Source organism: Henckelia pumila, chromosome 3 (genome assembly GCF_033568475.1).
Source record: "Henckelia pumila isolate YLH828 chromosome 3, ASM3356847v2, whole genome shotgun sequence".
Lineage (NCBI taxonomy): Eukaryota > Viridiplantae > Streptophyta > Magnoliopsida > Lamiales > Gesneriaceae > Henckelia > Henckelia pumila.
In genome coordinates this window covers 148,271,472-148,335,090 of record NC_133122.1, presented here as the reverse complement: position 1 = coordinate 148,335,090, position 63,619 = coordinate 148,271,472, and the positions used below count along the sequence as shown (strand labels likewise).

At 35.7% G+C, this 63,619-nt stretch overlaps 4 protein-coding genes, 1 non-coding gene and 1 pseudogene across 7 annotated transcripts; 4 read left to right on the top strand and 2 right to left on the bottom strand.

Annotated features, from left to right (window-relative positions):
• Positions 1–3,882: 3,882 nt before the first annotated feature.
• LOC140887697 (adenylosuccinate synthetase 2, chloroplastic) lies at positions 3,883–7,412 on the top strand. The gene is made up of 4 exons (XM_073295127.1): positions 3,883–4,341; positions 5,180–5,872; positions 6,303–6,614; positions 7,028–7,412. The coding sequence occupies exons 1-4, from the start codon at positions 4,006–4,008 to the stop codon at positions 7,196–7,198; spliced, it is 1,512 nt and encodes a 503-aa protein (XP_073151228.1). The 5' UTR covers positions 3,883–4,005; the 3' UTR covers positions 7,199–7,412.
• Positions 7,413–11,872: 4,460 nt separating this feature from the next.
• On the top strand, positions 11,873–12,376 carry LOC140889709 (uncharacterized mitochondrial protein AtMg00310-like). The gene has a single exon (XM_073297432.1). The coding sequence runs from the start codon at positions 11,873–11,875 to the stop codon at positions 12,374–12,376; it is 504 nt and encodes a 167-aa protein (XP_073153533.1).
• A 1,630-nt stretch (positions 12,377–14,006) lies between these two features.
• LOC140887393 (uncharacterized) lies at positions 14,007–20,970 on the top strand. 3 transcript variants are annotated; one of them, XM_073294620.1, is made up of 15 exons: positions 14,007–14,136; positions 14,356–14,460; positions 14,562–14,630; positions 14,995–15,084; positions 15,210–15,293; positions 15,992–16,156; positions 16,751–16,938; positions 17,253–17,325; positions 17,796–17,849; positions 18,593–18,850; positions 19,457–19,663; positions 19,796–19,899; positions 20,081–20,225; positions 20,288–20,422; positions 20,521–20,970. In XM_073294620.1, exons 1-15 carry the CDS (start codon positions 14,035–14,037, stop codon positions 20,695–20,697), a joined length of 1,956 nt encoding a protein of 651 aa, XP_073150721.1. In that variant the 5' UTR covers positions 14,007–14,034; the 3' UTR covers positions 20,698–20,970. The 3 variants fall into 3 exon arrangements, with proteins under 3 accessions (XP_073150721.1, XP_073150723.1, XP_073150722.1); XM_073294622.1 differs by having other exon boundaries at positions 14,119–14,136; positions 14,566–14,630; positions 15,064–15,084; positions 17,250–17,325; XM_073294621.1 differs by having other exon boundaries at positions 14,120–14,136; positions 14,566–14,630; positions 17,250–17,325.
• A 73-nt stretch (positions 20,971–21,043) lies between these two features.
• On the bottom strand, positions 21,044–22,770 carry LOC140887395 (dehydration-responsive element-binding protein 2F). The gene has a single exon (XM_073294623.1). It carries the CDS (start codon positions 22,241–22,243, stop codon positions 21,410–21,412), a length of 834 nt encoding a protein of 277 aa, XP_073150724.1. The 5' UTR covers positions 22,244–22,770; the 3' UTR covers positions 21,044–21,409.
• A 19,925-nt stretch (positions 22,771–42,695) lies between these two features.
• Positions 42,696–45,945, bottom strand: LOC140889708 (adenylosuccinate synthetase, chloroplastic-like; annotated as a pseudogene).
• Positions 45,946–63,235: 17,290 nt separating this feature from the next.
• LOC140893927 (U6 spliceosomal RNA) lies at positions 63,236–63,338 on the top strand. The gene has a single exon (XR_012153485.1). It is a non-coding gene; the product is annotated as a U6 spliceosomal RNA (small nuclear RNA).
• The last annotated feature ends 281 nt before the right edge of the window (positions 63,339–63,619 follow it).

The window sequence follows — 63,619 nt, the reverse complement described above, 5'->3', positions numbered from 1 at the left end:
TCTCCAAGGGGGTTTCATAGCCGAGTTCCTTCGAAACTTCGAGTGTTCGTCGTCCCGTCGTCCCGGAAACGTTCTACGTACGTTGCTCAATCGATTTCTTCGGTGCAAGGCATGATTCTTTCCCTACTTTCGTGTCATATCAGTGGTTAATAGTGTGCGTGTGTATGCATGAGAATTACTCAAGAAAATTTCAGAAAAAAATCGTTTAGTTTTGATTGGGATGCACCTTGTTCATGTTATTCTTCCATGTTCACGTTTTCTTGCTTCATGTCTTGTATGGCTGCTGGTCAGAGGTTGAAGGGGGTTCCTTAGGGTCCTTAGGTTGGTGTGGTTCGGCTGGTTTGGGCTGGAAGGGGGCTGAGGCACGTTGGTTCGATGATGGTCCAAGGGGGTGCAGTTTAGGGTTCGATGGAAGAGGCCTTCGGGTTGGAGGTAGGGACTGTGGCTCGGGCTGAGCCACGGTAGGTTAGCACCGCCCAGACGTGGGCTACGTCTGGGCGGCAGTGCTCCGGCCAGGGGTGGCTGGAGCTGGCCGGCAGCAGGCCATGAAGGCCTGCTGCTCACGGCCGAAGGAAGGTCGGGTAGGGCAGTTCGGGTTTAGGGTTTCAGGGCTGGTCCGGGTCGGGTCTTGGGTTCGGGTCGGGTCTGGAAGTTAGTGGGTTAAGTTAGTTGGGCTCGGGTATTTTTATTTTTAAGTTTTTAGTTTAATTAATGGTTTAATGAGCCTAATTAAATCTCAAAATTTAATTGGGCTCCATTTAATTATTTTTGGGTTGAATTTAATTATTTGGGCTTAAATAATTTTAATTAAGTGAGCCCACTAATTTTTATGGGCTTTAGGGCCCATGAAAGTTATTGGGCCAGTCTTTGAGCTTTTGGGCCCATTGGGCCAGTTTAAGTTGTTATTGGGCCTAGAATGTTTTAATGGGCTTTAATTAATTTAATTGGGCTTAGAATAATTTTATTGGGCTTAAGTGTGTTAATGGGCCAGTCTCTGTGTTAATGGGCCATATTTAAGTAAATGGGCTTGAGAGTTTAGGGCCAGCAGTCCAGTACAATCCATGAGAAATTTGCATGTGTCCTGATTATATATTTAATTATTTTTATGCATTGAAGTTATTTTTAATATTTATATGTTAGTAAGAAATTAAATTAAATATATATGAAGGACACACATTTTTTTTAATTAAGTACATGCATTCATGAAATAATTTTATGCATAATTAAATGTTTAAGGTTGAACAATAATAAAATATTTTATGTTGAAAGTTGAAGTAGTGTAACAATTTAAGAGGGATTCGTCCCCATATGTGAACTATTGAAGGGCAGTTTACTGCCAATTTAAGAGGTGATTCGTCACCGCCACGTACGTTGGTTTCCACGCTGATCAGTATTTAATGTATGATTTAAGGTTACACTACGGATACAACCATGCGATGTTAGAAATTTAACTGCTCAACCATGTTTATGTATTATGTTATTTAAGTTAATTTAAGTTATGTTTATGCCATGATATTTTTAAGCATGCTCATTCATGTATATGTTATGTATTAGTATCAAAGTGATTTAAATTATTTTAAACCCTTGTTATGTTAGCATGTTGGGCCTCTAGGCTCACTACACTGGTATGGTGCAGGTGAGTTCGTAGAGGAGGATGTAGCTCCTACCGGCGGCGAGGACATATGAGCGGACATGCAGTGACCCCGTGACCGTGATAGATGTCTGAGTCACATTGCATGTTTTAATTATGTCAGCATGTTACACTTTTTAATTATATTTTCAGTGGTTGTGGTTTTGAATATTTTATTTGAATATTTTCAGTGCATGCAAATTTTACATCATTTTTCTTATGCAGTATTTTTAATTAAATATTTGACTCAAATATTTATTTTATTTAAAGAATGCAAATTTTATTTAAGTTATTTATTTATTTATTTTAAATCTTTTTATTCTGTGCATGTATGTATGGGCATATATGTGCATATTATTTTTAGTAAGTATATATAAAAAAAAAAAAAAAAAAATTCCGCATATTTATTTATTTATTATAGAGTTAGGGTCGTTTCAGATTAGTTGTGCACAAATCAACGATAACGATAAAAGACAAATAAATCAAATCATGTAGATTTTTTTTTAAATAACAGTGTCTGTGCATAGGATCTCAATTACCATTAGGTATAGAACCTATAAGTATAATTTTTTAAAAAAATTGTTAAATAAGTTCAGTTTTTTTACTTTTTAAAAGTGATTTTATTAAAAAAAATATTGTTTTGACGTTCGATAAATGCTGAAAAGTTATTTTATTAAAATTTGTAAGCTGAAGTAAAAAGGCCACATATTTTAACTTTTATTAAAAAAATATTTTTAAATGCTTTTTTAAAACATCTTTTTAACCAAACACTTCATTTTTTAAGAAAAAAACACTTTGTTTTAAAGAAGGTATTTTTTTTAGTTGACTTTTGTAACCTGACCTATCTATCTCTCAAATCCAGATTTTCTGTTCACACGTTTACAACATAAATTATTTAAAATTAGATCAATTACGTTTACCTCCATCGAGGTTTATCACAATTAACAAAAAATTCAGATAAATCTAGAAATAACGAGCAACCTCCAAACATTATTACTCATCTTACTATTACCCCTTCCATTAAAAAATTTAATCCAAACACTTTTCAACTTTTTCTTTAAAAAATTTCAAAAAAAATCAAAATTTTGTTAAAGAAAAGTTGAGAAGTGCTTTTTAGAAGTTCTCTCAAACACTACCATAGTTAGAGGTGTCAACATGAGTTAGCGGGACGGACCGACACACAATTTGCTGCAATCCTCATTAGGCGGGACAAGGCGGGTCGGCCTATCTTTTAGGCGGGTTGAAAAAACACCAACCCAACTTACCTATTTTAGGTGACGGGACGGGTTAATCCGACGGGTTAACGTGTAATGTGACGGGTCGAAGTGGGCTGACCCACAACCCTCAAACCACCATTAGGCTGGACGCCAATTGGTGGGTAGGGATATAACGGTGTCAATCAACCCAAATAGGGGTGTCAAAACTCAACCCAACCCGTCAATCCACACGAGTCGACCGAAAAAATATCAGGTTAGGGTTTGGGGTTTTGGGTTTGGGTCGAATCGGGTTGACCCGAAATCTAACCCGAAAAAATTAATCGGGTTCGGGTTGACCCGAAATGACCCGAAACTTTTAATTATTATAATTTTTTATATAAAATTAAGATAGATTTACTACATTTTTATACGTTGTATATTTGAAAAAAAAAAATTTATTGTATATTGATATAATAAATTTTCATCATTTAATGTTTATTTTGCACAATTTTTATTTTTTTGTAATAATTATACTTTAAATTTTCTACAACTAAAATTTCAAATTTAAATTATATATAAGCTTAGATTTTGTTATTATGTGATTAAATTAAATATTAATATTATTATTGTGTGTTTTGAATTTTTATTTGATTATTTTTTAAAAAAATTAAAAAAAATAAAATCGGGTTGGTTCTGGTTAATCGGGTTAGCCGGGTTCGGGTTCGGGTTGGACATTTTTGGTTTGGTTCGGGTTCGGGTCGGGGTCGGGTTGGCGAATTTTTTAGAATTATTTTTGTCAACCCGACGCGAACTTACTCGACCTTTCCGAATTGACACCCCTAAACCCAACGAAACTAACCTATTTTGACGTCTCTGCTTATAATGACATATTTATAAGGACACTTATTTTTTTTTTTTTGAAGATAATCAATAGTAGTTATAAATACTTAACAAATAAATTTCATAAAAATTTGTAAATCGAAAAAAACAGAAGCATAAACATGATTTTATTTATTTATTTATGGTACAGATTAAAAAAAAAATTCCCAACAAAATTAAACTTCTCAGGACTCACTCAACGCCTCAACCCTAGGTTATAATTTCCGACTCCACTCCTACTAGTCTTGACCGGCGGAATCATACAACTATACCGCCGCGTCTGTTACGGCTGCCGACGCCATGAACCTCTCCTCACCCATCATGCTGGACTCCACCTCCTTTTCCATCTCCTCCACCCCATCCGTCCCTAGCTCGGTGAAATTCTGCGGCCACCTCCCTCCCCTTTCACTTCCAGTTAAGCAGCACAAATCGATTGGTTCTTCGATTGTCTGCTCCTCCGGGAATAACGCCTCTGCTGTAATTGAACAAGGCACCAGCGAGTCAGACTCTGGGCTGAGTCGGATTGGATCACTGAGTCAGGTCTCCGGCGTTCTCGGCTGTCAATGGGGAGACGAAGGGAAAGGGAAGCTCGTTGATATCTTGGCTAAGCACTTCGATATTGTTGCTCGTTGTCAGGTACACACATTATTGACGTAGACTTGTGGATGAAAGCAAAAATATTGTTGTTTTACAGATTTGCTCTTCTTTATAAAATGTATTTAAATTGCAATACAAATTGTAAATAATGATGTAAAATGGACTATTATGCAGCTAGTTTATGCAATTCAACCACGTTTTCTGTAGAAACACCGGAAATTACGGAATTGTAGTTCCAGAGAAATCTTAGTTTTTGTTAAGTCTTTCTCGATCAGCTGTTGAATATGCTCAGGAAGTTTGAATGAATGCGTAGGATTTTTGTTTATGCTCGATCAAATGGTCTTTCTTGGGGACTGGAATTTATCTTTTTGGGAAAATTAAGCATAAAAGATTTCTGATCTCCCTTCCTGTCTCTGCCTCAGAGAGTATTGTTGGCAACAGTGTTCCCCTCTGGAAACATTTAGCTCCTAATTTTTGAATTTGTTTCAATGGTTGTTGGGAAGAATATATTGATACAGGCTATACAGCCAAGGTGTTTCCCTTGAATCACTTGATAGCTAACTCAAAATCCGGAGACATGCTTTTTTGATCCTCTCTTTGAGTGCTTTCTCTTGAGTAAAGAGATGGATGGCATGACTATCAACTTGATGTGTCAATTATTTTGTATGTTGCCCTTATATTGCTTTCCCCCCTACACAATTTTTCTGGATTGACAAAAATTTTTATGCACAGGGGAAATGAGAGAACCTGTAGTTAGTTTAGCGGGACTTTGATTCTATTTTGCTAAAATAAATCGCATGCAAATTGTACACTTAGTAGGTCTCTTTTCATTGTTGTGGTTGTTTGTTCGTCAACTTTGATAACCATTCAATGTCAGGGTGGAGCTAATGCTGGACACACTATTTACAATTCAGAAGGCAAGAAATTTGCACTTCACCTTGTCCCCTCTGGTATCCTCAATGAGGGAACTATTTGTGTGATTGGTAATGGAGTAGTAGTGCATCTGCCTGGATTATTCAAAGAAATAGATGGTCTTGAATCTAATGGAGTCTCTTGCAAAGGAAGGATCCTGGTATCCGATCGGGCTCACTTGTTATTTGATTTTCATCAAGTGGTAGATGGGCTTAGAGAAGCTGAGCTTGCTAAATCGTTTATTGGTACTACAAGGAGAGGAATTGGACCTTGCTATTCAAGCAAGGCTAATCGGATTGGTATAAGAGTTAGGGACTTGAGGCACATGGACACTTTTCCTCAGAAACTCGACCTTTTACTATCTGATGCTGCATCGAGATTCCGAGGATTTAACTATGGCCCTGACATGCTCAGGGAAGAATTGGAACAGTACAAGAAGTATGCGGAGAGGTTGGAGCCCTTTGTCACAGATACCGTGCATTTCATGAATGATGCTATATTGCAGAAACAAAAGATTTTGGTTGAAGGTGGTCAGGCAACCATGTTGGATATTGACTTTGGGACTTACCCTTTTGTCACTTCCTCTAGTCCTTCTGCCGGTGGAATCTGCACTGGTCTTGGTATTGCCCCGAGAGTTGTTGGTGATCTTGTAGGGGTGGTAAGTGGGCTTTTTTCAATGTTGCTCATATGACATTTCTTACTACTGTTCATTTGAAACAATTGATATTTTTGTTTCGAAGCAACAATTGTCCCTACTGTCTTGTGTAGTTGTTCATGTGGATATCATTGAAATGTAGCTCGCGAGCTACTGTCTCGTGTGTTTGATATAAATGTGGTACATTAACTGTTCTATGATTGAAATGCATTTCACCATTACCACTATTTATAGTTTTGATCGGTTCTCCTGACACATACTCAGTCCTATTCGTATTTCCTTGAAATTTAAGGATAACTTGTAGGAATATCTAGTAGTTTCAAGAGGTGTAGCCAAAAATTGAGTTTCAGTTGTCAAACACACGTTCATAGTATCGAAACACGTTAAATTCTATTTGCTCATCTTACATTTATATTTCTCAACTGTTGTGCAGGTCAAAGCATACACTACACGAGTTGGTTCAGGTCCTTTTCCAACAGAAATATTGGGTAAAGGTGGTGATCTGCTTAGGTTCGCTGGACAGGAGTTTGGCACAACAACTGGCCGACCTCGTCGTTGTGGCTGGCTTGACATAGTTGCGCTGAAATACTGTTGTCAGATAAATGGATTCTCTTCTTTGAACCTCACCAAGCTTGATGTATTGTCAGATCTATCAGAGATTCAGTTGGGTATTAGGTACAAGCAGAGAGATGGCACTGAAGTTCAATCATTTCCTTCTGACCTCCGGACTTTGGAGCAAATACAGGTACATTTTAATTTATTTTTTTACCCCATATTTGAACCTCCACATTTTATCCCGTTTGGGCTTTAGTGTGTATCATTTTAAATTTAAATTAGTTATCCTATCATAAATATCTATCTCCGTGTATCATGTCGGACTATACATTTTCTAGCCCATTTTGTGTTTCTTTCGTTTTATTTATTATTTGGACTCGGCCATGTTCCCTCATTCCCTATATCTCCCATCTTCATTTCCCTAGAACGAAATTTTGGAAGCTAATTTAGTGGATGTGTCGTCATTCCAGTAGCAACATGAATGCAATACCACCTGTAGAATACGAGAAACTAAATCTTCAAGGATTTCTCTTCCACGAAAGTTACTCATCTCCACCCCTCTTTTGATATACCAATCATTCACATTTCTATAACTTTGATTAGGTTGAATATGAAGTCTTACCTGGGTGGCAATGTGATATCTCTTCTGTCAGAGAGTACTCCAAACTTCCGGAGACTGCTCGTAAGTATGTCGAACGGATAGAAGAACTTATTGGTGTTCCCATCCATTACATTGGTGTTGGACCAGGACGCGACGCCCTTATATACAAATGAGAATCCGGTATGGCAGCTTGTTGAAATCTTGGTGAAAGTCAATCTTCTTTTCATCAAGACTGAACATGAACATTTATCAGGATGAAGGTATTTTTGCCCTTCCCCACCCTGCCCTGCCCTGCCCTGTGGGCGAATGGCTTTTTTTTTTTTATTTATTCTGTCGGTTGTTGGAAAAGTTATCTTAATTTGGTGACATGGAATGCAATTTGTGTAATGATTTTTGCATTTATAGTCTCTTCGTTTTGCTGCGTTCAAAGATTAAAAACATGTTTAATGATGACGAGTATGTTTAGGGGTGGGATCGGGTCGGGACCCGTCCCGTAACTCCCTTATCCGATTTTCGTCTCGATTAGAATTGAGATATTTTTTTCTACCGATCCTGCACCCGAAAAGTGTCGGGGCCCGAATGTTCGGGATCCCGTCGTGTCGAGAAAGGATAATCCCGAACAATATTTTTTTAAAAAAAATTTCTATGAAAAATATGTTTTTTTAAAAAAATGTTATGAAGAAACTCAAATAAATTAAAATTTTTTGGTATATAATCATTAAAAACTAAAAGATCTATTTACATTATAAATAAATTAAAATAACTACTTGATTAATACACTAAAAACATATAATTATTCATAATAATAAAAAAACCAAAATAAAAATTTATAACTCAATGTTAATATTAAAAAAAATAAATATAAAAAAATAATTATATGGTAGATAATTATAAAACAAAAATTATTAAAAAAATTTATTTTTTTAATTAAAAATATTACTAATATATTCGGGTCGGGTCGAAAATCTCGTCGGGTAGAGTTGCTTATTCCGATCCCGAAATTGATCGGGTCGAAAAAAGTTCGGAACGAGAAAATTCGAGACAGAAACGGGTTGAGAATCGAGAAGGGTGGGAAAATTTCTGAATTTTGCCAGCCCTTAAGTATGTTTGTTTCATCATTATATTTTTTTTTTATTTATTAGTGTAACAATCACATGAAACGCATAAAATTTCTATCATTTGGAAATAAAAATTATTTTCATGAATTATAAACTTGCTTCAACATTATGATAATGTGATAGTGTTTAGGATAATGAATTATTGGGAACAATGTGAAAATTTTTTTAGCAGATTAATTTATTTTGTACTTAGAAAAATAGCGAAGGGTAAATTTGGAAATGTATTAAAATTACTAAATGTAGGTCTCTACAGGTTTGCGTATTATAATTAGGGGTGTTCATTTAATCCGAATCGAACCGAATCGAAATTCACCCAAAATCCGAAACCGAAAACCTAACCGAAGTTCACGTTCGGTTAAAAACCGAATTTTTTTTTCGGTTTTTCGATTCGGATTTCGGTTTAACCGAACTTTCATTTTTTTAATTTTTATTTATTTTGTTTTTAATTTTTATTAATAAAAATTATTTTTAAAATATAAAAAGAACAAAAAAATCGGTTTTCGATTTGGTTCTGTTGACCGAGAAAAAAAAACCCGAACCGAAAATCCAAAAATCGAAAACCGAACTAAATTTACAGTTCGGTTTTCGGTTCAAACCGAATTTTCGATTTTGGATCGGTTCGAACGGTTAACTAAACCTTGAACATCCCTAATTATAATATAGTAAGCACCGTTTGGTTTGAGTGATAGGATAAGTAATCCATAGATAAGTAATATAATGTAAATTAAAAATAAATAAGAAAAAATAGTTAATACATAATTTGATTTGATGGATAGATTATAATTTATTTGATTTAATTGATGTAAAATTATTAATTAATAAATAGATGAATAATATGACGAAAATAAGGCGAAATTGATTGGGATAAATTATACATAGATTAATAATACATCAAACCAAACAATGTCTTATCTTAGCTATCCAACACGGTCAATAAACACTGGAAGATGAGAGAAAAATGATCTTAAACATATGTCATGAAAGCAACTAAAATAGCAATATATTAGATGATCGGAAATTATTGAGTATGAATAAGAGTAGGTAATTATTTTTTAAAAGGAAAAAAAAAAGAAAAGAAATCAACCATCAAGCAATTGAATCTGATGATGGAAGAATATTTCATAAATTTTAAAATCTATTAACGTGAGGTGGAATGGAATTAACTGAAAGTCATGTGAAAAAAAATGTTTATGTATATACATTTTCTCTAATTTTTTAATTTATGTGTAAGAGCCATTTTGGAAGTTCACTTTTATATATATATATATATATATATATATATATATATCAAAAGTAGTTACTATAATACAATAATATTCTTTTATTAAATAATGTATATAATAATAATATACTATATATATATAAATAATCTGTCTAATAGATACAAAAACGAGGCCAATATTTTTTTTTGGGTCAAAATTACTTTTATATGGTGTTGATATTATATTTTTTTTGTTTTTTCTCTGTTTTTTTAATTTCAATATTTCAAATTCCTATTTAGTCTTTTGATAATTTTTAAAATTATGATATGATCTTGACATAAATATAATCAACCTTTTACAATTATATATTATCCCTATTTGAATATAAATCAAATTATTAAACAAATAACATTATTTATAAGGGGTTTATGACGTGTCACGTAACATTATTAAACAAATAACATTATTTGAATACAATAATATTCTTTTATTAAATAATGTATATAATAATAATATACTATATATATATAAATAATCCGTAGTCATAAACCTGTATAAGGGGTTTATGACGTGTCACGTAACTGTCACATCAAAAGTTAAAAATCTCAGGTTTTTTTTAAAATCTCTCTCCGTTATTATAAACCTCTACAACTATTTTTTATGGGTCCCACTATCATCTAAATATCTTCAACAATCTTTTTTATTCCAAATTTCATTATTTATTTAAAATTTAATTTGTATATATTATTAATTCATATTCTCAATTAAACATTTATGATATACTAAAATACTATATAAAAATTAGTATGTACTAATTAGTTTAGATTATGTGAAATTTATTTTAATTAAAATTAAATTACATGGACTAAGAAAATAACATTACATAAAATGGGAAAATGAAAACAAAATACACAAACCAGAAAAATAAAAGTACAAATACAAATTCAAATACAAATACAAACACAAACACAAACGAAAGTACAACTACAAATTCATATAAACTACATACCCCATTTTTTTTAATCATTTCACAAGCATGAAGATGCACGCGAAGTTGTTTCTCTGTCATATCTATGGTATCTTTCATGAGGATATCATACTCATATTGAAATATTTCAGATTTCTTGTTTTCATTAGCAGCATTAAAACCTTCCAATGTCTCCAATTTTTTTGTTAGCGAACGCTGTAAATTTTTCCATCACATTAGCCATGCTTTCTATGATCACCTCTTCCAACATTGTAAATTTAGCTTTACCCTTCCTCATAGCTGCCTTTTGGTCAATTGGACGAGTGCGAACTTCATATTCATCTACATCAACACTCGTGTCAGGATTAGAAGATGATGTGAATGCTCCCGATTAAGATGTCCTCGTCTTTTTCCTGAAGTGATGGTCTTCAGATTGTGGAGCGTATTTCTCACATTTTCTGAGAATTCTCCAAACTTGTTCGTACTTGAAAGACTTGTTCTTTTTATTACTCATCCACTCTTCGTGTGCTTTGATTAATATATCATCATCACTCCAACCGCTTGCACGATTGTTATGCCACTTATTATAAATTCCACCAAACTCACTCACCAGTCTTTGAAAGTTAAAAAAAATGTGATTTTACCTGCTTCAATTGTCTCTCTACGGTTCCAACAGGACGATGTTCGTTGTACTCCTCTGTAATATGTTTCCAGAAAGCTTCCTCTTTTTGTGCATTGCTAGTAATTGGATCGGTGCTTACAGAAATCCATGACCTCGCGAGCACCTTGTCTTTTTCTAGTGACCAAGCAGTCTTCTTCTTCTTTCGATCATTTTCTTTATAGCCCGTCTCTGTATTCCTATCCAGGGCAATGTTATCGAGCCCAAATTGAGACGAATGTGGAGGAAATTTAGACTCCGGTACATAAGTTGGTGTTGCAGCCTCTAAACTAGACCTTCTTGATTCTTCTGAAGGGAATGTGGGTGATGTTGGATTTTGAAATCCAGAACAAGGAGAAGTCCCCATATAAAGTGTGTTGCTCATAATCGAAAAATACTCATGAGGATGCATAAAATGTGGAGCTCGAGGGACATTACTCGGATTAATTGGAAAATTTGGAGGAATCTGAAAATTATGAGGATGTTGTGGTACGTATGGAATTGGTTGAGAAATTTTGAGAGTTGTGAGTAGCACGAACATTAAAATTTTAAGAAGATGAATTCTCTCCAGTATTTGAAGAGATCAAGTAGTTCATGAAAGCTCTAAATTGATTTTCATACATGTTGGATAGTTTACAAAAATAGGAAGAACCTATTTTAGCAAGAATGTGACAGAAACTGATAGGTGCACATTAGCCAATGTCATTGGAGTCTATGAGCCACTGGATACTGGAAGATACTTAGGCCTACCATCATTGATAGGAAGAAGAAAACAAGCCATCTTCACCTACCTCAAGGATAGGATGTGGAAGAAGATTCGAGCTTGGAGAGGAAAACCATTATCTTAGGCAGGGAGATCGGTGCTTATCAAATCAGCAGCACAAGCAATTCCTTCTTACTGTATGAGCAATTTTCTAGTCCCAATTTCGTTAGCTGATGAATTACAAAGAATGTTGAATTCATTTTGGTGGGGATTGAAGAGGGAAGAAGGGAGGGGTATGAACTGGATGAAGTGGAATAAGATGTGTACTGCGAAGGATGATGAGGGCCTAGGATTCAGAGAATTTTTGAATTTCAATTTAGCAATGCTTGAGAAACAAGGTTGGAGATTAATCTCTGACCCTGATGCTTTTGTGTCTAAAGTTTTCAAAGCCAAATACTATTCGAAAGAAGATTTCTTAAATGCCAAACTTAGACATAATCCAAGTTTTGTTTGGAGAAGCATCTGGAGTTCATGGGTGTTGCTAGAAAAAGGAATTCGATGGAAAATTGGAGATGGAAAACATATTAGAGTCTGGGAAGAGTCGTGGCTAAGAGACTCAAAAAATAAGAAACTGGAATCATCGCCTATTGTAGAACTATCAAACATAAGAGTGAATGAGCTTATGGTGCCAGGCCAAAAGTAATGGGATATTTAATTAGTGCAAGAACTTTTCAATGAAAGAGATGTAGCACAAATTATGAGCATACCTTTGGGAGTTTCCAATAAAGAAGATAGAATCATATGGCATCATTCGGACTGTGGATGTTACACAATCAAAACAGGTTATTATCTGGCATGCTCTCTGGAGATGACTGAAGAAGTACAAGCCAAAAGAAACGGAATTTGTCTTGGGAGCTTAAAATTTCACCGAAGGTAAAAAAATTTATTTGGAGACTCGCGAGAAATTGCATACCAGTTAAGGAACAACTGCAAAAAAGGATACCAGTCCCTTTGGTATGTGATATATGTAATGAAGGAATAGAAAATAGATGACATATCTTTATATCTTGCCCATTTGCACAAAATGTTGGAGACATGCAAAGTTACAAGATAAAATGGAAGCTGGTGCAAATACAACATAATCATTCGTGCAAATCTTATTCCAACTATTGGCAGACCTAAAAGGCTATGAAAGAGCAAAATTTTGCATGATGTTGTGGAGTATTTGGAGACAAAGAAATGATAAATTGTGGAATAATAGCAGCATCAATGCAAGACAGACATATCAAATGTCACTGGAGTATTTTGTGATTGGGTAGGGGCCAAACAACTGAAACATGAGATCAACAATAATCCAAATCCGGAGACCACATGCAAATTATGACATAAACCAGATAAAACTTTCCTTAAGTGCAACGTGCGGCTTTCTTCAAGGAGGAACAAAAGATTGGGATCAGATGCCTAGTGAGAGATGAGGAAGGAAATGTACTCATATGCAGAACTAGTGTTACGCATGGAGTGGTAGATGTGAAAGAAGGAGAAGCAATGGGACTGCTTTGAAGCAATATTATGGGTTCAAAGCTTGGGATGGAAGAAAATGTGCTTTGAATTAGATGCCAAGGGAGAAGTGGATGCAGTACAATCATCGCATTATGGCGTTTCTAAATTTAGTTCGATAGTTCAACAATGCAGGGATATTATCAATAGTGAGCGGCATTTCTCTATTGTTTTTACCAGGAGACAAGCGAGCAAGTGTGCTCATGCGTTAGCAAAAACATCTCGTTTATACGCTAGTCTCATGATTTGGAGCGAGCCTCCCTCTTTTATTTCCTATTATTTGAATTACCTTTCTAAATGACCTTAATCGTTGTTATTAATGTTAGTTGTCGTTTGTTCAAAAAAAAAAAAACAAGACCCGTTATAATTAAATAATAAACAAATACAAGAGTCGTTACCAAATTTAATTAAAAAAAAACAATAAAAAAATTAAACAATACATCAGTAGACAGCGGGTCCGAGACCCGTTGTCTACTGCTGCTGACACGCATGTTATACACACGCGCGTCTCAATGGTGCACTCCCCCATCTGCAACTCCAAATAAATTAAAAAAAAAATGTAAAACCGATCCCAAGAATTTGGGACAGGTTTTTTAAAAAAATTAAAAACTCCAGCCCTGCAATGGGGTGTGGTTTTTAGTGGGAGATTCTCTTATGTGGAATGAAATCGTACCTCCTTCAAACACGAGAAAGGTTCGCAGGAAACGCGCTTTCAAGTCTGGACATATAAATACTGCTGCTTGTCTTGTTTTCACATCCCCAAAAAACTCAGAGAATTACGTAGAAAGAGTGAAGTGTGAAGCAATGGAGGACAGAAGAAAGAACTCGAGAAACAAATCTCCGGCCGGCAAAATTACGCTTGAACAGTTCGTATCTACCATGGCGCCTCTCATCGACATGGAAAAAGTACGCGTTCTAATTCTAGTTCTAATTTCTGTGTATTTGTTTGCTTGTTTGCATAATCTGATTACGTGTTTCCAGTGCCTCTTCATATGCATTTTGATCGAATAACTAGGATTTTAATATTTTATTTAGATCTTTTTCATCATTTCGAATGGTTTGGTTTGTATTGTCTTTTTCATTTGCAAGCTTCAGCCTTTTTATGGGTATGTTTGATTGTCTTAGGAAGCTGAGATATCTGTTTCAATGAACTCGGGGGCAATGAGGAGTTTGGACATTGCTCAAAAGAGAGGGTCCACTCTTCTGAATTTGAAGTGTGTAGATGTTCAGGTTACTATCTTAAAATTATATTTTATGCTTGTTTGCTGTGATATTAGTTGTATTTTGGATGAAATGCCCTTTGGCTGCTTTTAAGTGCTGCATTTGTGTAGACAGGGTTAATGGGAAAATCACTTCTGGAGTTTCACTCTAATAAGGGAGATGTTCTACCTCCTCACAAGGTATTAAGTAGATATAATGCAGTTACCTACAAAGCATGGTACTCTTTGGAGCATGCACCTATGCTCAGTAAAAAATGAAAAAAAAGCACTTATCATTCTGTACTTTGTTGATTACCTTTTATTGCTTCGGTTTGAGGTTCCCTGGTGCTTTGAACTAGTTCTGATGTGCCTTATGACATGATTGTTATTGTAGGCAAATTTGCAATATATTAGTTTTTTAAGTAGTATAATGGTTTCTTATCTTTTCCTTTTTACCTCTTTTGTTTTCTACAAATATTGCAAGTTTTCCATGTATGAATTATGGACATTTTCTCCAATGTGGCTGTTCTATTTTCTTTCCCCAACAATTCTTAATGCTCCCCAGTTTGGAAATCATGATGTTGTGGTTTTGAAACCAAACAAGGCTGATTTGGGCTCCCCTCCACTTGGGCAGGGTGTTGTTTACCGAATAAAGGTACTTCTGTTTTCTCCAAAGCAAGGCATTTTGCTTCAAAATTTTGGAAATTAAACATCACTCTACACATCTTGCGTATTTGTTTTCAAGTGTAAAATAATAAATTACATTTTCATATGGAGCAGGATTCATCTATCACAGTTGCTTTTGATGACATCCCGGAAGAGGGTTTAAATATTCCCTTGCGTCTTGAAAAGGTGGCAAATGAGGTATGTCACCCATTTCATCGGTAATGATTTGGTTACACAATGAATTTTAGGATGCATTACCACAAAGATTTTTAATTGAAATTCCCACCTTTTTACCTACAAAGTCATTGAGTATTGACTGATGTAAAGTTGGCAAGATGAGAATGAGCCAGATTATACACAGATAACTCCCCCTTTTCAGTACTAGTTTACAGTATCAAACCTCTGCGAAATCTCATGAAATATGAAATATCTGCTACCTCAAAAATTTTATGGATTTTGAGCAAGACTTGATCTACTCCCTTCGTTAAATTACTCAGCTGCACTCGATCAAAGTTAATCATAAACTGCGAATGACCTTGTTACTTTTAACTTGCAGTTTAATCTAGAGTGTTTCAAGATTAAACAATTTCCTTTATGAAGGAAAATTATAGGCCGAACGTCTACTGAAATAGGTTAAAACTGTTGTAGCCTACAACTTCTATAAGAATTTGAAAATGTCTTTCTTCTTTTAAGATTAAAGGAATGTATGCTTTTAGATATTTAATGTTTCCTAATGAGCTTACAAGTTTTTTGAGTTTAGTTGGATTAAGTTTTTATCTGTATAATATATGTAATATTCCTATTTTATACATATAATATATTCTCGTTTCCTATAATTTTTTTTTTTATCGGACTTGAGCTTAATTATTTTTTAGAATTCTGTAATTCATTTGTAGGTGACATATCGACGGATGAAGGACACATTGATTCAACTAAGTAAAGGTGTGCAGAAGGGTCCTGCTGCTGATCTGGTTCCTGTCTTATTTGGTGAGAGACCGCCAACCGTATCCAAGAAGGATATAAACTTCACTCCTGTGAATTCTAATCTTGATTCCTCTCAGGTCTTCTCCCAAAAATACCCTACATGATATATTTTATAGCCTTCAGCTTGTATCATGATTGATCTAAAGCGTGCTACCTATTTCTTGCATACAATGTATAGCTTCTGTCATCCAATATGTATGTAATCATGTCAGATATGTTACAATTGCAGGAGAATAATCTGGCTATGCTTGGTTCTAAAATTGATATGATTGTTTGATCTTGAGATGTTTTTATGAACTTCCATTTCCTTCACTGTTTTCTACCTTCTCAAGCTACATAAAATTCACGTTTCAAATCTTTTGTTATTCTTTTTTTCTTTTCTATCTTTTGCAGCAATTATAACACAATCATTACACAATATCGATCAATCGCATCAAAATTCAGATGGTATTATCCAAACACTATCTCAAAAAAGCAAAAAATCTCTGAAGAACTCAGAGAAGTAGACACAAGGAAAAACCAATAACAATTTTGAACCTTTTTAATATTTACGTATAAGAATATCTATAATCATGTATATAGCGTAACTATTTTCTCGTTAATGTATTTACTTGCTGAACTATAATTACTATCTAAATCAGATGACCTTCTTTCCTTTTCATTTCTTTAAGAAAGATGCTATCTCAAAGGCTCTGTCTTCCAAGGACCTCTTTTTGTTGCATGGACCCCCAGGAACTGGGAAAACTACAACTGTAATCGAGATTATCTTACAAGAAGTAAAGCGGGGTTCCAAGATTCTTGCTTGTGCTGCTTCCAATATTGCAGTTGATAACATTGTGGAGAGACTTGTACCTCATAGGTATAGAACACATTTAAGTTACTTTTTTAACATCAAGTTTTATTCAATTCAAATAATCTATGTCAAAATAACCATATATGATTTTTCAGTTTTGCAATAATCATGATTTTTCCATCGCACTTTTGACTTTTCTCTTTTGCCTAGCTTCCATTTGGGGTGTTGCAAATTACATTCACATCCCATGGATTTGTTCAAACTCATGAAACCTTCCCCTTTTGAAAATTATAAATGCATCCACCTCGCTCAAGTTTACAAATTTTATGCCACATAATTTACAACTTGTCAAAATCACCTTTTGTTTTGGGCTGTAGCAGAGTAAAGTTGGTAAGGGTAGGGCATCCAGCACGCTTGCTTCCTCAAGTATTGGAAAGTGCTTTAGATGCACAGGTGATGCTCTCTACTGCTACATGGCCAAATAAGAATGTTGGAATGTCATTTCTTAGATGTGCGAAGTCTGCTTCTGATAGTAATCTTGCCCAATATACTGATGCCTTATTGAATTGTACCATTTGTACTTGTTCTTCGTGTTTCTTTTGCTCCTTTACTCCATGTATCTGCCTTCTTTCCTTTCATCTTCTGACACGTTTCGAAAAGTTTAGCTGATCTTTTATATTATTTTACCCTAATCATTACTCTCTTCCTCATTTTCCTTAGTTGTCCACACTTCATTGCATCTTGTCCTCAATGCCTCACGTCACATGGTATCTACTTTTCAAGATACATTTTTGCTTGTTTTACAACTAAGTTCTCCGGTTTGGCATTTATTTGTGCTACATGAGTGGACATCGTTGATTATTGCTTTTTGTGATACAGTTTGGTTCAACTGATAGTATTACTGTTTTCTTGATGCTCTATAGGTGCTGCGTGGGGATAATAGTGCCCTAGCTAATGACATCCGCAAGGAAATGAAGGTATGTAATAAAAATTATAATATTACCTTCTTGTTTTAAAACATCCACAGGGAAATGAAGGTATGTCATAAATCTTGTTCTGAAACATAACCTTTACTTTACCCCCTATTTTCCTTACCGAAATATGGTATTGTATAAGTTGTTTGCCTCATACTTTATGCCTTCAGTAGACAAAACCTGTTGGGAACTATTTTTGATCATATAGACATTTTCGACGTTTACTGGTCTGGCATGAGATGGTTCTGGTGGGAACTATGATGATAGAGATGAATATTGATCCACTGAAAGTCAGAGACCCAAAATCTTCCCTCCAGTTGTGATTTCCATGTGCCCATTTGACCTGTCTGATAGGGCGAGTATAGTTATTGTTTGAACTGTTGGGTGGATTTTGTTTCCCATAATCGGGATCGTGAAACTTTGATCTTCGCCGTTTCCATCTTCAAGGTTATCTTTCCCATTTACATGAAAGAATTCCGGTTTCCCATTTGAACGGTCTGATGGGCCTAGTAAAGTATTGTTTGAATTTTGTTACCCATAATTACTGTCATGATCTTCAAGTTTCCATCTTTGTGGTTATATTGCCCATTACGTGCAAGAACTCTATTTCACAAGTTTGGTTGTATATGTCTGAATCTTGAGTATCATTAGGCACAGTTTGATTATTTATTTATTTATTTATTATTATTATTATTATTATTATTATTATTATTATTATTATTATTATCTTATACTGAATTTCTCAGCTTTTGAATGGGAGACTGTTAAAAGCCAAAGATAAAAACACAAAGCGAGATATTAGAAAGGAACTTAAGAGTCTTTCCAAAGAAGAACGCAAAAGGCAGCAGCTGGCAGTGACAGATGTGATCAAGAATGCTGATGTAGTATTAACAACTTTAACTGGTGCACTGTCTAAAACATTGGAAGGCTTTTCATTTGATTTGATTATTATTGATGAAGCTGCTCAGGCGCTAGAAATAGCTTGCTGGATTGCTCTTTTGAAGGTAATTCTAGAATCATTGGTGCTAAACTTCACCAGATAGCAGATGTAATTCTCTCTGGCAGTCGGTAGATATCCAGATATTTATTCAGTTCAATCATTGTGTATCTTGTTGAAACATGAAACAGATTATTTGAAAGCGAAAATTAAATGAAACCATAGTTCATATATGTTCCATGCATGAAAAAATTATTTCTGGTTGTGGGGTGGGCTGATATGGGTGTTTCTGAAGAAGTATCTGTTTGCAGTCCCTCACAATTTTCTTTTGACGATAACTTAAAGGGATACAGTGATCACTCTACTCTGTCAAGGACTACTTTTGAAATGACTTAATATAAAATTATTTTTGCAAAAACCCTGATAACAGCATGTGAACTTGTCGTCAATGGCATGTGGAGCTTAGCCATCATGGATATGTGAGAGAATGTTTAAGCTGCCATGAAAATGTCAGTTAGAACATTTTCAGGAGGCAAATCACGGTTTCCTCATTCTTACATGATTATCAACATTTGTGTGGGGTGCTACTACGAGTCTGCGAACTTTATTAAAAGTGCCATCTGTCATCCAAATACGGTTTTATTCTGATGCAGTACTAGTATGTGTATCTTAGGGTCCAAGGTGTATTCTAGCAGGTGACCACCTTCAGCTTCCTCCAACTATTCAGAGTGTTGAAGCTGAGAAGAAAGGTCTGGGCCGAACCCTTTTTGAACGGCTTGCAGACTTGTATGGAGATGATATCATGTCTATGCTCACTGTTCAGTACCGAATGCATGAGCTTATCATGAATTGGTCATCTGAGGAGCTATATAGCAGCAAGGTGCTCAAATCTATGTACATCTCGATTTTCTTTCATCCGGCAACCCCAGTTTAAAGCCAATATGTGACATAAGATGCTATTAAGCTCTGCGCATGTTCTGTTTGCTGTTCTTTTAATTCTTCTCAATAACAGGTTAAAGCCCATCCAAGCGTTGCAGCTCATACTTTATATGAGCTCGCAGATGTAAAGAAGTCTTCTTCAACTGAACCAACACTTCTTCTAATAGACATAGCTGGGTATGGTATCTATACGTCATGTGTCCTGCAATTAAGTGTGTACATGGCTAGTGGCCCAACTTGTCCTACTGGTTTTTAAGAGTAGATCACGACTCTCTCTTATGCAAGCTTCTTTTTTTTTATTTTTGGAGCCCCTTAACAAACCTGGTTGCCTTGTTTTAACATAAGGATTCATTCACAGTTGTGATATGGAAGAGAAGAAAGATGAAGAAGATAGCACCTTGAATGAGGGTGAAGCAGCAGTGGCTATAGCACATGCTAGAAGACTCGTGGAGAGTGGAGTCCAAGCTGCAGATGTTGGAATTATCACCCCGTATGCGGCACAGGTATAGAATAGTTTTATCCGTATGAAAGCAGGTTTACCAGTCTATTGAAACTGCTGCTTCAGGTTGTGTTACTGAAAATGTTAAGAGGCAATGAAAACAAGCTAAAAGATATGGAAGTGTCTACCGTAGATGGTTTCCAAGGGCGTGAGAAAGAAGCAATAATAATTTCAATGGTCCGATCAAATTCAAAGAAGGAGGTATTGCTAATTGATATCAGCAAATGATACCTTCCTGTGTAAATTGTGGAACTCTTTTTGATAGCAACATTCTGATGAGAGACCTGATTTGTGGTCAGGTTGGCTTCTTAAGCGACCGCAGGAGAATGAATGTTGCTGTGACACGAGCAAGGAGACAATGTTGCATTATATGCGACACTGAGACTGTTGTCGGTGATAAATTTTTGAAACGCTTAGTTGAATACTTTGAGGAACATGGAGAATACTTAAGTGCATCAGAGTATGGAAATGCTTAAATAAGATATACATGCTAGAGGCTTTCTACGGAAATGAAGAATCATCCTTTGGCAGCTTACAGTGTGGAGAATATATAATTTGAATCACCTCATACTTTTCGATTCAGTTGTGGAATATTTCTTGATTGAAGATAACATTCTATTTTATCTGAAAAGCAAATAACTTTAGCATTGTATTTTCTTGTTTTAACTTTCGATGGGAAATTTTTTCTTGTTATTTGCACATGATAATTACTCTGTGTTTTTATTTGTTCGAAGAGATTGATTTAGTGACCATTTTTTTTTTGAATATGGTGACCATTTATTTTAATTGTCCCATTTTCCTCAGTTTCTGCACCTGGGATCATCAATTGCATTCGTTAGTGATTTATCCTTTAATTTTTTTTTCGCCTGTGTGTGTTTTTTTTGTTTTTTTATTTTTATTTAAATATCTTTTCCCTTCTAATTCAACTTAAATAAAAAATCATATTTTTCTTGAATTCTTATGCCTGAACGAAATGAATGCAAAGACATTACAATGTTCACTGATATGACCAACATGTCAACAGTCTCGTTGTCTTCTATTCCTATTGGAACCTGGCCATGTCTTATTCATTTGTGGTCTAATCAAAAACGAAAATCGCGGCGAATATAGATGGCCTGTACTAGTATGAGGTACATGTCTATGGTATTGACTTTGTGATCTGAACTTACGATTCTCTTTTCTAACACTTTAGAAATTCCAGATAGATGGAGGGAAAAACAGCTCTTCACTACTATCGTGTGCATGGAAGGTACTGGACTCTTCTCCTAGATGAATATCTGCCCCAGCTATTTCACCAAATGTGTCCCAGCTAAATGTTTTATCTACAACTGTAGTGAATCCATCATTTTTTTCGAGTGACGATTCTAGCTCGGCAAAACTACTGGACTCTTTACTTTGGCATGACTGATCATCTCTTTTGAATACTCCCATTTGTTCAAGAAACTCGTTGAGATCAATTTGTGGCTTCTCTTCAAATTCGCTTAGTTTCTTATCATTGTCTTTTTCAGCAACTTCACGATTCTCGGCTGGGGTCTGATTCATCACATGCTGCTTGCCATTTTTAGGGTCACTTAATGATGAACTTGCCTTGCCAAGAATCCCCGTTTTCTTGAGTTCTTGGAGCCGTTGATGAATGACATGCACGCTAGGCTGTGCATTCAAATTCAGCAGCCCGGTACTAGGAAACACGGAGCTGTAGTTGCTCGAAGGCATCCATTTGAACTTCTGTGATTTGTTCAATGGATTGAAATTCGATCTCAAATGAGGCAAATTAAGGTATGCCTCTGGCCCGTATAGTCTTCTTGCAGCTTCATCATAGGCCATAGCAGCCTCTTCTGCTGTCGGAAAAGAGCCGAGCCAGAGTCTTGTTCTCTTTTTGGGTTCTCTGATCTCCGCCACCCACTTCCCCCATGTCCTTTGCCGAACACCGCGATACTCGCAGGTGGCATTCTGTGGTCCGCCTTTGCCCCTTGCTGGCCCTTTCTTCCATGGTTTGAGTGGAGATTTTCGACAGTTTTCCATTGTAAAAAGGTTTTAAAAAAATCTCTGTTTTGTGAGGAGAGTTGAGTCGGGAAAGTGGAGATTTAGGTACTGATTGAAGATTGGAGTGGGGATGGCGCGGGATATGTATAGTGCTCGCCTATTTTGGTTTAAATGTGTTCACGTTTAGATATATATTTGAAGCCCCCTTGTGACCGTTGTGTTACTACACCTATCAATTTCACACTCTAGTGGGAGTAAATATTTTTTAAATCTGAATTTCAATTACTTCTTTATTTCAGATCAAGAAAATTTATATCCACGTTAGATCATCGCCTACAAGAACTAATTGTGTTGAAAATAATTATATCTCATTACAATGCAGTCGAACTCCGCAGGCACGGTGTGTTCGTCGTGTCGTGTTCATGTCGAATTCGAGCCGGGATGGAAATATCCTGTCCCATTTGTTTCTTGCGAGTGCAATCGTGTTACAAGAATGGCATGGGGTAAAGCATAATGTAGGAAATAGGAATGCAGGCCATGCAATGCAAGCACGTGAGAAATATGAATGCACAGTAAGAGAAGAATCCAAAGCTCTCAATTCTCTTTTTTCTTCATTGTGGGTGCAAATAATTACGTTCAAATGACAATCTAATGTATCTTACTTTATTATATCTTTTTTCATATTGTTGTTGAAATTTGAATCAAATTTTTTTTATTTTGTAAGAGGGTATTAATGCGGCTCGTTGGCTCCTCGGATCCTCCACAAGTTGCACACATTGGAATGAGTCAAATGTGAGTTTGTGTGTGTGTGTGTTATGTACAAATGCACCTCACAAAAATTTTTATAGTTCACGAGTCACTTTGTCTGTGTAATTCACATGTTTTTACCCATCCATTTCACGGCCTCCATTCATGTTCGTTTTTTTCCCCCTATCACCTTTATCTTATGCACATGTATGTTGACCCTTCCCACAGTACGTTATTTGACTAGTATAGTCTTGTGTATAATTTATAAAACTTATATTTTTTTTTTCCAAAAACATTGTATCCCATCACATGTGATGCAACTAATTGATGATTATAATATGATATTTTTAATTTCGGAGAATATATATATGAGCTTGTGTTCTAGTATAAGCTCTCAAGAAAAAAAGAAAAAAGAAAAAGGAAAGGATGGTGTGAATTAGATGGTGGGAGTAAACTTATTTTATAAGTGATTGAATAGTGATGTATTGGGAGAAATATTCTTGTAATATTTAATTTTGAATGCATCTAAGTAGAGATTAATTCTATATTAAATATAGCAAACATATTTATCTATACTAGAAAAATGTACGTGTGTTGCACGTAACAACAATTTTATTTGATTGAGACCGAAGTTATCAAATTTTGAATGTTTAGTTTTATTAAAATCAAGTGTTATATTTTTTACGGACAAGTGCAAACTTCAATCATCATGATTCAATATCTAATTAGCTAATGAAGTGGTCATATGACCTATTTAACTTTCTTTTTTGTTATATTTTGTCGGTTTCTGATCGACGGTTTTTTGTAGTATATTATATGTTTATGCATTGAGTTTGATTTATTTTTTAGCTAACAATTTTAAAAAATAACATATGTTATATAAACGTACAAAATATATATTTGTTACAAATTGTAGGATCAAAAGATTTGTGTTTTATTAAAAGTTATAGTTAGTGATAATTATGTAACACAAATCTTTTAGATCGTATCGCAGTTCAAACAAACATATGTTTCAATTGTTCAACCCAAGGAGACAATTATTGCACGCAAACAATCACCTTATCAATAATTGTACTTTCAATCAATATGAATCGAAACTACGAACATGACTATGATATTAGTTGTATGACCGAACACGTCTTGATGGTAACAATACGACTCAAATATTTTAAACAATACAAAATATCAAGAGTCATGTTTAATTTCGATTAATGCTCTCAAAGACTATTACTGCACCCCAGCATAAACATTAGTGAACCAAAAAGCCATTTTTTTTTATTTAAAAGTTTTATTTAGAGATGAATTTTGATCTTCTATTGATAAAGTAAACACAAATTACGTATTATTTTTTCTATGATAAACCATGTTAATCATAAGACAATTCAAGTGTTACTGTAATTTATTTTAGATAAATGATTTTTTGATTCATTAACTTGTCCAAATTGGAGCTTTAGTCCATTGAGTTGTCAAATTTGATTTTGGTGCACTAACATTTAATTTTCGATTATTGTTAGTTCAATTTCTAACGTGGTTTTTGATAATTCAATAATGTTTGATCTCAATTTTTTACTCGATTATGTTTTTATTCTTAATTTTCTTCTGTAATAATCCAATTGAGTTGTTTTAAATTTGATATACATATAAAACACATGTTGTTGTACATGCCATAAAAAGCAATTATTGCTAGGATTTAAGTAACTTAGATATAAAAATAACTTTTCTGACTTAAAATCGATTTGAATTTAGTGTGATTTTCTATTTTTTATCACACAACTTTTTACGATTTCATAAGAATTAACATTAATTGATTTTATTAGCCAATTATTATACTATAATACAAATATCAACATAAAATTTATTTATAATCACACTCTTGATGTTTCACTTATTTAAACTATATTTATTTTTTATTTGTTTCAATTATATAGTTTAGTTCTCATATTAAATATCATGTGTCCTACTCTTTTAACAATTTATCCCTATTAAATTCATATTATTAACTACTTGTATAATTATTATTTTGTATTAAAATTTCATTAAATAAGGGCAAATGAGAAATTTTTTTACAAAATTTAATTTTTCAAACATTTTCTTAATATATATGTAAAAATACGCACAAACTTAAACACGTGGGATGAAATGAGTATATTATTTTTACCTTGAACAAGAAAATATTAATGTTGTTGATTACATTATTAGTCCTTCAAATTTTCAAAAATATTGACAAAAATATTAATTATTAAATTAAAAATGATAATAAGTAAAGTGTCACTTTTATTTCATATTAAATATCATATGTCATATTCTTTTACCAATTTATCTCTATTAAATTCATATTATTAACGAATTTTATAATTATTTTATTTTATTAAAATTTCATTAAATAAGGGTAAAATAAGAAATTTCTTTATAAAATTTATTTTTTTAAACACTTTCTTAATATATATGTGAAAATACACACAAGTCTAAATAAGTGGGAAGAAATGAGTATATTTTTTACCTTGAACAAAAAAATATTGATGTTGTTGATTATATTTGTAGTCCCTAAAATTTTCATAAATATTACAAAAAATATTAATTATTAAATAAAAAATGATAATAACTAAAGCGTCACTTTTATAGACATATATAGATATTGACAAATAAATTAAGACATTTTTCAATTAATATAATAATTTTTTTAGTTTAGAAAATGAATTAAATTTAACAATTAATCTATTTTGAATAATAAATCAATGGGCACAAAATTAAGATAAATTTCAATTAATAACTTTTTTAATTAATTTAAGACATGAATTAAATATTAACAATCAATATACCTTGAATAAATAAAAATAAATGGACAAAAATTAATTACTCTTGACTAATCTAAAAAATGAAATGAAATGAAAAACCTAAAAACATTGGAAATGACAAAGTATTTAATTAATAGTACGTAAGATAAAAGAAGGACAAATTAAAAAATTCACAATTGAAACTCATATATTTATAAGAGTAATAGATAATAGATAATAGATTATCAATATTATTATTCAATGTCAAATTTATCCCGATTTTATTTAAAATTCATTATTCAAGAGAAAAGTATATCCATTATCTATTATTATTTATTTTATTCTATATAAATATGTAGGGTCATTTGTAAATATACATAGCTATCGTTCTCTCATTATTACATAATCAATGTATTTTACTACTCCAATTATTTATTTATGCATGCGACTCTTTAATGTACTAATTTATTATTTAAAAAAATTTATATCATACACTCTTTCGAATAAAAAAATAAAATATTATTAATATTTTTTTAATCTTTTTTTACCAAGATTTATAATTTATTTTGCACTCTTTCGAATAAAAAAATAAAATACTATTAATATTTTTAAATCTTTTTATCATGTTTTCTAATTAATTTTACTCAATTTTATAATTCACACATAAACAAGTATGTCAAATACAAATAATAATCTTCTTACAAGATAGTATATGGTAATATGGATACTTGTTTGTTTGGTTTTTTATTACACTTTATCTTTAAATTCATGAATTATTTTAAAAATAAAACTATGACTTATGTGCTTGATAATTTTAAATTAAAGATATAACTTTTGTGCTTAAATAAATTTTTTTCCAACCAATGTTTTTTTATGGTTTACATTTATAAATTACGTACTTCAATAAACATTGTAAAATATTATTTTTTATATGTAATTTAATTTTTTTAAAGTTTCTAATTTTTTAATTTGTATTCCATTTGTTTGAGTTTATAAATTACTTGAATAAAAAAAATGATAAATATTATTTTATGTCTTTTTTTAGTTTCTAAATTTTTTAATTTGTTATCCTTTTATTTGTAGCGTTAACTACAACTAATTTTTTTTTAAAAAAATGTTTCTGCAACCAAAATTTTTTTTGTTGCATTCATAAGTTACTTGAATAAAAATGATAAAAGTCAAAAGATCATTGCGGTATGTTTTTTTTAGATTTTATAATTATGTAATCTTTTTATTCTACCCGTGACAATTAGCCACAAATTATATGTTTAAATAAAATTAAGTGTCTTTTTTTAGATCTAATTTTCTAATTTTTTAATTCTATTTGTAGTAATTAACCAGAAATTATATGTTTAAATTATATATTTAAATAAAAATATCAGCTATATCATGTGGTTTGTGTTACTGTAGCAGTTTACTCCCAATATGCTAAACTAATTTTAGTTGCGGTTAGTCAATTGAAATTTTTTCTTCTCGTGTGTCGATGCTAATTGGAAAACAAGTGTATTGTGCAGAATAATGTCAACTAACAGATTGAACTTTTAATCAATGGACTTGGTGTGTGGGTGATTGTGATTGACTGGAAATGTAATAATACGAGAATTTGTTCATGGATGTTCGGAGATTTCAAATACTCCTAAGTCACCCCCTTCTTCCATCTCGAAAGGATTCACTCTTGAAGACTTTGACTATTACAATCAACTTTGCAACAACCCACTCCAAGACTAAGACTTACACACAATTGCCTATCTCAAAACTCCTACATGCAAGAACTCAGCTCACAACTGATTCTTGTTACAATGAGGTTTGTAACACCTCAACTAAAAACTTACAGATTCAACACTGGTTATGACTCAACACTTAGCACTAAATGATCTTCACTGATATGATAAACTCGTGTAAGTGCTTGTGTTTTTTGACTTGTGATAAAAAGCTTTGAAGTGCTTCTTTCTCGTTCCTCTCAATTGAGTGTGTAAACTGAAGGAGTTCAGTTTACCTCTGATAGCTTAAATGTGTATGCGGGAATTATTAACAAGTCGGATGAGATTTCTGATACCCTTGATTAGTATTTATACTTGGCGGACAACGACTCTTTTGAATTCAAATTAATACCGTTGACTTGTCTTTTCCGTAGGCATTCCCTGACATCATAGTACACTGATATGTTCTACAAATGCGGCATATTGGTCTTGTACGGAAAAGTCTATCCAAATGAGTTATATTGATTCAGTCTTGCTTGCTCAGTCTCTTGGTCAGTTGAGTCGGGCATTAGTTTAGCTTCGTAAACTGAATGCATTTTACTTCAAGTTTTCAGTTGAGCTTTGATGCATTTTGGCCTAATAGAATTCATTCAGTTTAGCTCCTTAAACTGAATGCAGTTTGCTTATGTGACGATAGCTTGTTTACTCGACTGCTTGATACTACTTGATAGCTTGATGGTCTTCAGTTTAGCTCTTAGTCAAAGTCAACTCAGTTGATGTCTTATAATTTAGTTCCGCGACTTGATCATTTTTCTTCTTTGGTTTTGCTTTTCTTGATGTTAGTTGAGCAAGTTCAGTTTGACGATTTTGACTGGTCAGTTTCGTAAATATCAAAACAATGTAAAGTTTCAACAGTTTGGTTTCCGATATCTAATCTGATAGGCACATACGTTATACAAATCTACTTAAAAAATATCACCTTTTCCTACTGAAACTAGGGGTGCAAACGAACCGAATCGAGCCGAATAATGGTAAAATTTTAAGGCTCGAATTCGGCTCGATAAGAGTATATTCGAGTTCGAGTTCGAGTTCGATTCGAAGTTCGATAATTTCAAATATTTTGGCTCGAGTTCGGCTCGAAATGAAGTTCGAGTTCGAGTTCGGTTCGAAATATTCAAACCTATTCGTGAACTATTCGGATATTATGGTTCGAAAAGCTCGAAATGTATATATATTATTATATAATTATATTATATTAATTAAATATTAAGACTCGCGAACTATTCGCGAACTATCGAACAGAGTAATTTTGGCTCGAGCTCGGCTCGAAAATTTTTTTTCGAACATGTTCGAATTCGGCTCGAGTTCGATAAGCTCGAATACGAATCAAATATTTATCGAGCGGGCTCGTAAAGCTCACGAACAGGTTTGGTTCGTTTGCACCCCTAACTGAAACTCCTAGCAAGCAACATAATATGATAATCAATAAAATTTTTGGGAAATACTATTTCCTCAGATAACAACTTCTCCACATTTTACAAAAAGATACTATAATTGTTTATGAGAAACAGTAGCACAACTGCACAAGAAATCTTCTGAATTTGATCAAACGTTCTTTGCATGCTGGATCCTAAAACTTGAGATAAACTATAAATGCTTGAGTATTTTGAAGATGATTTATTCCAAAAATGATGATGACAATAAATGATTCTGTACGATCCAATGAATGAATTGTACTAAGAAAATAAATTGTGACCGATGAATATTTGTTAATGACTACTAGTCTACTGAATTTATTCTTAATCTTTTGTAACCGATGAATATTTGTTAATGACTACTAGTCTTCTTTTAAAGATAAACTTGAAGGCAGCAAATCATCAAAACTAGATTGTCTAACAGAAGATTTACAATATAAATCATTACATTTTTAGTGAATTGTTCGATATTAAGATGCATAATAAATCTTATATTATAATATATAAAATTTCATCCTTATAAGTGAAATAATTCAAAACATATATAAAATATACAAAGTTTCAGTACGAATATAATCGAGTATTTTTATTTAAAATTGTGTTTTATTCTGCACAAATTTCTTGTCAAACTCAGCGATTATATATTCGACATATATTAAATCAACAAGCTAAAGAATATGTCGGTTAACGAATGGGTAACCAAATATTTCTGAATGTCCTGATCAATTTTTATCTATAGTTTTTTCATTTGATATTTTCAATTATAAGATACTATTATTATAACTAAAGGCAAGAAATTTTTTTCCCCAAAAATGCTTGCGAGGATTCAATCACTAACTCATATGATCAACATACTAGATTGAAATTCCAATAAATTAAAAAAAATTATTTTACTCCATATTTAATTTTTTTTGGACAAACAAAATTTGCTTCTCAAGATATTCATCACAATTCTATATTAGTATGTTAATATTTAAATCTGAATTATGATGAATATTTTACTTTCTAAATGTACTTAAATAATTATTCAATATATTTATTTGACGCTTAAATATTAATATTTTAAAATATATTAATTTTTAGATGCATATTTTATGTGCGCAACACCTCTAATCATCATGATTATAAAAATTCAATAAAAAAACCATTTAAACATGAATTAGGTAGGACATAAAAAATTACACGATAAAACAAAAGCCACAAAATAAAAATTAGATAATTTTCTATTAAATATAAATTACTAATATCGACTTCTAAAGATTGGAGTTGGCAAAGTAGAGGCCACTATTTATTAAAAAAGATAAAAGTTATTATTTAAATGAGCTACATTGCTTGATTGGCCCACCGTAAAGTTATTGGAGTAAAAATGAAGGACAAAACGAGTTAATAAAAATATTATAATGAGCTTATAAGCTGAGTGAAACTCATATATATAAGTAGCTCACTTGGTATAAGTGGTGAACCCACCTTATGTTTTATCATTGCATAAAGTGAAAGTTCATACAGTATAGTATTCTTCATTTTCTTATTTTGTTTTTGCTTTCAAATTTAATTCCACCATTTATAGGTTTTTAAATATATCTTAAACTTTTTTTCTACGCACCTAATCTTATATATGATCAATGTAACGAAATAATGATTATATTTTAATATGCTACATTCGAAAATGTGTTATCTTATATATGATCAATGTAACCAAATAATGATTATATTTTAACATGCTACATTCGAAAATGTGTTTACTCGGATAAAAGTTTTAGAATATGATAATAAAATAAAAATAAAAATAAAAATAAAAATAATTTATTTATCAATGTGAATATGTGATCATTGTTCTGAATCAGAAACTGGTGCGCTTCGAATTTTTCATTGAATCTTTTAAATAATTCCCTGAATATTTTTAGTTAGATAAAGATGTTAGATCTTTTAAAATTAAATAATGTAATTTAATGACGAGTAGAAATACGTTGTAAAATGAATAACTACTCTTTTGTAAAATTTTAGTAAATGCTTCAGAATTGGATAAAATATTGTCTCATTTTTAATTGAACATATGGTATGTAAATTTAAAAGTGTATCAATTTTCATTTTTTAGTGTATTGATTTTATGTTGCACGATAACTGTTAGATCAACGAAAAATGTGTTAATTTATTGATTGCTCAAAAAATGTAATAATTGAAGAAAATTATAAAATATTTGCATTTTTTGACAGAATGTGAATAAAGAAAATACGATAAAAATTGTAGGACGAGTGTTTGTCGCTTTACCAATAACTATATATATAGTTGGTGGTCATGATGCAACTCAAAATTTTTAAACCGCACAGCAGCCTAAGCGCCATTGTTCGATCGCTTTACCAAGCAAGGGACAATTATTGCACCCCAACAATCCCTCCCAATAATTGCACTCCTTGCAATCAATGAGAATGGAACCCATGAACTTGACTCTGATACCAATTGTTGGACCGGGCGTGCCTATTGCAGGACCGAGCACTTTTCCGTTTTATCAAAAACTGTAGCTGGTGGTAATGGTGCAACTCAAATCTTTTAAACCACACAACAGTCCAAGCTCCATGGTTCGATTGCTTTACCAAGCAGAAACAATTATTGCAAAAAAAAAAACAAATACGAGAAAAAATTGAGTAGTCCAATTTTTTTTTAAAAAAAACATATTTTTATCCAAATTAGTTACATATAAGTAATTAACATGAATTATCAGAATTTACAATACATTGTCATTATCTTTTGTTGAGTTAATTAATTTTGAAATACATATCTTGTGAGACGGGTCAATCATGCTCAATTTTACAAATAAAAATAATACTTTTGACATAAAAAAATAAGAGTAACACTCCTGTGAGTCGATCTCATCCGTGAGACGGGTCAACCCTACCCATATTTATAATAATAAGTAATACTTTTGACATAAAATATAATATTTTTTAATGGATAACCTATATAAGATACTCGTTTCAAAAAATGACCTTTGAGACCGTTTCATAGGAGTTTTTGTCAAAAAATAATAATTTTTCATCTTTGACCCAAATAAAAATCCGTCTTACAAAATTGACTCGTGAGACCGTCTAACAAAAATTTTGATGTTAATTTTGTTTCGAATTTTGATTACTTCAACGGAAGTTTTTCACGTGCAAAATTTCTAGTTATCATAAATTTTTATTTTTATTAAAACTTAAATCATATAAAAATAATCTATATAATTTTTTATTTAACTAATCTTGAATTTTTTTATAAAACGTGCAAAATTTCTAGTTATCATAAATTTATGAGTATAATATTTTTATTAAAACTTAAATCATATAATAATAATCTATACAATTTTTTATTTAACTAATCTTGAATTTTTTTTTTATAAATTTTGTTAATATGAACGCACCACATACCAGTAACAAATATATTAGTCCATATTTAACTTTAACCTCGAACCTCTTCAAAGTTTCTTGCTTTTGATTCTTGAGTAACAACTCTTGTGAGACTGTCTCACGTAAAACGGGTCGACCTAAACCAATAGATTACCCGGTCCAAATATAAATCTGACCCATATTCTAATCTCGCCCAATTTGTCGCCTCACTCATTCCCTAAATCCATCGCGTTTTCTGAAATCAACAGGAAACCATGCTTCTTACTCGATCAAATCCCCTTCATCTGATTCAGTCCAAGAAGTGAGATTCAACAATGGCGGAGGATCGCGATCCTAACGAAATCTTGATCGAAGGCGACACCGAGCAACAAACAATTGACGAATCGACTCCTTGAGATGTTCTCAATCGATTGATCTCAACGATCTTCTTTCTCTATCTGAATTCAGAATATGCTTCTGCTCCGCTACTGCAGAGGATTAAAGTAGTTAATATTCCTCTGCTTCGTGATGCTTCAAGGAACTGGCCGTGTTCTTCTCTGGACTTGCCGCGGTGGAACCTCCCGCTCGCTTCTCGTAGTTTCAGTGAGTGTATTTTATCTGCTTCTAATCTTTGGATTTGATTCATTTGCATAATTTTGACTATATTTCTTCCATTCTCATGACACCAATAGTGTGTATTTGATCATGATCAGAGGTATTTTTACTGATAACCATGAATTATATTGTCTTATATATGAATTTAGTCATACGAATCATGCGGAATATCGATTTTGTTTTCTTTTACTTTGGTAGATTATGATAGGTTGGCTGAACATTGAAGAACTAAGAAATTATACCCCTTTGACATGAGGAGGTTCATCCGTTGTCTTGTAAATCCCAGCACTGCTGACAAATAAGAATTGTTGTGCGCCACAACTCTTTGCCCAATCTGCTACAGGCCTATGAATAGATAATGATATTAGAAGATATGTGCACTTTGCATGGACAAAGATTTTGGTCTCAAGTTTTCTTGATTGCTTGCTTGAAGAAACCATCATAATAAGACACGAACCTCATAGCTTCCAAATCCTTGCCTGTTGTGGGGATCTCGGGTGCTAATCAAATTTTATAGGGCGATTAATAACTAAAACTAGTTAATCTGTAATACCGCAAAAAGATAAACAATTTTTTTTTTTTAAAAAAAAATCTGACGCACGGGCGCGCCTAAGGCTCGGGCCAAGGTACTCAAAGTGCCTTGGTTAGGCGCGGCCATGCCTCCTGGCTGAGCGGGCGCGCCTAAGCCTCGGGTACCACTCCTAAACAACTGAAAAATGAAGGTTTTGCCCCTGTTTTGAATCTCAAACACCATCTAACATTACAAACATGAATCATGCTTCAAAATCTAAACAAAATCATGCATAACCATGAGCTAATCAAGCAACAAAATATAGAACTTGATATACAACCCACAAGATCTTACATCCTCTTGTTCTTGACCAACATACATATCTATATGTTCAAAAGTTCCAAGTACTAGACAAACTCAAGTTCAAGATACAAAGGTTGACATCAACTCTACTTCTTATACCCGAAATCACCACATGCTAATCTCTCTTTCGAGCTATTCTTGTCGCTTCTGAACAGCTCCTGCCCCACCTATTGCCATGTACACATACAAAACAAAGCAATAGCCGGATACCTCCGGTGAGAATAAAATCCCAGTATAAACAACATAAAGCGCGAGATAATAAACGTGAATGCAATGCATATGTCAAAAGAAGCTATCAATCTGATATCAATAGGATATTGGTTCTTGGGATCCCGAAGAAATAAAATCTTCAACGAACACTAACTCACCCAATCGAGGTGAAGTCAAATACTTTATTTCCTCTGACTTTGGTGCAACTATAGTGAGTCTTCTGACTCGGGAAGTAAGTCTACATTCCGTGCCACTCAACTACAGCCCTCCAAACGTCATATGCACTCTAGGCTTTTCAACCCTCTGTGCTTTTCACGCTAGAGTTCAAGATGAATGCAACATGTTATGTATGCATTAAATGCTATAAAACACCTTGAACACTTACTCAATTAAACAAGCAAAGCAATAAAATCATCTAATCACATAAAGCACATAATCAAACAAGTATGTGATTAACAAGGGAATACTCGAGAATCATAGCTGTCTCGAGTGTTCTATCCCATCTGGATTAGCTGTCATTTATACCTTTCAATGTCGAGTTTGACAATGCTTCAAATCTGAAAACATAACATGATGAACATATATTAAAATCTACTCAAGTCATGGCTACTTGCTCAATGCAACAACTTCAAACCTTCTTCAAATCCTTCTCGGTTCGAATCGGAGATCTCGAGTTTGGCAACTTCGATATAAAGCTGAGAAATGACATATAGAGTGACTAACAAGATCAGATGCAACTCAAACCATGCTTCTTTCACTCAACAATCTCAAAGTTTTGACATTTTGCGAATCGACGGCGTAACGGTTAAACACCGGCAATCCAAACGATATTTACATCAATCTACCAAGCCATACCAACCATAATCTCTATCATATCAGCTCAAAAACATAAAAAATCAGTAACTTTCAGATATGGTAGTGTTCGAATTCTGCTTTTAAATTCATATAAAATCCGAATGACAGTCTTTTTCCGAACCGTCTGCGAATACATAATCGGTACTAGCTCAGTCACATATATAATAAAAAATAAGAACAACCCATCTTCAACATAAAAATCAAATATGAGAAGCTCAATAAAATTTGTACCAAAACGTAGCTCTCGGAACGCTGATCGCAGATATATATTTATCTCTAATTTCTGACGACCGGATCACGCAAAATCGAAGCTTTTAAGAGACAAAACATGGAGTCTTGGAATGTTGAAATCGAGTTCTGCCTTTCTTCTCTTTTCTTTTGATGGTTTCCACGTTCAAAGGAGATAATTCAAGTAAAGAATTAGATAAATATAAGCATATTTGCAGTTTAGTCCCTGAACTTTTGACTATTTGCAATTCAGTCCCCGAAAAAGCAATTTAATTCAATTTCAATCCTTATTCATTTAAGAATATTAGAATTTAATTCTAAACTCTAAATATTCCTAAATTAAATATTCTCGAATTAAAATTAAATAATCCCGAGCCTTACATTTCTCTCCCACTAAGGCATGAGTTCGTCCTCAAAATCATAAGCAAGCTGTATATGCAATCTATATACACATAAGAGAATGAAATAACCAAAAACAGAATAAGAACTCACATCAATGGAACAACTCTGGAAATCTCTGTCTCATATCTGACTCAGTCTCCCAAGTCGCTTCTTCAGTGCCATGTCGACTCCACTAAACTTTGACCAGCTGAATTGTCTTGTTTCTGAGTTGTTTATCTTTACGATCAAGAATCTGAATAGGCTGCTCAAAATAACTGAGAGTCTCGTCAAGTTCAGCTTCATCAGGCTGAAGAATATGGGAAGAATCAGACTGATACTTCCGTAGCATAGAGACATGGAATACGTCATGAATACTAGACAAAGATGGAGGAAGAGCAAGTCGATAAGCAAGATCGCCTATCTTCTCGATAATCTCATAAGGACCGATAAAACGTGGAGATAATTTTCCTCTCTTGCCAAATCGAACTGTACCTCTAAATGGAGAAATCTTCAAGAAAACTCTGTCTCCCCGATCAAAAGATAGGGGTCATCGTCTGATATTTGCATATTTTACTTGTCTGTCCTGAGCTGTTTTCATTCTTTTCTGTATAAGCTTCACCTTTTCAGCCATTTCTCGGATCATATCCGGCCCAACATCTGGTACGTCTGAGATATCATCCCAATATAATGGTGATCTGCATTTCTTTCCGTACAATGCTTCAAAAGGAGCCATCTCAATGCTGGTCTGATAGCTGTTATTATAAGAAAATTCTGCAAGTGGTAATGAATCTTGCCAACTAGTACCAAAATCTAGTACTACAGCTCTCAACATATCCTCAAGTGTCTGGATAGTCCGCTCCGACTGTCCATCTGTTTGAGGATGATATGCTGTACTCAGATGCAATTGAGTACCAAGAGCTTGTTGCAAGCTATGCCAAAAGTGTGATGTAAATCTAGGGTCTCGATCTGAAATGATAGATTTAGGCACACCATGTAACCTTACCACTTCTCTAACGTAGATTTCTGCCATCTGATCATGTCTATACGTCATTTTGTACGGAATAAAGCATGCTGATTTCGTCAACCTGTCAATAATCACCCAAATGGCATCGTACCCTCTGGATGAACGTGGTAGCTGTGTGACAAAATATATGGAAATGTGATCTCATTTCCATTCTGGAACTGATAAACTCTGCAATAGACCACCTGGTTTCTTTCGTTCAGCTTTCACCTGTTGGCAATTCAAACATCTAGATACAAATTCAGTCACATCTGACTTCATATGTTTCCACCAATACTGCATTTTTAGATCATTATACATTTTTCTGCCACCAGGATGAATACTGAATCGACTGCTGTGAGCCTCTTTCAAGATATGCTGTTTCAAGTCTGAAACATCAGGAGCAACTAATCTGTTATTCACATATAATACATCATCAGCACTGACCTGATATTCAGATTGATGTCCAGATCTGACCATATCAATCGAATTCTGAATAGTCTGATCCACTTTCCGTGCTTCTTTGATTCTCATCAACAATTCTGGCTCAGCTTTTATAGCACAAACACGAATAGACTGTATATCTGTTTCAAATACTAATCCCGAAATACAACAATCTTCCACCATTTGAGATACACCTATCGTAGATAAGGATAATGAACATACCTTTCTACTCAATGCATCTACAGCTGCACTGTCAATACTCTCAGGTATGATGCCTACCCGCCTGATAAACTCCAGGGAGATAAACGAATGCGTAGCCCCTGAATCTAGCAACGCAAACGTGGAGTTGCCTCCAACTAGAATTCTTCCTGCACGCAGAAAATTCCCAACAATTTCATACCACTACTAAATTTTCCCCAACGAGTCACTACTAATTCTTAATTCTAATCACAAGTAAAACATGCTTCCTATTCTAACATGCAGTTAAATAACCCAAATTAACAACAATTCCAAAATAAAGACGAAATTTTAACCAAAGGAAAATTATTAAAATGTTAGGGGTAAAATATACCGATGATCAAGGAGGTGTCTGGATCTACCTCCTCGGCCTGCATCACAAACACTCTACCAGCGGTGTTTTTCTTCCTCGGGCAGTTAGCTATCTGATGCCCTGGCTCCCTACAGTGGTAGCAAACTCCTGCTCCCAATAGACAAGGTCCCGAATGCATCTTCTGACACTTCGGGCAAGTAGGATAACCTATGGCATTAGGGGCCCCACCCCTCTGCTGCTGTGGCCTCTGCTGCTGCGGCCTTTGCTGCGGATTCGGGCCCTTAGCCGGCCCTGTAAACTGCTTCTTCGCAGGAGGCTGCGAAGATGGTCGCTGATACCCAGCCTGAAACTGCCTCTTCCCCTGCTGCTCCCTCTGGATCTCTCTCCGACCCTCCTCGGAACGCAAGGCTCTACTGACTGCAGACTCATAAGTAAGGACGTCTGCCATGCGAACATCATGCTTGATATCCGCCCTCAAACCCTCCACAAACTGCCTCAACTTCTCTGGTGGACTATCTGAAATCAGAGGCACAAAGCGACAGCCCCTCTCGAACTGGCTCACATACTCGACCACTGTCTTGTCCCCCTGACGGAGACTCATAAACTCCCGGATCATGCGACTGCGCACATCCTCAGTGAAGTACTTGGCGTAGAAGATACGCCTAAACTCTGTCCATGTCAGTGTAGGAAGGTGAACTCCCCTGGCAGCACCCTCCCACCAAAGCGCTGCGTCACCCCTCAGCATGTACGTCGCACAGTTCACCCTGTCGGTGTCTGTGATCCCCATATAAACAAAGATGGACTCCAGAGAGCGAATCCATCCCTCAGCCACCAAAGGATCGGTGGTACCAACAAACTCCTTGGGTCCCTTCTTCTGGAACCTCTCAGCAACGTCCTCCTCATGGGACAACCTAGGGCGAGTAGCCTGCTGCTCTAACAGAGCAGTAATCCCTGCCATCATATTCGCATTGGCCTGCTCCAATGCTGCTAGAGGGTTCTGCGGAGGTGGAGGTGGAGGTGGAGGTGTAGGTGGAGATCCCCCACGTCTGTTCATCGGTCTGGGAGGCATTCTGCACCACCACATATTTTTTTACGTAAATCGTCATGCATAACTAAGTTGTTTAAAAGTAATACTAACTTAAATCCAAAGAATTAAATCATGCTATAAACACTTAAAACTTACAGACCGGTAGCGTGGATTTCTGAGCTCGCATAGCAGTAATGACCCCTCCAAGGACCGTGCTCTGATACCAACTGAAACGACCCTAACTCTATAATTAATAAATAAATATGCGGAATTTTTTTTTTTTATATATACTTACTAAAACTAATATGCACATATATGCTCATACATACATGCACAGAATAAAAAGATTTAAAATAAATAAATAAATAACTTAAATAAAATTTGCATTCTTTAAATAAAATAAATATCTGAGTCAAACATTCAATTAAAAATACTGCATAAGAAAAATGATGTAAAATTTGCATGCACTGAAAATATTCAAATAAAATATTCAAAACCACAACCACTGAAAATATAATTAAAAAGTGTAACATGCTGACATAATTAAAACATGCAATGTGACTCAGACATCTATCACGGTCACGGGGTCACTGCATGTCCGCTCATATGTCCTCGCCGCCGGTAGGAGCTACATCCTCCTCTACGAACTCACCTGCACCATACCAGTGTAGTGAGCCTAGAGGCCCAACATGCTAACATAACAAGGGTTTAAAATAATTTAAATCACTTTGATACTAATACATAACATATACATGAATGAGCATGCTTAAAAATATCATGGCATAAACATAACTTAAATTAACTTAAATAACATAATACATAAACATTGTTGAGCAGTTAAATTTCTAACATCGCATGGTTGTATCCGTAGTTTAACCTTAAATCATACATTAAATACTGATCAGCGTGGAAACCAACGTACGTGGCGGTGACGAATCACCTCTTAAATTGGCAGTAAACTGCCATTCAATAGTTCACATATGGGGACGAATCCCTCTTAAATTGTTACACTACTTCAACTTCCAACATAAAATATTTTATTATTGCTCAACTTTAAACATTTAATTATGCATAAAATTATTTCATGAATGCATGTACTTAATTAAAAAAAATGTGTGTCCTTCATATATATTTAATTTAATTTCTTACTAACATATAAATATTAAAAATAACTTCAATGCATAAAAATAATTAAATATATAATCAGGACACATGCAAATTTCTCATGGATTGTACTGGACTGCTGGCCCTAAACTCTCAAGCCCATTTACTTAAATCTGGCCCATTAACACAGAGACTGGCCCATTAACACACTTAAGCCCAATAAAATTATTCTAAGCCCAATTAAATTAATTAAAGCCCATTAAAACATTCTAGGCTCAATAACAACTTAAACTGGCCCAATGGGCCCAAAAGCCCAAAGACTGGCCCAATAACTTTCATGGGCCCTAAAGCCCATAAAAATTAGTGGGCTTACTTAATTAAAATTATTTAAGCCCAAATAATTAAATTCAACCCAAAAATAATTAAATGGAGCCCAATTAAATTTTGAGATTTAATTAGGCTCATTAAACCATTAATTAAACTAAAAACTTAAAAATAAAAATACCCGAGCCCAACTAACTTAACCCGGACCCGGACCCAACTAACTTAACCCACTAACTTCCAGACCCAACCCGGACCCAAGACCCGACCCGGACCCAAGACCCGACCCGGACCAGCCCTGAAACCCTAAACCCGAACTGCCCTACCCGACCTTCCTTCGGCCGTGAGCAGCAGGCCTTCATGGCCTGCTGCCGGCCAGCTCCGGCCACCCCTGGCCGGAGCGCCGCCGCCCAGATGTAGCCCACGTCTGGGCGGTGCTAACCTACCGTGGCTCAGCCCGAGCCACGGTCCCTACCTCCAACCCGAAGGCCTCTTCCATCGAACCCTAAACTGCACCCCCTTGGACCATCATCGAACCAACGTGCCTCAGCCCCCTTCCAGCCCAAACCAGCCGAACCACACCAACCTAGGGACCCTAAGGAACCCCCTTCAACCTCTGACCAGCAGCCATACAAGACATGAAGCAATAAAACGTGAACATGGAAGAATAACATGAACAAGGTGCATCCCAATCAAAACTAAATGATTTTTTTCTGAAATTTTCTTGAGTAATTCTCATGCATACACACGCACACTATTAACCACTGATATGACATGAAAGTAGGGAAAGAATCAGGCCTTGCACCGAAGAAATCGATTGAGCAACGTACGTAGAACGTTTCCGGGACGACGAACACTCGAAGTTTCGAAGGAACTCGGCTATGAAACCCCCTTGGAGATGTCTGGCCGAAGAAGATGATGAAGATGGTGGGGTGAGGCGGCTGAGGCTTAGGGTCGATGGGTTTGGGGTAGATTAGGTTAAGTTTTTAATAAAATAGGTTTTTAGGAAATTAAATATATTAATAAGGATTTTAATATATATAAAATATATAACTTAAAAATCTAATTAAGAAAAGAAATCTCATAAATAACTTAAATATCTTAAAAATCCCAAAATATCAAATTAATGGAATTTTAAAAATACTAAAAAGTCAATATTTTGGCTTATTTTAAATAAAATGGACTCCTAAAATTATATAAAATTAAATACTAAAAATTTTGAGGCAATAAAACTCAAAATAATATTTTTGGGCTCTAAAAATGCTCATGGAATAAATTGGCTAGAAAGTTGTCATCTCGTCCGTCCACGGTCCCGTCTACGCGATCAAAACAATTAAAATACTAAAAATCGTAAAATCACTAATTATGGGTTAAATGCTTAAAAAAATAAATTAAATCATGCACAAATAATTCACATAATTATTTAACCCATAAATCTAAAATTTAAATAATTAAATACCCTAATTATGCATGCGGATTTACGTATTTAAAATACCGGGTGTTACATAATCCGTCAAAGCCAAATGGACATAGATTTTACTAGCAACTCAACTACAAGAGATCGCGGATCTAATTAAAACGAGTGATAATTATTTTCCGGTGTCTTCTATTAAGAATGTTGATAATATATATATTTGTCAACGTAATTCGCGAGGATTATTTAATATTTTTTTTGCATGTTTATATATGTCTATTCTAATTAGGGGTGGGCACGGGTCGGATAATTCGGGTTTCGGGTAGTTCGGGTCGGGTACCCGATTAATCGGATAGTGTTTTAGACTATCCGAAACCGAACCGATAACTTGCTTTGTTCTTGTGAGAGTATATAATGGCAAGAAACATCCAAGATTCCAGGCATCCAAATCCGGGTCGTAACTCCTAAAAGCAACATGCAAAGTCATTCGAATATCCAAGCCAATATGTGTATTATGGTAAATCTCCAGAGGACTCCTCATGCATTTTGTATCCCTAACATTTCATTATTTCATAAAACTAGATATGAGAATATATCCTCATTAGTGGATTCTTTGCTAGCCATAATTAGTGGGTTCCTTGCTAACCACCCGAACAAGATTCGTATTGCACAAAGATAGTATTTTGTCAATTAAGCATCAACGTACAGACTTATCCTCTAAGCCCAACCAAAGTGACTCCATGAAATAACTACAAATAAAATGAGCTATCCAGTAGAAACAATCATTAATTCACAATTCTAACATAGCTACGTACCCAACAATAGAGAAACCATGATCAATTTAGAAAACTGATTATTTCATGCTAAGATAAACATAAACAATGGACTTATCAATTCAAATGGTATGTCTGATGGGTGATGCTCCAGAAGATGTCACATTATAGAGATAATGTACGTCGCACATACGAATTGCGGCCTGATCCCATCTCAACGTCGTTGAAATAATAGAAGATGAGTGAGACTCATCACCAAATTGATTGGTGCAATTCAAAAATGAAGATACACTAGATGAATGTTCAAGTGCGAGTGAATATCATGCTTCTTGTGTTTTTCGTTCTTCCATGTCCTTGTAAAGCAAGAAATAATGGAATTAAGATACCAAATAGAAGACGAGTGCCACAGAAGAAATTCCCGAAGGCAGAGAGTTCACTGAAGAACCGTGAGCTCTCCCTCACTTAGACCGTGAAATTGACTTCCCAAGAGCTACAAAAATGGCTTCATCATGGCAAAATGCGGAAACGAGCATGAGGGTCTGTAGTGATACCGCACTGCTATACAACGGCCAACAATGATATGCCAAATAGAATGGGCTTAGACTCTTATTTTTCATGTTTATCTTGTACAGACACCCCTTTTATCCTATTAACTCATCGGACATGACATCTTTAAAATTTAGACACCTCAAGAATTAAGAACCCACCGTAGAGATATATCATGGGATTAATTTTCGTTCCCACACACGGCGCCAAATGTTATCACCGGAAAAAAGTTTGGTAGACGTGACAACTTTTCACAATGAGATCTTTCCTTTCCACCGTCGCTTCGTAACTCAACTGGACTTCTGCACATAATAAATAGCTCGTGAATGGGCATCGGAAGAGCCACTCCGATGCTTAAGTCAATATAGGACTTATTGAAGAAGAAAATTCTAAAAAAATATGCAGCAAATCATGCAATATGTTGTGTATGAGATTGTGTATATTCTCAATGTACGTCAAGAATGAATCAAACCTGACATTTATAGGCGAAACCTAATTTAAATTTAAAATGACACACTAAAGCCTAAACGGGGATACATTGTGGAGGTTCAAATATGGGGTAAAAAAATAAATTAAAATGTACCTGTATTTGCTCCAAAGTTCGGAGGTCAGAAGGAAATGATCGGACTTCAGTGCCATCTCTCTGCTTGTACCTAATACCCAACTGAATCTCTGATATATCTGACAGTACATCAAGCTTGGTGAGGTTCAAAGAAGAGAATCCATTTATCTGACAACAGTATTTCAGCGCAACTATGTCAAGCCAGCCACAACGACGAGGTCGGACAGTTGTTGTGCCGAACTCCTGTCCAGTGAACCTAAACAGATCACCACCTTTACCCAAGATTTCTGTTGGAAAAGGACTTGAGCCAACTCGTGTAGTGTATGCTTTGACCTGCACAACATTCACAATAGTAAGATGAGCAAATAGAATTTAGCATGTTTCGATACTATGAACGTGTGTTTGACAACTGAAACTCAATTTTCGGCTACACCTCTGGAAACTACTAGATATTCCTACAAGTTATCCTTAAATTTTAAGGAAATACGAATAGGACTGAGTATGTATCAGGAGAACCGATCAAAACTATAAATAGTGGTAATTGTGAAATGCATTTCAATCACAGAACAGTTAATGTACCACATTTATATCAAACACACGAAAGAGTAGCTCGCGAGCTACATTTCAATGATATCTACGTGAACAAATACACAAGACTGAAGGGACAATTGTTGCTTCGAAACAAAAATATAAATTGTTTCAAATGGACTGTAGTAAGAAATGTCATATGAGCAACATTGAAAAAATCCCACTTACCACCCCTACAAGATCACCAAAAACTCTCGGGGCAATACCAAGACCAGTGCAAATTCCACCAGCAAAAGGACTAGAGGAAGTGAGAAAGGGGTAAGTCCCAAAGTCAATATTCAACATGGTTGCCTGACCACCTTCAACCAAAATCTTTTGTTTCTCCACTATAACATCATTCATGAAATGCACGGTATCTGTGACGAAGGGCTCTAACCTCACGGCATACTTTCTTGTACTGCTCCAATTCTTCTCTGAGCATGTCAGGGCCATAGTTAAAACCTCGGAATCTCGATGCAGCATCAGATAGTAAAAGGTCGAGTTTCTGAGGAAAAATGTCCATGTGCCTCAAGTCACTAACTCTTATACCAATCCGATTAGCCTTGCTTGAACAGCAAGGTCCAATTCCTCTCCTTGTAGTACCAATAAAGGATTTAGCAAGCTCAGCTTCTCTAAGTCCATCCACTAGGGATGACAATGGGGCGGGGCGGGGACGGGGATTCCTTCCTTATCCCCGTCCCCGAATTCAAACCCCGTCCACATCCTCGTCCCGATCCCCATAATTTCTTATCAAAAATTCTCCGATCCCATCCCCGCGGGGGACCAAGTCCCCATCCTCGAGAATATATATACTATTAATAAATTTTATTATTATATATATATGTATGTTATTAGTAACTTTTATTATATAAAAATAAAAAATTATTATTCAATTTTATGATAAAATACATTAAATATTGTGAATAAAAATTTTGATTATAATATTAACTTTTAAAATTAATCAAAATATTTTAAATAACAAATATCGCTGCCAATAAAAAATATTATTTTAAATAAAATACTATATATCAAAAATTTATTAAGAATATGTTTTTCTAAATTTATCAAAATAAATAACAAAATATATATATAGATTAATATTAATAATTTATATGTCTACGTAAAATGAATGAGACTCAAATAATAGTTTTATGTTATAAAAAAAAGTATGTTATCATAAAAGTATATATTATATAATACATAAAAAAAATATAAACTAAAATATAGTAATAATTTTAATTATAATTTTTATTAAATTTTAGATTTAATAAAATTTGATAAATAAAATATTTATACACTTTATTATTATTATTATTATTATTATCATTATCATTATCATTATCATTATCATTATCATTATCATTATCATTATTATTATTATTATTATTATTATTATTATTATTATTATTATTATTATTATTATTATTATCGGGGCGTGTTCGGAGATGGGGATAACATCCCCATATCCGCCCCAATAAGTTGCGAGGATTTTTAAAAATCCCCAAACCCAAACCCATATCCGAATATTCAACCTCGAGCCGTCTCGTTTCGGGTTTTCTTCGTGAGAACCCAAACCCGCGGGAAAAATTGTCATCTCTACCATCCACCACTTGATGAAAATCAAATAACAAGTGAGCCCTATCGGATACCAAGATCCTTCCTTTGCAAGAGACTCCATTAATTCAAGACCATCTATTTCTTTGAATAATTCAGGCAGATGCACTACTACTCCATTACCAATCACACAAATAGTTCCCTCATTAAGGATACCAGAGGGTACAAGGTGAAGTGCAAAATTCTTGCCTTCTGAATTGTAAGTAGTGTGCCAACATTAGCTCCACCCTGACATTGAATGGTGATCAAAGTTGACGAACAAACAACCACAACAATGAAAAGAGACCTACTAAGTGTACAATTTGTATACGATTTATTTTAGCAGAATAAAATCAAAGTCCCGCTAAACTAACTACAGATTTCTTACTTCTCCGGTGCATAAAAAATTTGTCAATACAGAAAGATTGTGTAGGGGCAGAAAATGAAAAGGAAAGCAATGTAAGAGCAACATACAATATAATTGACACCCTCGGTGTTGCGAGTGGCAAGTGATCACGTTTGCATCCTCAGTGAACATGTGACTTTTCCCGCAAACGGCGCCAAATTGATTCGGGTAATAAAAATAACTACCTGAGTCAGAGGGATTCGAGTGGTCCACCATATCATAGATCTGGAAACCAAATAATCTCATGCTCTAAAGGATCACCTAAAAAATTTAAAATCTAATATTTGATCTTCTCAGGGTTGTCACCTACTTCACGAACGAACATTAGAGGTTCCAAATGATCACCCGGCGAAAACCTTCCGATACTCAAGTCAACGACCACCTCTTGAAATAACCAAAAGTATAGAGCTTTTGAATATTAAAAAGTCACTTACTTGAAATTGAATGTGGGTGGTGTTTCCAATGGTAATTTTGCGCACCCCAACCGTCGCCCATAACAAGAACATCTTCTTCCCTCTCTACAGCCTCACTTCTCTCTATGGCAGTTCAGATCGTGTACATTTTTTAAATAAAATATTTGCAAACAATGGAGACAACGAACTCTCGCATGAGTTCGAACTCATGAGAAAATGGGGTGGTTTCGATATGCTCTTTAGGGCTGGTAATTTGATAAAATTCTCGACCCTTTCCGATTACCAACCCGTTCCCGTTGTGAATTTTTCTCATCCCGAATTTTTTCCGACCCGATCAATTTCGGAAATGTGAACGGGATCAACAACCCTACCCGACGATATTCCCGACCCGACCCGAATATATCAATAATATTTTTAATTATATTTTTTAATTTAAAAATAGAAATATTTTTTATAATTCTGTTTTAATATTAATATTTTATAATTATCTCTCAAATAATTATTTTTTATATTTATATTTATATTTTTAATATTAATGTTGAGTTATAAATTTTCATTTTGCTTTTTTTATTATTCCGAATAATTATATGTTTTTATTGTATTAACCAACTAGTTGTTTTAGTTTATTTGTAATGTACTAAAAATATGTTTTAGTTTTTAATGGTTATATGCAAAGAAATTTTACTTTATTTGTAATGTACTAAGAAATTGTTGGAGTTTCTTCGAAAAAAACTTTTAAAAAAATTTCATATAATTTTTTTAAAAAAAACAAATTTCGGGAATTCTCTCTCCCTACTCAACGGGATCCTGAACATTTGGGTCCTGACACTTTTCGGGATCGGGATAGAAAAAAAAATCCAAATTCTTATCGGGACGAAAATCTGGTAAGGGGTTACGGAACGGATCCCAACCCGATTCTACCCCTATTGCTATTAATTTTAGGGTTTTCTAAGTCAAAAAACTCCGTGGAGTAAGCATTTTGAGGATTATGCCGAGCAGATCACACATTTGATGAGTTCTACTTTGTTGATTGAAAAACTACATAAGGTGGCCCAAGATGTGGCGGGTGATCATGTTGGCGGGTGGTCCAACCTCCTCTTTTCATGTAGGATCTTTCTTCTAGTGGTGAGATAAATGTGCCTCGAAATTCGGGATTTGTTTGCCTCTCTGAGACCCTGACTGAGCTATTAGATAATGTCCTATTGTTTCAACCGCACCGCGCGAGGTAGCGTCCACCATCAAAGCCCTTAAGTTATTATGAGTGATAGGGAATTTCTGCTGTGGATCGGGAGGCAAGGGCTCATGTAACTCTCTGTTTTGCTAGTGGCATGTGATTGCGTATGCATCCTCAGTGAACAGGTGAATTTTTCCACAGAATATGCCAAGCTGATGCGGGTAATAAAAGTAAATACCTCAGTCAGGGGGATTCGGGTGGTCCACCAAATCATGGGTCCGGAACTCGAATAATCTCCTGCTCTAAAGGATCACCTAAAAAATTTAAAATCTAATATTTGATCTTCTCGGGGTTGACACCTACTTCAAAAACGAACGTTAGAGGTGTCAGGTGATCACCCGGCTAAAACTCTCTGATGCTCAAGTCAAGGACCAACTCTTGAAATAACCAAAAGTAGAGAGATTTTGAATATTAAAAGTCACTTATTTGAAATGAAGAATGTTGGTGGTATTATCGATAATTGTGAATGATTTAAAAGGTAAAAAATCCTCCTTGGGCTGAATATTCATCAATTAGGTCATTTAAGGAATAACTATTATAAATTGAGCTTTCTTTATTTTTTAAAAATATAAATATGATTATCTCATGCAATAATTATCTAACAAAATGATGTCACCATTAAATAATTAAAATGAGATATATACATCATATATATATTCACACAATAAGTTTTGGGAAATCCGTTTAAACATCACTCAAGTCACACGGCAAACCACCATAGTAAGAAATCTAAATCTGTGTAAGTTTTGAGAATGAAAAAAATAAATAATTTCCAATGATAATTTCGCGTTCCCCCAACTATCGCCCATATCAAGCCAATCTTCTTCCCTCTCTGCAGCCTCACTTCTTTGTATGGAAGTTCGGATCGTGTACATTCTTCAACTAAAATATTTGAAAACAATGGAGACAACGAACTTTCACGTGAGTTCGAAGTCATGAAGAAAATTGGGGGAACTCATGGCGACCGTCCATTAAGGTTCAATATCGATGGGTAAGGCTTGACACGTAAAGATAAACGACATCATATTATTGGGTCCTAATCAAGCGTGAGACAAAAATTTACGTAAGGGTTGCATGGAGATGCAATTGGAAACTACCTTTTAGAAATTATGATTGGCTGATATTATTCGGGATCGTAATTGGCTAATTGGACCTTATGTACCTACTGAGGAAAGGAGTTTCCCGTTTTTACTAGAGGGTAGTAAAAAATGTCAAAACAGTGGGAGTAAAAATTTATAAAGTTAAAGTCCATACTTTATATCTTATTAAATATTTTAAAATAGTCATTGGCATTTATCTGTTATTATTTTTCAGTACAAGTTTTGACAATGTCATCAATTCGCAATCCGCTATCTACTATACTCGACAAACATTTACTGACCGGTCCAAATTACCTCGATTGGCTAAGAAATTTGAAAATTGTCTTGAACTCGGAGAGGATTGCATACACACTTGATGAGTCGCCCCCTGATACGGCTCCGACTGATTGTAGCCCTGAGGAGCTACAGACTTACAAGGATTGGTGTGACCATGACTTGAAAGCCAAGTGTTATATGCAGGCTTCTATGAATGATGAGCTTCAGCGACGTTTTGAGAGTGCAAAGCATGCTGCTGACATTCATTTGCATCTCAAAGAACTATTTGGTGAACAAACACGCCCACTTCGACATGCGATTGTCAAGGAGCTAATCACTTTGCGCATGCGAGATGGGGCTTCGGTCCATGAGCATGGCCTGAAGTTGATTGGGCTCGTGGAGAAACTCGTTAGCATGGATCTTGTGCTACCAACTGAGTTGACCACAGACGTGTTGCTCTTGTCACTGCCTAGCTCATTTGATCCTTTTGTGGTGAATTTCAACATGAACAGGTTAGATCCAACCCTTGAGGAGTTGGTTAACATGCTTGTTACATTTGAATCCACAATCAAGAAAGAGAAGCCGGTTCTTTATGTGGGATCTTCATCTGGTTCAAAGAATAGACCACATGGGAAAGGAAAGAAGCGTTCCTTCCAAGATCCCAAAAAGAACGTGCCCTTGAAGAGGCAAGCTCCGAGTCCCGTTGTGGTAGCCACACCAGTTAAGGCTAACAAGACTAATGACGTCTGTCATCACTGTAAGAAACCTGGACATTGGAAGCGTAATTGCAAGGAATATCTTGACCAGAATGGTTCTGGAAAAGGTATGTTCTACATTGAAGTAAACATTTCACTTAACTCTTCTTCTTGGGTATTGGATACCGGCTGTGGCTCACATCTCTGTAATGATTTGCAGGTGATGGCAAGAAGTAGGAGACTCAAAGATGGTGAGACCTTCTTGAGGATGGGCAATGGGGCAAGAGTTGCAGCCAAAGCTATTGGAGATGTTTACTTATTGTTGGACAATGATTTTAAATTATGTTTGAGAGATGTTTTGTTTGTACCAGATTTGGTGAAAAACATTGTTTCCATTTCTATGCTTGATAAAGATGGATATTCTTGTTTATTTGGCAAAGGTGTTTGCAATATTTACAAGAATGAATGTTTAGTTGGTACAGGACAATTGGAAAATGATCTCTATAATTTAAAATTAAAAGATATTCCTATGTATAATGTCCAAGAGATATCAACAACATCCAAAAGAAAACAAGATACTCTAAATCCAGCACACTTATGGCATGCTCGATTAGGTCATATATCTTTTAAAAGGATGAACAAGCTAGTGGGAGAAGGCATGTTTGATATGTCTGATATTAATTCTCTTACTACTTGTGAACCCTGTCTAAAAGGAAAGATGACTAAAATTCCCTTTAAGGGCCATGTGGAGCGAGCCAAGGGACTGTTGGATTTGATCCATACAGATGTGTGTGGTCCACTTAGCATCACCACTAAGCACGGACATTCTTACTTCATTACCTTTACCGATGACTTCTCTAGGTATGGGTATGTGTATTTGATGAAATACAAATCTGAAGCTTTTGAAAAGTTCAAAATTCAGAAATAAAGTAGAAAAACAATTGGGACGAAGCATCAAGGCACTTCGATCGGATCGAGGTGGTGAGTACTTGAGTACTGAATTCCAAGAGTATCTTAGGGAGAATGGGATTCTCTCACAGTGGACTCCTCCTGGTACACCTCAGTTGAATGGTGTTTCAGAACATCATAATCGAACTTTGATGGACATGGTTCGGTCTATGATGGGGTTCACGGAGTTGCCGCCATCCTTTTGGGGATATGCACTTGAGACAGCGGCACTGTTGTTGAACAATGTCCATTCAAAGGCAGTTGATAAGACACCATATGAGATATGGATGGGAAAATCTCCAAAGTATTCTTATCTAAGAATATGGGGATGCCCTGCTTATGTGAAGCAGATAGTGGGAGATAAATTGGATGCTCGATCCATTTTATGCTACTTCGTGGGATATCCAAGGAATTCGGTTGGATATTATTTCTATCATCCCAAAGAAACAAAGGTGTTTGTTTTTAGGAATGCAACCTTCTTGGAGAAGGAATTTCTATTGGATAGAAAATGGGAGATGATAGAACTCGAAGAAGTTCGAGAAACACCCACAATTGTGGAACCCACACCCGAACAACCAAGAGAGGAGATACAAGCTCCTAGAAGATCCGAGAGGATCTCAAGACCACCTATGAGGTATGGTCTGCTTCTTGAAGAGGGCCAAGATGAGCCTGACCATGGATGTGATCCAAGGAACTTCAAGGAAGCATTGTCTGATGCCGATTCATCCAAGTGGCTTGAAGCTATGGAATCTGAGATGAATTCCATGTATTCGAACCAAGTGTGGAATCTTGTGGATCCACCTGAAGGAATTGTTCCTATAGGGTGTAAATGGATTTACAAGAGGAAGCTTGGGACGGATGGGAAGGTTCTGACCTTCAAGGCTCGATTGGTGGCAAAAGGTTATACTCAAAGGCAAGGAGTTGACTTTGAAGAAACTTTTTCTCCAGTCGCAATGTTCAAGTTCATAAGGATATTGCTTGCCATTGCCGCATGGTATGACTATGAAATATGGCAGATGGATGTGAAGACAGCTTTTCTTAATGGGGATATTAAGGAAGAAATTTACATGTCTCAACCTGAAGGGTTCACATCTATCGGAAGTGAGCATAAAGTATGCAAACTTCAGAAATCTATCTATGGTCTCAAACAGACATCTAGGAGCTGGAACCTCAGATTTGATGGTACAATCAAAGAGTTTGGGTTTACTAAGAATCCTGAGGAACCATGTGTGTATAAGAAGGTCAGTGGGAGTGCTGTGACATTCCTGATACTTTATATTGATGACATTCTACTCATTGGGAATGATGTAGGAATGTTGCAATCAACTAAAGTATGGTTATCGAGTAAGTTCTCGATGAAGGACTTGGGTGAAGCATCTTTTGTATTGGGAATACAAATCTATCGGGATAGATCGAAAAGATTGCTTGGTCTCACCCAGTCCACATACATTGATACCATCGTGAAGAGGTTCTCGATGGATGAGTCTAAAAGAGGACATCTACCAATGTGTCATGGCGTGTCTCTATCCAAGTCCATGTCTCCCAAAAATGATGCAGAGATAGAGATGATGACACGCATTCCATATGCATCTGCAATTGGTAGTATCATGTATGCGATGATATCTACACGTCCTGACGTGGCCTTTGCACTTAGTGTTACAAGTAGATATCAATCGAACCCTGGTCTTCCACACTGGAAAGCTGTGAAAGACATTCTCAAGTATTTGAGAAAGACTAAGAATATGTTCTTGATTTATGGGAATGGAGAACTAAAATTGGAAGGCTATACCGACTCTAGCTTCCAAAGCGATGTTGATGATTCGAAGTCAACTTCCGGTTTTATATTCATGCTCAATGGTGCTGCTGTTTGTTGGAAGAGTTCCAAGCAAAATAGCACTGCGGATTCAACCACTGAGGCAGAATATATTGCTGCATCCGATGCTGCAAAGGAAGCTGTTTGGATTAGGAATTTCGTCCAAGAGTTGGGCGTTATTCCTAATGGAGTTGATCCAGTCCCGATGTATTGCGACAACACTGGTGCAGTTGCTCAGGCAAAAGAACCAAGGTCTCATCAGAAATCCAAACATGTACTGAGAAAATACCACATCATCCGGGAAATTGTGGAATGAGGAGATGTCTTGTTAGACAGAGTCGCCTCTGCAGAAAATGTTGCTGATCCACTAACTAAGCCTTTACCAGGACCATTGTTCGAAAAGCATCGCGAATCAATGGGTTTGAAGAATATGGGTAGTTGGCTCTAGTGCAAGTGGGAGATTGTTAGAGTAGGTGCCCGTCGAGCCAATGTGTTGGCCGATGGTCCTTGAGAGAACTCTTGTATGACAATCTTTATTTTAATAATATTTGACATTATTTAATTTGGCACATCTTTATCTTTATACACATGCATGCTGCATAGATAAAGCTCTTGAATATACAAATAGTAGAAAGAATATGAGATGGTCATGTGATGACTATCATGAAACTCATATTTGGAATACTGTATATTCTAAACTGTTCCTAGTCGATTCAGCCGCCATAAAGAAGGATAAAGGTCGCTCGAGCTTGAGACTAGTATTTGCGATGTGAGTACCATGTTTCATTGGTAGGGGACATGGAGATGTCCAAGCATGCAAATAGGTGCTCCTTGTAGAGTGCACTGAACAACCCTCCCTAAAGGATTTTCCAAGTGGTTCTCACTTATCGAGTGGAGAAGTCCTAGTTTATGGTTGTACACCATTAGTCCTATAACCCGGGACAACATGGAGACTCTATATGCTAGTGCTTCACTTTGACTTGTTTACCGACTCATCTGGAGTCATCAGGTGGCAATGTTGGGTGTTGTGACGAAACATATAGGAGTCAATGCATTGTAGTCGGGGATTCACCGCTTACCTACGGGTATGGATATCCTATGTTATATCAAGCATACGTAGCTGAAATCTCTGATCAGAATAAGTGGTAATTAAGAAAGGAGTTTCTTGAATTACAATTTCGATGCAACTACGGCATGACACATAGTTATCGATTCAATGACAACTCTCGATAAACCAATTGTTGTCGAATCGGTCGGGATATATGAGTTGAAGGGACCGTACTGTACACTAACCATAATTGATTGGTTCTTGCAGGCACTATCATTTGATACCTAGGGAGTCATGTAAGCAATGCTGCTAGATGTTTACATGACTGGTTGGGTACTATCAGACTTGAGTTTTCTGACGTTCTTATTATCAATGTGTTGATTAATAAGAATTGAGCTATATAGGGTATGCTCATATAAGGGACTTGTTGATCCCGAATCACATGAAGATGTGAACCCACTGCTAGTTGTATCAGTGAACCATTGAGGGTCACACAAGTACTAGCTTTCTAGATCCCGTTGAGATTAAAATTAGTTTATTGTGTTGAACAACTTATAAAGGAGTTTATAAGTAAAATAAATTAGAAGTTTGACTTCTAAATTGGAGAATGAATGGAATAAGTAACTTTTAATTTGTGAATGTGTTCCAAGATTAAAAGTTGACTTAAAATAATTAGTTTATGAAAATGGTGATTTTCTAAACTATTATTTTGAACTTAGTTAATTAATTCAAGTGTTGAATTAATTTAACACTAGTAGACATTTTAATGTACAAATAATTAAATTAATTCAAGTGTTGAATTAATTAAACACTATTGAGTCTAGTAGAGCTCAAATTAATATAGTGTTGTATAATTATTGATACTAGTGGACTTGAATGGGTTCAAGTTAAATTTAATTAATTGATTAAACTTAAGTGGGTTTAGGTTTAATAATTAATTAAAAATAAGTTCAAATTACATTTAAATATATATTTATATATGTATATATATAGGCGTGTATATATATATATATATATGATATATATATGTGTGTGTATGGAATTTGAAGGGTTGTAAGATGGTTTGCAATTTTCCATGCATGCCTTGCAATTTTCCATGCATGGCTTAATTGTACTCATTAATCCCTCTCCTTTAATATATTATTTGGAATAATATATACACACATACAATTCATTCCATTCCAAGGGTTGAAGTGGCCGAAACCTTCTCCAAGTATTTCTCCAAATTTTTCTTTCATTTTGAGGGAGAATTAAAATGATATCTCAATGAAAAATCCTCTAAATATTCTAGTGCATATTTAGAGTGAATTTAGATAGTCTAGTCGTGGACCTAATTCGGAGGCTCGAAAAGTTGAATCCATTTTGAGCAAGGAGTGCTCTTGGAAGCTTGTAGATTGAGTCTACCCTTTTCAAGAGCCTAGTTGTTTATCAACTTGGTTGGAGCCATTAATCAATCTTTGAGATTGATAGGTAAAATTCTAAACACCCTATGGTTGTTTGAGTTTTTGAATACTACACAAGTGCTCGGATTTCTTTTATTAAAAATTTTATATTTCCGCTGCGTTTCCGGGCACGATTTAACCCCTTCAGTTCATTCTTGGAACCTACTTCGACGACTCAAAACTCTGATATCTCTACCTTGGATTGTTGATGGGGATTTCAATGAAATTCTACATTTATCAGATAAATCAGGAGGCTCTGATAGGACTGGATATTCGATGGTATAATTTAGTGATACACTTGACTTTTGAAGCCTTCGTGATTTCGGTTATATAGGGCCCAAATTCACTTGGTACAATTTTAGATCCCCACCACATCTGATCCAGTAACACATTGATAGAGTGGTAGCTTTGTCCGATTGGTTGGATTTATTCTCAGGGGTCTTAGTTCAACATATGGACTATAATGGGTCTGATCACAAGATGGTTAAATTAATCTCTCCTCTAATATCAGTGCAAAATTCTTGTCGTGCTGGCCCGTGGTTGTCCAATTCATCTTCTTTCAACTTCGTCATCTTTCTCGCATTGAAGAGTTGCGCATTGTTGGTTCCAACCTCCTCTTTTCTTGTGGGATTTTTCTCTTAGTGGTGAGAGAAATGTGCCTCAAAATTTGGGATTTGTTCACCTCTCTGAGACCCTAACTTAGCTATTAGATGATGTGATACTGCTTCAACTTGTAGTAGCCCGGTTCCATTTTACAAGATTAAGTGATTTTAAACATCTTAAAAAATGACATATAATTTTAAAAGTGTCAAAACATGTTTAAGGAGTCCTTATTTGGTGAAAATAAGTGGAAAATCAGATCCAAAACGTTTGAAAATGGTGGAGTAGGTCCCGGGGGTCCAAAAATGACTTCGGAATGACCAAAACAGTTCGGAGCACACAGACCACTTCGGGCCTTCTGAACCACTTCGAGCCCTTCGAACCCAAGTTCGGGCCCTCCGAACTCAGTACATAACATATGTCAAAAGTGGCTCGGACAAGTGGCAGTTCGGACCCTTCGAACCCAGTTCGGACCGTCCGAACTCCTGCCAGATTGAGGTGTCAAAAATGCACTCTACACGTGGGAATCATGCCCGGTTCAGAGCCTCCGAACCCAGGCCTATAAAAATGGGTCCGAGGCTCTCATTTTGGAATATCAATTTCCTCTCTCTCCCGGTAATGGCTCTATTTTAAGGGCTTCGAGACTCTTTCTTTAAGAGTTGGAGTAGGAAATAGTATTTTTTTATAGCGGACAGTGTCCGCAGTAGCAGCCAGATGGCAGAGCTCTAGCGAGGCGTCTAGGGGTCGTAGCTAGGCTATGTCCAGGCTCTGGGGCATGCGACATCAGCGGGCTGACGACGGACGAAGGTATGGCTTTGGTTCCCTATAGTAAATAGGGAGTAGGCTATAGTTTAATTAAGGCTTTTAGTGCCTAGCAGGTAATGTTTGACATGCTAGGTAATGCATGGTTATTTATGTTGTAGTGTTGCATGGTAGGCTTGGACCTAGATGGGAGCTTCTAGGATCTGCCTTAGTAAGGTACGGAAGTATTATTCGAGATATCCAGATTGAGTATGCATGTATTATGTGTTTTCATGGATTATGTGATTGCATGTTTTATATGTCTTTATATACAGAATGTCATGACTGTATGTTGCATACATGAGCATATTGAGTCTTTACCTTAGAGGTATCCTTTAGTAGGGCGCTCACCCTACGAGTTTATGGATGGTTGGATACGTAAGTCTTATGTCAGGTCACCTTTATGGTTGGACACATGTACTAGTATCAGGTCACCATTAACCACTGGGTATATGAGCCACCTCCTAATGCGATGGCGCAGCGTGCTATATACCATGGGTCTGGTCTTTGAGCATGTTTCTTGACCTGAGAGTCTTGGTATCCAGTTCACTTGCATACATGCACACATAACACCGTATACTCATACTCTCTTACTGAGCATGTTAGGCTTACTTCCGATTATTTTTTGTTGGCTGGATACCCTATTCCATGGGGCAGTTGCAGGTAGTTCTCCCGGAGACAGGGAGGTTAGGTGGTAACCAAGGCTGGATAGCGGGGTTGACCACTAGGTTTTGCTTACTGGTATTTTGACTTACTTTAATTCCGCAGTTACTCTGATTAAGATTATTTTATTAATTGCATGCTTAAGTTCTGATTAGTAGGTGATCACGGCGCGGGTCACTACATTTATGGTATCAGAGCATGCAATAAGATTCTTTGGGACATAGTATTGATTTTGTGTTATCCTTTGTAGGATTTCAATTTGGTTTCAATGACGATAGCAGTATCAGGAATTGGAATAGCAAGATGTCTAGGCTTTTTCCATGATCGTCATCGCCAAGGTTGGCATCAGAAGTTTGCATTATGTGGATCCCAGCAGGATGGAGCTGGAAGAAAAGATCCAGTTTTCAACGCCAGGTGCTTCTCAAGGTTGAATGGAATGTGTGACATGTAGTCATCCATTCTGAGTCGACCAAGGAAGCCACCCCGGAAGACTCTTCACTTGTAGTTGGAGAGATTTTCTGGGAAATCTTGTCTCATCTACCAGATTAGGAACCCAACAATATTGGAATGATCCGGTAGATTAGCAAGATTTTATTCTTTTAGATCTTGTGAGGTAGAAGTTCTGCTGACATGAGTAGCAGACAGGAAACTTCATGTTCAAGATCAGTAGACGGAATGAAAGACTTCCGCAGGAATTTAAATACTGTATTTCAGTTGTAATCAGATGTATTAAAGATTTCAGTATTTTATGTACTCAATTATTGTTGTATTGTACATCTTTCAGTGTAATCTTTTGATTAAGTTATGTATTATATGGGATTGTAATAAAGATTGTATTAGAACCTGGATTTGTGGTTCAAGTATTGTAATCATTGAAGATTAACTTGGTTATTTTAAATAAAATATTGATCATTGTTTTAATGAGTACTTGGGATTTTTGCATATTTTCAATGAATAGTTCTAGATGTTTTACCTAGAATATTTTAGTAAGACAATTGTTTGCCAGGGATGATGTGATTCATCAGGAGGCATGAGTGTTTGTTCTAGGCAGGTTTCCTTATAGCAATTGGATGTTTTGATCTTTTTAGGTTGTTACCTAGTGATGATGGATTTTCATCAGGTTGACAGACTAAGTAATACCAAGAGTTGTGGATTTTGACCAGTACTAAACGCGAGGAGGCGCCACCCTTAGTCGGTATTCCTCTGGAAGTTTCCATACTTCAGAGATTTTTTGGAGGCCTTGGTGCTCCAGGGACTATATAGGGAAGGCTACTCAGTCTGGAAATTTGGCAACAGTCACAACAGGTTATGACTTTGGATAGGACAGATACCAGGTGTGGTATCAAGGTTTAGTTAACGTCTGATTGAGATAAAGATGTTCCGTTGACAGAACAGTCTTGGAATGGATTTTTCCTGGACAAGTAATTGTTCTGAGTAGACAAGTTTTAATCTTGATTTGTGATTTCGGGATTTAATCCAGGAGATTAGTTGAATTGATATTCAACAGGATTTAATTATCAGATGCTTACAGACTCGGGATTTGAGTTGTGCCTCTACAGAGAATTTTCCTTGACCAATGATTTTGGTCCAGATACGAAAATTTCATAATATCAGAGACTAAAGGTTGAGTTATGCCAGGGTGCTCTTGACTTTCGGGTTCCGAGATGGTATATTAAGTGCGACCTTATGCCGGTGTATTCTGGAAGGATTATTTTGTTCCAGTTTGGCATTATACGAAGACTTACCTCAGTCTCGTTGTATGTACAGTCATAGCAATGGGTATAACTATCAAGAGAATATTCAGGATTTATTTGAGTCTTATAGAATTATACTTGGTACTGGATTAGTTCCAAGGGATTTGAGTTATCGTCTGACTTCATCAGAGATACAGACTTTGGTTTCCGTGGACAGAATAGTCTTGGAAATGATTCCTTGACAAGTGAATATTCTGGACTGGTAATTCTCGCACGTGATACTGGGGGAGAACCAGGAGGTTTTACCAGTATTGTCTAATTCTATCAGAGGTATATTAGTGATCAGGATCTTGATTACGAGATGCACAAGAAATTCTAAGTAATGAGTTTACTTAGGTAAGTTTTCCTGTAAGAATTGGAATTTTATTGATGGATTATCAAGCAAATAAGAATTTTATCAGAGCACTGTGATGACTTATATTGGGAGACGTGAACTGTGATCAACGATAGACATGGGAGAGTATATTTCCATTAATATTCTGGAAGTATTTTGTACTTCAGAAGGGGATGGAAAATTTTCTCAGTCTAGAGATCATTGCAACAGTTACGTTAAAATATAATTTAGTGTCAGTTTGATAACCTTGAAAAGATACTCGATTCTATTGACAGATGTCATGAGCCTGCTAAGTTACAGCATGAATTCGTCAGTATGAGAATTCACTTGGATAGTGAAAGCTGAGCACTTAAGTGTTCATGTATGTTTTGAAATGGTAAGTTAAATTGGTGAAAGTTTGGTGCCCAATGACTATTTACAACTATTTGTCTGAGGTAGATACAGATGTTATAACCTCGTGACGGGGGAGCTAAATATTCTTTTGCGTAAAGAATGATTGAAATTGTTCACTTTTTGGTAGACTGATAAGATGTGTATAGTACTCAGATATTCAGTTCTCGGGAATGATTTGCAGTAATTCTCGGACTTCAGTGTCAGAAATTGATCTAGCAAGCATTTGAATTTTAATGAATATTAACATGATAGCATCAAGTGTTTACACATGGAAAAATGATAGCAGCTGAGATCTAAGGTTATCAGATCCAGCGGGATTGTTATCACCAATTTTACGGGATGTCTATTGGATGCGTTAGGTCATTTATAAGTCTGATTCAATGAGATTGAATCAGGGGTTAGCTAGATTGTTTTGGTTTAAGAACTTTGCCAAAGAATGATGAAACAGTTTTGTTCATCTAATAACGTAAGTCTGAATTCAGCAAGGAATTGTTATCCATGGCAGGATAATCAGTATTCTCATTTTCAGATGTTATCTCAAGTTATGAGATAGATGTCATTATATTAGTACTAGATATTGTACTAATCGAATTTTGAGTCAATAAGAATATTTGTATTGATATTTCCAAGAAAAGAACCAAAGAGGTTCAGGAAATTAAGAATTGTGAACAATGACGTTGTCACAGGTGTTATGACAAGTGTTAGTCATAAAGTATGATAATCTTTTTGGTATACAAAGATTTGCATACGAGGTTCTTTCCAGTGGAAAAGAATAAAGAAAAATGTGTATCAGTATGTTTTTAGATGTTTGGTGTATCAGTAGGTCAAGGCAGAACACCGACGACCTAGAGGATTTCTTTACAGTTTATCCATTCCCGAGTGGAAATGGGAGTTGATCATGATGGACTTCGTGACCTATTTACCGGTGAGCTCGAGGAATTGTGATGCTATCTGGGTTGTGGTGGACCAACTCACCAAGTCAACACATTTCATTCCTTATAATCGGGACTACAAATTTTACAGGATAGCACGGTTGTACATCCAGGAGATTATTCGATTGCACGTAGTGCCTGTGAGCATTTTCAGTGATCGAGACCTCAGGTTTACTTCCAGGTTTTGGGGGAGTCTTCAGCGCGATATGGGTACTACTCTTAGTTTGAATACAGCATATCACCCAGAGACTGACGGACAGTCAGAGCGCACGATCCGTACTCTTGAAGACATGTTGCGAGCATGTTCTATGGATTTTGGTCCAACATGGCAAGATCAGTTGCCATTGATTGAATTCACGTACAACAACAGTTACCATCGCAGTATTGGGATGGCTCCGTTTGAGGTGTTGTACGGGCGACGTTGTCGTACTCCACTGTTCTGGGAAGAAGTGGGGGAGCGACAGATAGAGGGACCAGAGTAAGTCCAACAGATTGTTGATATTGTTGGGCAAATCAAGAAGAGAATTAAGGTTGCGCAGGATCGACAGGCTAGCTATGCGATTGTAAAGCTCAAACCTTTACAGTTTGAGGAGGGTGAGAAATTATTCCTAAAATTCTTACCATTTCGCAGGATTTTGAGATTCGATCTCAAGGGTAAGCTATCTCCTAGGTACATTGGTCCATTCGAGATTCTAGAAAGTGTTGGAGATTTGGCTTACAAGTTGGCTTTACCGCCGTATTTGTCTAGTATCCATGATGTGTTCCATGTTTCACTATTGCGACGGTATGTGGCAGATGAGTCTCATATCTTACAGCCGTCTGAAGTACAGTTGAATACGAATTTGATATATGTAGAGAGACCTTTGCGTATCTTAGGTCATAAGAATAAGGGGTTACGCAACAAAACCATTCCTCTTGTTCTAGTTCAGTGGCAGCGCCGAGGCACTGAGGAGGCCACTTGGGAACTTGAGAGTCGTATGCGTACAGATTATCCAGAGTTATTTCGAATTGTCGTATTTTCATATTGTAACTTGTAAAATGAATCAGTTTGAATAAAAGATTTTTATTCAATATTTTAATGCATTCAGTACTTAAGATTGTTCGAGTACGAAATATCTTAAGTAGGGGAAAAATGTAGTAGCCCGGTTCCATTTTACAAGATTAAGTGATTTTAAACATGTTAGAAAATGACATATAATTTTAAAAGTGTCAAAACATGTTTAAGGAGTCCTTATTTGGTGAAAATAAGTGAAAAATCAGATCCGAAACGTCCGAAAATGGTGGGGTAGGTCCCGGGGGTCCAAAAATGACTTCGGAAGGACCAAAACAATTCAGAGCACACGGACCGCTTCGGGCCCTCCGAACCACTTTGGGCCCTCTGAACCCGAGTTCGGGCCCTCCGAACTCAGTACATAACATGTGTCAAAAGTGGCTCGGACAAGTGGCAGTTCGGACCGTCCGAACTTCCGCCAGATTGAGGTGTCAAAAATAGACTCTACACGTGGGAATCATGCCCGGTTCGGAGCTTCCGAACCCAGTTCGGACCGTCCAAACCCAGGCCTATAAAAAGGGGTCTGAGGCTCTCATTTTGGAATATAAATTTCCTCTCCTCTCCCGGTAATGGCTCTATTTTAAGGGCTTCGGGACTCTTTCTTTAAGAGTTGGAGTAGGAAATAGTATTTTTATAGCGTACAGTGTCCGCAGTAGCAGCCAGGAGGCGGAGCTTTGGCGAGGCGTCTAGGGGTCGTAGCTAGGCTATGCCCAGGCACTGGGGCATGCGACATCAGCGGGCTGACAACGGACGAAGGTATGGCTTTGGTTCCCTATAGTAAATAGGGAGTAGGCTATAGTTTAATTAAGGCTTTTAGAGCCTAGTAGGTGATGTTTGGCATGCTAGGTAATGCATGGTTATTTATGTTGTAGTGCTGCATGGTAGGCTTGGACCTAGATGGGAGCTTCTAGGATCTGCCTTAGTAAGGTACGGAAGTATTATTCGAGATATCCAGATTGAGTATGCATGTATTATGTGTTTGCATGGATTATGTGATTGCATGTTTTATATGTCTTTATATACAGCATGTCATGACTGTATGTTGCATACATGAGCATATTGAGCCTTTACCTTAGAGGTATCCTGTAGTAGGGCGCTCACCTACGAGTTTGTGGATGGTTGGATACGTAAGTCTTGTGTCAGGTCACCTTTATGGTTTGCACATGTACTAGTATCAGGTCACCATTATCCACTGGGTATATGAGCCACCTCCTGATGTGATGGCGCAGCGTGCTATATACCCTGGGCCCGGTCTCTGAGCATGTTTCTTGACCTGAGAGTCTTGGTATCCAGTTCACTTGCATACATGCACACATAACATCGTATACTCATACTCTCGTACTGAGCATGCTAGGCTCACTTTCGATTATTTTTTGTTGGCTGGATGCCCTATTCCATGGGGCAGTTGCAGGTAGTTCTCCCGGAGACAGGGAGGTTAGGTGGTGACCAAGGCTGGATAGCGGGGTTGACCACTAGGTTTTGCTTACCTGGTATTTTGACTTACTTTAATTCCGCAGTTACTCTGATTAAGATTATTTTATTAATTTCATGTTTAAGTTTTAATTAGTAGGTGATCACGGCACGGGTCACTACAAACGGCACCGCGCGAAGTAGCCTCCTCCATCAAAGCCCTTAAGTCATTATGAGTGATAAGGAATTTATGTTGTGGATCGTAAGGCAGGGGCTCCTCGCACTCTCTGTTTTGCGAGTGGCATGTGATCGCATTTGCATCCTCAGTGAACAGGTGACTATTCCCACAAACGGCGCCAAGATGATGCGGGTAATAAAGGGTACTACCTGAGTCAGGGGGATTCGGGTGGTCCACCAAATCATGGGCCCGGAACTCGAATAATACCCTGCTCTAATGGATCACCTAAAAAAGTCAAATATAATATTTGATCTTCTCAGGGTTGTCAGCTACTTCACGAATGAACGATAAAGGTATCGAGTGATCACCCGAAGAAAACTCTCCGATGCCCAAGTCAACGACCACCTTTAGAAATAACCAAAGGCAGAGAGCTTTTGAATATGAAAATTTCACTTGCATCCGATAAAATTGGAACGATATAGAGAATATTAGCATGACCCCCTTCTTAAGGATGACACATAAATCGAGAAATGGTCCAAATTTTACGACAATTTGTGTTGTTTTAGCTTTGTCCATGCGGTGCCAAGAGTCGACATGGAATGCGCCGATGACGTGTAGCTCATCTGGCACCAAAGTCTCAAGTGTAGGACGAGGTCTCGAGTTCGAGACCCAATTGTAACAAAAAAATCCCCTCCCCCAACTCAAAAAAAAATGTGGATGGTATTTATAGATAATTATGAATGATCTTAAAAGGCAAAAAGGTCCTCTTACAGCTAAATATTCATCAATTGGGTCTTTTAAGGAATAATATTTTAAATTGAGCTTT

Coding starts and splice junctions, on each gene's coding strand:
- LOC140887697 (XM_073295127.1), top strand. CDS start 4,006: ATGAACCTCTCCTCACCCATCATGCTGGACTCCACCTCCTTTTCCATC. Junction 4,342..5,179: donor ATATTGTTGCTCGTTGTCAG/GTACACACATTA, acceptor ATTCAATGTCAG/GGTGGAGCTAATGCTGGACA. Junction 5,873..6,302: donor TTGGTGATCTTGTAGGGGTG/GTAAGTGGGCTT, acceptor ACTGTTGTGCAG/GTCAAAGCATACACTACACG.
- LOC140889709 (XM_073297432.1), top strand. CDS start 11,873: ATGAGCAATTTTCTAGTCCCAATTTCGTTAGCTGATGAATTACAAAGA.
- LOC140887393 (XM_073294620.1), top strand. CDS start 14,035: ATGGAGGACAGAAGAAAGAACTCGAGAAACAAATCTCCGGCCGGCAAA. Junction 14,461..14,561: donor TGAAGTGTGTAGATGTTCAG/GTTACTATCTTA, acceptor GCATTTGTGTAG/ACAGGGTTAATGGGAAAATC. Junction 20,423..20,520: donor GATCAAATTCAAAGAAGGAG/GTATTGCTAATT, acceptor ATTTGTGGTCAG/GTTGGCTTCTTAAGCGACCG.
- LOC140887395 (XM_073294623.1), bottom strand. CDS start 22,243: ATGGAAAACTGTCGAAAATCTCCACTCAAACCATGGAAGAAAGGGCCA.